The 72089-nt window shown below is 40.0% G+C and overlaps 1 long non-coding RNA gene across 1 annotated transcript; it reads left to right on the top strand.

Moving 5' to 3' along the window:
- The first annotated feature begins 20601 nt into the window (after nt 1-20601).
- LOC126213186 (uncharacterized) lies at nt 20602-47028 on the top strand. The gene is made up of 4 exons (XR_007541106.1): nt 20602-21496; nt 32581-32778; nt 36508-36651; nt 45386-47028. It is a non-coding gene; the product is annotated as an uncharacterized LOC126213186 (long non-coding RNA).
- The last annotated feature ends 25061 nt before the right edge of the window (nt 47029-72089 follow it).

The following is a 72089-nucleotide window of genomic DNA, read 5'->3' as shown; positions in this document are numbered from 1 at the left end:
TAGGTGGGCATCATATCTGCAGCAGTACAATTTTTCGATAGAATATATCCCCGGCAGTCAGAACATTATTGCAGACGCCTTATCACGGTCACCGATCGGATTTGAGCACAACATGGAAGAAGATCTGGAGGAAAATCACTACTGCCTTTTCTATATGCAGAAAGTAGCCTTTGAAAATTTTATTACCTGTAGTATGCAGGACATTAAGAAGGAGCAAGACAAGGACCCTGCCCTAGTGTTATTGATACAGAAATGGATAGACAGAAGACACGCCACCGTCAGGCAGTTCTACCTCTTGTGGAAAGGCATAATTTTCCACCGAAATTATGCCAATGACACTGAATGGCGGGTATGCATCCCTGAACACCTAATAAACAAGGTTATATGGCATACTCACCTCAGCTATGGACACTTCGGACCACGCAACTGCAATCTCAAGCTAAGGACCATGTATTACTTTCGAAACATGGAGCGTCGAATTCGGAGGGTACTGTCGGTGTGTAAAGACTGCCAAAAGGCTAAGCACACCACTGTGAGCATGCAGGCACCATTATACCCAATCGTACCGACCAAATTAAGACAATTAGCATGTGCACATTTCCTGATAAAAGATCTACCTGCACTTTTGGATGGCGTGACATTAGCGCAACAACAGCAAATGTACCTGCAACATAATGCATTATCGACTGACTGTATCACACAGGTATCCCCGTATCTGAATAACACATTTCCTCAATGGTGGATTGGCCATGATGTACCCATTAACAGGTCTGCCAGATCACCTGACCTAACCCCCTTACACTTCTGTTTATGGGGCTGATAAAAGGGGGAAGTGTAGGCTCTGAAGGTGGATACACATCAAGAACTTGTCACTCGCATACTGATGTTCTTGCCTCCATTAAAGCCTGTCGAGATGATGTTTGATGGGCAACACAATACACCCTCCAACACATTGACAAGTGCATTGAGATGGAAGGGGCACTTTTTGAACACCTGTAGTAGGATGCATAAGACATCTATCCCGCTATTATTCTGTCCACCACAGCACCTACACAGCATTTCACTAAGTAATATTCACACTTGTCTTCATAATCATTCATGGGTGTGCATAGTCTTTAACCCCCTCTAGTTCTGTAATGACAGAAAATCGAACACACATTCATAGGACTTTTTCTGTTTATTTTCACATGTAGAATAATCTCCTGAATCATCCTATCTAGCCTGTTGTGGCTCCAAACATACTGATTTATGTAGTTTACTGACTTTTATTAAGATTGGTATACACATAGCCCGAGGTGCAACTACACAATGTCAGTATTGGCTCTTGAGCAAAAAAGTTTGGTGACGACTGCCTCAGGGGGACTAAGTGTCATCATTGCATATCAATTTACATAGTAAAAAAACTTCTACAAGAAACTCAAAATTTACAGAAGAAATTACAGTTTGAACAAATGTGAATATAATCTATGATCATAATAAAACTAGTAGGTATCATATTGATGCACTTGGCGCTTTTTATGTATTTGTTGATGGTCTCAATGGCGCTGTCAGTAAACACCATCCCACGGCTTTGGAGAAATTAATGTTACCTCACACTACGAGTATAAACATAAAACCACTAATCTCAAGGTTGTTGGAAAGAATGGGGTCTGAATTGACCTGTTGACAAGGGAGTCTCACTATAAGTTTGTGGAAAACAGCCCTATAAGTCACAAACAGATGGAAGCATACATACCAGACCACAGGACCAGTCGCCAGAGAGTTATAAGATATGTAGAGACTGAACTACCAGAACTAGACCTGAAAGAAGCTCTTCAGTTTGCATTTCCTGTTACACAAGTACATGGGATGGTCAAATAAATCACTCCTCAACAAACATGTATGTTTCTGCCAGAGTATTTGACAGTATATCGTTTGAAATGTACAGTTATGCCATACATACCATTAGTGAGATAATGCTTCTGTCTCTGATATGATCATCTCATTAACCAGTGTCAATCAGAGACTCAGCTGTAATACATGTGGAGAGAATCATGAGGCAATATAGTGTACTTGTACAAGTGAAATAACATGATGTGTACACTCTGAAGGAAATCACACTTCGAGGGATGAATCTTACCAAATATACCTTAAACAACAGGAGATTAAATAAACATCGATACCCTCAATATTTCATTTAAGGTAGCTGAAGAACATGCAAACTGCAGTGACAGCGAATCATAGTAGAGGTAATTTGTTTTGGGAGAAGGAATTTCCTCTTCCACATAACACAGATTCATCACAATTTTATGCCACAATAGACCAAAATCAGTAAAGCCTGAAAATATAAACTTATCGACATCATCGCATTAAATAGCAACCATACATGCCACACCCACAGACTCCTGACTCCCAGACTTCAATCATATCTTGACGGGAGGGGGATGGAGGACAAGAACAATCAAACAGGTCTATTAACACAGAAACTCTTTGAACAAAGACAGTCTCGACCATGCAGTTGCATGCAATATGGTGGCCACAATATTATGAAAAAAGTAAGAAATGCATCGTGACAGAAATAGCCTATACTTAATCCCATACTTATTTCATATATTATAAAGTTCCCAATGGAATGCATGATCACACTGTGGCAATAGAGAGTCGTTAGTGCATGAACTCTACTCCAATGGTTACTCTATTGCTGTAGTGAGACTTATATAAAACCAAACACTGCTATCAAATTTTGGGGAAATCAAGTGATAAAATCTGATCAGAAGGATTGTAAAGATGGAGTTGCTTAATTGATTAGTATGACACTTACAGGTCAGTTTCAATTCCATTACCTCATCTCAACTTCAATAGTTTCAGATGTAGTTATCAATAACTTCCAATTTTCCATTGTATCTGCTTACTTTCACCTGTCCAAATTTTTAATAATATATATGTTCAATGCTAAAACACCTACCAAACCATTCCTAATTTGTGATGACTTCAGTGCCCATTGCATAGCATGAGAGTATCATATGAATGATGTGGCAGGAGAGATCTTAGTGTATTGCACAGATGATTACAACAGTCTGGCTCCACTGTGGTCATGTGTGTGTATGTTGTCTATTTGCGACAAATGCCTTGTTAGCTGAAAGCTAACTTTCCGACAGTCTTTATTTTGTGCCTTTCTGTGACACAGCATCGACGCTATGTGGTGAGTAGCAATTATTGTGTCATTATATGATAACAACATGATTATGTACAATGATAGAGCTGCAACATGAAACCAAGGCTCATGGATGAGGTCAACTGCAGTGGATATAACATTAGCCTCTGTCTGTATTAACCAAATTACAGTGTGTTCCGTACAGCACGAAAACATAGAATAAGATAATTTTCCTGTTACTATAGGGAATATCCATTGTAAGAATAATAAGCAGACATTTTGTTCCAAGAAATCGATTTGGACTGTGGGTATAGCTGATTGACAAAATCCTGTCAAATCCTTCAATCAGAGGTAAAATCAACTGAAAGACCTTTGCACAGAGTTTACTCACACCTTGGGGATAGCATATGTCATGTGGCAAGTAAATCTTACCAAGAAGACCTGGAGAATACATTAAAGAACATGAAATGAACAACTTGATATCCGAGACCATCATAATCAACTTTTTTATGTTCTGGAAATATCGAGAGTTAAAGGCGTTAACCACTCTGCAACTGACATTAAAGTTTAATTCTTTATTAAAAGAAGTAAATATTATGTTTTAACGTACTTCCCCCCATGAACCATGGACCTTGCCGTTGGTGGGGAGGCTTGCGTGCCTCAGCGATACAGATAGCCGTACCGTAGGTACAACCACAACGGAGGGGTATCTGTTGTAGGCCAGACAAACGTGTGGTTCCTGAAGAGGGGCAGCAGCCTTTTCAGTAGTTGCAAGGGCAACAGTCTGGATGATTGACTGATCCGGCCTTGTAACAATAACCAAAACGGCCTTGCTGTGCTGGTACTGCGAATGGCTGAAAACAAGGGGAAACTACGGCCATAATTTTTCCCGAGGGCATGCAGCTTTACTGTATGATTAAATGATAATGGCGTCCTCTTGGGTAAAATATTCTGGAGGTAAAATAGTCCCCCATTCGCATCTCCGGGTGGGGACAACTCAAGAGGATGTCGTTATCAGGACAAAGAAAACTGGCGTTCTACGGATCGGAGCGTGGAATGTCAGATCCCTTAATCGGGCAGGTAGGTTAGAAAATTTAAAAAGGGAAATGGATAGGTTAAAGTTAGATATAGTGGGAATTAGTGAAGTTCGGTGGCAGGAGGAACAAGACTTTTGGTCAGGTGATTACAGGGTTATAAATAGAAAATCAAATAGGTGTAATGCAGGAGTAGGTTTAATAATGAATAAAAAAATAGGAGTGCGGGTTAGCTACTACAAACAGCATAGTGAACGCATTATTGTGGCCAAGATAGACACAAAGCCCATGCCTACTACAGTAGTACAAGTTTATATGCCAACTAGCTCTGCAGATGATGAAGAAATTAATGAAATGTATGACGAGATAAAAGAAATTATTCAGGTAGTCAAGGGAGACGAAAATTTAATAGTCATGGGTGACTGGAATTCGAGTGTATGAAAAGGGAGAGAAGGAAACGTAGTAGGTGAATATGGATTGGGGCTAAGAAATGAAAGAGGAAGCCGCCTGGTGGAATTTTGCACAAAGCACAACTTAATCGTAGCTAACACTTGGTTCAAGAATCATAAAAGAAGGTTGTACACATGGAAGAAGCCTGGAGATACTAAAAGGTATCAGATAGATTATATAATGGTAAGACAGAGATTTAGGAACCAGGTTTTAAATTGTAAGACATTTCCAGGGGCAGATGCGGACTCTGACCACAATCTATTGGTTATGACCTGTAGATTAAAACTGAAGAAACTGCAAAAAGGTGGGAATTTAAGGAGATGGGACCTGGATAAACTGAAAGAACCAAAGGTTGTACAGAGTTTCAGGGAGAGCATAAGGGAACAATTGACAGGAATGGGGGAAGGAAATACAGTAGAAGAAGAATGGGTAGCTTTGAGGGATGAAGTAGTGAAAGCAGCAGAGGATCAAGTAGGTAAAAAGACGAGGGCTAGTAGAAATCCTTGGGTAACAGAAGAAATACTGAATTTAATTGATGAAAGGAGAAAATATAAAAATACAGTGAATGAAGCAGGCAAAAAGGAATACAAACGTCTCAAAAATGAGATCGACAGGAAGTGCAAAATGGCTAAGCAGGGATGGCTAGAGGACAAATGTAAGGATGTAGAGGCTTGTCTCACTAGGGGTAAGATAGATACTACCTACAGGAAAATTAAAGAGACCATTGGAGAGAAGAGAACCACTTGTATGAATATCAAGAGCTCAGATGGCAACCCAGTTCTAAGCAAAGAAGGGAAGGCAGAAAGGTGGAAGGAGTATATAGAGGGTCTGTACAAGGGCGATGTACTTGAGGACAATATTATGGAAATGGAAGAGGATGTAGATGAAGATGAAATGGAAGATACGATACTGCGTGAAGAGTTTGACAGAGCACTGAAAGACCTGAGTCGAAACATGGCCCCCGGAGTAGACAACATTCCATTGGAACTACTGACGGCCTTGGGAGAGCCAGTCCTGTCAAAACTCTACCATCTGGTGAGCAAGATGTATGAAACAGGCGAAATACCCTCAGACTTCAAGAAGAATATAATAATTCCAATCCCAAAGAAAGCAGGTGTTGACAGATGTGAGAATTACCGAACAATCAGTTTAATAAGGCACAGCTGCAAAATGCTAACACGAATTCTTTACAGACGAATGGAAAAACTAGTAGAAGCCGACCTCGGAGAAGATCAGTTTGGATTCCGTAGAAATACTGGAACACGTGAGGCAATACTGACCTTACGACTTATCTTAGAAGAAAGATTAAGGAAAGGCAAACCTACGTTTCTAGCATTTGTAGACTTAGAGAAAGCTTTTGACAATGTTGACTGGAATACTCTCTTTCAAATTCTAAAGGTGGCAGGGGTAAAATACAGGGAGCGAAAGGCTATTTACAATTTGTACAGAAACCAGATGGCAGTTATAAGAGTCAAGGGACATGAAAGGGAAGCAGTGGTTGGTAAGGGAGTAAGACAGGGTTGTAGCCTCTCCCCGATGTTATTCAATCTGTATATTGAGCAAGCAGTAAAGGAAACAAAAGAAAAATTCGGAGTAGGTATTAAAATCCATGGAGAAGAAATAAAAACTTTGAGGTTCGCCGATGACATTGTAATTCTGTCAGAGACAGCAAAGGACTTGGAAGAGCAGTTGAACGGAATGGATGGTGTCTTGAAGGGAGGATATAAGATGAACATCAACAAAAGCAAAACGAGGATAATGGAATGTAGTCGAATTAAGTCGGGTGATGTTGAGGGTATTAGATTAGGAAATGAGATACTTAAAGTAGTAAAGGAATTTTGCTATTTGGGGAGCAAAATAACTGATGATGGTCGAAGTAGAGAGGATATAAAATGTAGACTGGCAATGGCAAGGAAAGCGTTTCTGAAGAAGAGAAATTTGTTAACATCGAGTATAGATTTAAGTGTCAGGAAGTCTTTTCTGAAAGTATTTGTATGGAGTGTAGCCATGTATGGAAGTGAAACATGGACGGTAAATAGTTTGGACAAGAAGAGAATAGAAGCTTTCGAAATGTGGTGCTACAGAAGAATGCTGAAGATTAGATGGGTAGATCACATAACTAATGAGGAGGTACTGAATAGGATTGGGGAGAAGAGGAGTTTGTGGCACAACTTGACCAGAAGAAGGGATCGGTTGGTAGGACATGTTCTGAGGCATCAAGGGATCACCAATTTAGTATTGGAGGGCAGCGTGGAGGGTAAAAATCGTAGAGGGAGACCAAGAGATGAATACACTAAGCAGATTCAGAAGGATGTAGGTTGCAGTAGGTACTGGGAGATGAAGAAGCTTGCACAGGATAGAGTAGCATGGAGAGCTGCATCAAACCAGTCTCAGGACTGAAGACCACAACAACAACAACGTACTTATTATTACCACTGTCTAACATAACTGTCGCGACACTCACTGCTGTAAAACGGTTTGACAGCTGGAGCGACACTAGCGCTCCAAGCGGCGAGAAAGGATAATGTTAGATGCGTCGTAAGCGTAATGTTTATTTTGCAGCTCTTTCCTAAGTGATTTACGAAATATTTGAATTATTTTTTTGCCTCCAAGAGTTCCTGTAATAACAGAAGATGTGGACATTTCTAAAAATGATTCTAAAATAAGCGCATGTAGAGCGGAAAATCATGAATCCAGCCACTCGGTTTGAGGCGCCATGTCACGGATTGCGTGGCCCCTCCCGCCAGATGCTCGAATTCTCCCTCGGACGTGCGTGTGTGTGTTGTACTTAGCATAAGTTAGTTTAAGTAGTGTATAAGCCTAGGGACCGATGACCTCAGCAGTTTGGTCCCTTGGGAATTCTCACACATTTGAACACCATGAATCCAGTGGCAAGCTACAACACATTCGTGAAGAAGCAGTTGTGATGTTGGATAGAACTGCACCTTACTGTGTTGATATCAAAAGTGCATAAACACACAATTCACACTTAAGAAGCACAGATACTTACCCGTGGCCGGCCGCGGTGGTCGTGCGGTTCTAGCGCTGCAGTCCGGAACCGCGGGGCTGCTACGGTCGCAGGTTCGAATCCTGCCTCGGGCATGGATGTGTGTGATGTCCTTAGGTTAGTTAGGTTTAAGTAGTTCTAAGTTCTAGGGGACTGATGACCTAAGATGTTAAGTCCCATAGTGCTCAGAGCCATTTGAACCATTTTTGATACTTACCTCTATATGCAAAAGGAATCGACGCCCATTTGTTGTTTCATATGCCTACTGTGTTGCCTGTTGCCACATTATATTATTCTTAGCGGGACAAGCAACTGCCAAAATCTGGCGGAAATGTGCTGTGTTTGTAAACCCGAAGCCCTGAAAGCCAATAACAGTGTAAGAACTGCTGTCATGTTAAATTTGCCTTTAGAGACATTTCACCCAATGACATATTCACCAGTTTATTGATATTGGAGAAATGCTGTATCTTCTGCTTTTAAAGGTGGAATATGTTGTCACTTGTCCCACATTTTATTTGTATGCTTTCCATGTCCCTCTGTTATGTACACACTGATGGAAGCATGAAACACTGTGACCAAACCTACATGCCTGAGTGCTACAATATAATAAATTTAGAGCAAACAACTTATTTTCATCTTGCCATCTTGCAGCATGTTCCTCCTTCAGTGGCATTCTAATCTGGTTTAACAAGTCAAGGGCATCTTTTTTAAATATTGGGATCCTACAGTCTTCAAAATTTAGCAGAGATGAGTAGCAGATAGGCACAACAAAAAGATTGTCACAAATAAAACTTTCAGCCAATAATGTCTTCATCAAAAATAGCCGACACACACACACACACAAACACACACACACACACACACACACACACACACACACACACATACACACACACGCACACCTAAACACAACTCACACATACGACTTACATTACATTCTGGATTTTACATTGTTTGATTTTAGTCTTCAAAATTTGTTTGTCCTTCTTCACTTGATCCTTCTGATACATTTTCTGTTGCTGTCTGTACTTCCTTTTGCCATTAATAGTTTTGCAAAAAGTTTAGCGATCTGCACGTTCTGACACTTCACACACTTTTGCAAGATACGAATAACTGCACTTAATCCAACCCCTTCATCGTCAAAGAAGGTCTATGTTGACGATTCATATGAATCTGGCACTCGTACATGGAGAGTTAAACTGGCTGCTCCTGTGCCATACGACTGTTTTACAGCTTTAGAGGAGTTATCGAACCTTTGTGGCAGTTTCCTCTTAATCGTCAGTTGAGGTAGCTTATTCGGGATGTCAAGCAGTGTGGCTGCATTCCTCACGAGTTTATTATTAAACAGAACCTGCAAATGTTAACTGTGATACATATTTATTCTCTGTTGAGGTGGTGCAAAAAGCAAGCAGCCAGACCATGTGTAGCATGAAACAAACTGCAGTACGGGTGTCCTCTAGGGCAAGAAAGCTACCAAAGAGAAGCAACGATTTTTTTATGGTTAGCTCCAGTGAATCTGCATCACCAGCGCCTGGATCCAGCACCAACAAGGAGTTAGCAGCATGTGTGAGTAAGCCAACTCCAAGACAGAAGACTTCACAAGACAAGTTCACAAACTAATGTACAATTGCAGAACAATTTAGACCTACCATCATGTAACAACGAATCCCTTTTATTCATGCATATAAATATCATGTCTTTAAGAAATAAAACTGATGACTTGAGTATTCTTTTAGGAAAGAACAAAACCACCATACTATGTGTTAATGAACATTGGCTAAGTAAAGGTCAGTTGGATTTCTATGTACCACCAGGGTTTGATTTAGTTACAGGATTCTGTAGAAAAACACAACAGCGTGGTGGAGTTTCAATTTATATCAGTAGTGATCTAGATTTGCAATATAGTGTCTTTAACATTGCTGAATACTGGACAGAGAATGTGCTTGAAGCTGCTGCAATGCTACTTCCAACACTAAAACTCATAATAGTGTCAGTATACCATACTCCAGATAGTGACAGTGAATTATTTACACAGGTCTTAGAAAAAATGATCTTACACTTTGAAATGTTAAGAAAATATAGAATATTAATATTTGGAGACATAAACATTGATATAGAGCTAAAGACATCAAAGCAGCTTTATCTACAGAATATGTCAAGATCACATGATCTATATTGCATTAATAACAATCCAACAAGGCAGTTATCCTGTCTTGATAATGTTATAACCAATGTTGAAAAGATCTGTATGAGCTAGGGTTGTTCAGTACGTATTTTCTTTCAGACCATGAGGGGATATGATTAAAATTAAAAATCAATAAACCTATATCTAACTGCCCCAAAGCAAAGCATATCAGGCTACTGTATGATCAAAATATTGACAACTACAGGACACAGTTGCAGATGGTTAGATGGAATGACATCCTACTTGATAGTGAAAATGTCGAGGATGCATTTACAGTTTTTATCAATATACTCGGAGACATTTTTAAGACCTGTTGTCCAAAAGTTCTGAAACGAAATACGGCAACAACCGTAACACGACTATACACCCAAGTGGTTTACACCCACTCTGCATAGGCTTAGAACATTGGTTATAATTTATTATGATAAATATAAAAATCATGATGCAGACAAAGCTAGTTATATTAAGTTAAAGAGTAAATACAGATCACAAATCAGATTAGCAAAGTGTGAGGCAAATGACAATTACATTAATAATTCTGACAACAAATGTAAAGCTGCATAGAAAGTTGTAAAGACTGAACTGGGGAGAAGTAAGAACTGTAAAAGTGATGACTGTAATGTGAATATCACACCAGATGAATTCAGTGCCTATTTCGTTAATGCTTGTGACATAAGTTCCTCTGCTGCAGCTGAGTCAAATAAACGTCAACAGGACCTAAAGGAAACTGTATCTTTACTACAACATTTGGAACACATTTCTCCTACATGTGAATGGAGAGAGGTCCAGTTAAGTGATATCATGAGATCAATTGCAAAATTAAGAAGTTCAAGAGCAGAAGACATTTATGGTCTTTCTAATTTTGTAATTAAAAAATAGGAGATATAATACCATTTCCACTCTGTGTACTTGTAAATTGGATGTTTACCAGTGGTTGTTTCCCAACATGTTTAAAAATGACAGTGGTCACACCACTACACAAAAAAGGAGTCAAGGCATGTCCAAGTAATTATCGACCAATTTCTCTTATACCCACTCTATCGAACATAATAGAGCATTGCATGCGACTCCAAATCCATAAGCCTCTATCTGTCAACAACCTCCTAAGGGATTCTCAATTTGGATTCAGACCTATGTTATCAACTGTGAATGCAGTGGAAAATATTATTTCTTTCACTTTGTCTGCATTTGAATCCAAACTTTCTGTAAATGCCACACTTGTAGATCTAAATAAAGCTTTTGATTCTGTCAACCACAGAATTCTATTAAATAAGCTCTGCTCGTATGGTTTTGAAGGCAAAGTGCTATCTCTGATTATGTCTTATCTGAGTGAGAGAAAACAAATAGTACATTTTAACAGAAACAAATCAAACACACTGGGTGTAACACGAGGTGTGCCACAAGGGTCCATGCTTGGACCCTTTCTTTTCATAATTTATGTAAATGATTTGTCCAATATAATGCCTTGTAAGTCCACCTTTCTTACAGCAGATAGGGCCTTGGACATACTCAAGCACAAAAGTGCAGAACAACTCAGAATATCCAGTGTATGGTTCAGAGCAAATGAATTACAAATTAACCACTCTAAAACTGTAAACATTCTATTCAGCCTATGTAACAATGACAACTGTAGTTCCTCAGTTAAGCTTCTTGGCATTCATCTGGACCCAAAATTAACCTGGGAAACTCACACCAATTATGTATGCAAAAAGTTATCCCGAGTCACCTATCTGCTAACTAAGTTCAGGACTTGTGTGATGGATGAGCTACTGCTAAATGCCTATTATACCTTTTTTCATTGCCACCTCACATATGCAGTACTGTTTTGGGGCAACGCCTCTGGGGCAAAAAGAATTTTTCTTTGGCAGAAAAAGGCTATTGCTGGAGTGAGAAACCATGCATCATGTAGAGACTATTTCAAAGAGTTAAAAATACTGACACTTACATCACTGTTTATTCTCAGTTGCTTAGTGCACATAAAGGAAAACCAAGAAAGCTATAAACTGCGCGAGTCTGTACATAGTCATTACACACGCCAAAGGCAGATGATGGACATCCCAGTTACTAGGCTTAAAAAAACCCAAAACAGTTACACATACACAGGGATATAATTATTTAACATGCTACCACCTACAGCACACAGTGTATCACTGAATGTCTTCAAAAATATTACAAAAATGTGGCTTGGACCAAAAGCATTCTATACAATAGAAGATTTTAAAGTATGTAATAAAGATGATCTATTAAAACTGCTGTATGACATGACCACCTTATTACATGATCACTTCTGAAAATGTTATTGTATCATACGGTTGTGCTTTATTTACATAATGTATTTTTACTCAATAGTTAACTGGTGTATGACATGACCATCCTATTACATAACAACTTCTGAAAATGTTATTGTACCATGCTGTTGTGCTTTATTTAAATAATGCATTTTCCCCAGTGGTTGACATGTATTAAGCCTGTCTCATTTATATTTGTTAAAATGTTTTTTCTTAGCATGTGTATTGTTTTACACATACAGAATCTCCTTTTGTCATTCTGCACGACACATTTATGTTTAATGACTACTAAACATGTGCACTGTAAAAAATATTTACTCGTTCAGAATGTTAAAAATGTATGACTTATTTTTTAATTATATAATGTATGTAAAATGACGACATTAATTGTATGAAAAATGCTTGAAGATGGATCAATAAATCAATCAAATATTGTCTGCATTCATGAACTGGTTTGGTTCGAAGTGTTGTGAACAAAATTTAACATTATTATAAAGGTAAACAGTTTTTTTTATACGATCTTCTTGTCTGATATTCACATTTTCTGCTCCTAAAACGAAACATTAATTATTAATACATATGTACTTTGCAATCGAATCCTGACGATTTAGTTCTGTAACATGATGGTATATACCTCTCAGGGTTCTTATGAAACCTAAAAATAGACATGTGTGGAATCTTCTTGTTTTTGTTGTTGCAATTTACTGAGTTACGGCCGCTCCCGTTTGTAAAAACCATTGAAGAAATCAAAATAAACAACTAACCATTCGCTTTCGCTTTCATGATTGCCCCGAACTCAACAGTTTTACTTACTGTGCGCCTGGCGTGCTCCTGACACAGTAGGCATCAAAGTCACGTCCATTATGTTTATGTTTTACTCGGAAATTGTATTGTATATTTATTGGTCCTGTGAATCATACATTGTACAGGCGTGCATAATGATATAGGACAAGTCAAATAATTGCAATAAAGTTTAACAGAAAATTGTTGTATGTTTCCAGTATATAGAAATATATGTCTAACATATTGGAATAACATTTCACAAATACACAAATAAATTTTACACATACACAATTCTTACTTTTGGCCTTGATTATCAGATACAGACATATATGTAATAGAGCACATGTAATACGCCAATAAATCTGCATGTACACATTTCTTATTTTGGCCTTAATTGTATAAACTATTTAAATTTTTCATATATTTACATTGTAGATACAAATACATCAACACTACAGTAGCAATTCTGTAGCAAGTAGTCACTCACTGTAGTTTCGAATTTATGCACGCCAATTATTGCCTTAAATTTTTAAGGTAGTTTGTTATACAGGTTTTTTCCTGCTTGCAAGAGTCCTTTTTATTTTAGTGTTGTATGTGAAAACTATATAAGTAAATCTTGATTATTCTTTGTGTTGTATAAATGGATGTTTTGGTTTTTTGGAGCAATCTTGCTGTTTTCATCTACAATTTGCCTTATAAACATTATTGTTTCTAGGATGTACAGGAATGGTAATGCAAGAATATGAAGCTTTTTAAATGAGGGTTTGCATGATGATCGAGATGCTGTGCCTTCTGTGGCTCTTATAATTCGTTTTTGTGCAATAAAACAGATTTTGCTGAAATGACTAAATGGTGTCTAAACCGAGTTCAATAGGCATTATCTTTGCGTTGTGCTCAGTGTTGCCAATTTAGAAATAACGACTTTTGCCTTCATCTTAGCGACAAAAAAAACTTTTTAGCGACAAAAATTATTTAGCGACTTATCTGGCGACTTTTGGAGTACTGACGACTTTTGAAGTACAAATCAAAACTATTTTGGACCAGTATTTTCATTAACAAAACTAAGATTTTAACTATAGAATGGGTACTACACTGACTTTGTTCTAGATTTACTAAGATCATGCAGCATTGTTCAGCATTTAGTAAACCTGAATGTGAGAATTGCCTACAGGGTAAGAAAACCTTGACTATAGTACAATTCATTATTCATTACCCATTAGCCTCTTATCGTCAATAGCGTATCGATCTATAATTCTTCAACTTTTGAACTTCCTTTATTTTTCGAATTGACAAAAAGCATACGTGATATTAAGTATAATAAAATACATTTCTGTCCAGCAACCTCTAATTTTTCGAAATGTTAACTCGCAGTCAAATTATTACCACATGCACAATGGTAACGCAAGAAAAATCGATGGGGTATCTCAGACATTATTATGTTTTAAACAATGAACAATAGGACTGATGTCGAGTTACCGAGTGAGTAGATTGTTTCATGACCTCTAGTTCGCCTGAGTTTTAAAGTATTTTCAGTGATTATAAATTGGTGAAACTTATGTTTGAAACCAGTCATTGGAGACTTATCCAAGGCAAGATGTCAAGTATGTGCAACAGAGTTTTATGCCAAGTTGTGTGATATTAGAAAGCATTGGAAAACTATTAAGCGTAAACAAAAAATTGATTTAAAAATAAAACACAAACCACCTTACCTGTGAAAATTGTTCCGAAAACTACAGTTAGAATAGCAAGCAGAACGGAAGGCGCCCTTTCTTTATTTATTGATGAACATTGTTCTATTTTAGCTGTAGATCAATTAGGAATACTGTGCAAGAAGGTGTGTTCCCGTGATGAGGGCGCTAAAAACATGCAATCACATAGTACAAAGTGAATTAACGTTACAACTGAAGTTTTGGCTCCATATTTTACACAATCATTGGTTGAAGATATAAGTAACCAAAAATACAGTATACTAATAGATGAATCCACTGATGTAACAATATCTAAAATGCTAGGTATCATTATACGGTACTATAGTGTAAACAACCAAACCGTTAGATCAGCATTTCTCAAACTCACTGTAGTAGAAACTGCAGATGCAAGAAATCTGGCTGCTGTTCTTGTGAATTCTTTGAAAGATCTCAAACTTCCATTCGCTAATCTGGTATGAATTGGCACAGTTAATGCTTCTGCAATGGTTGGAATAAACAATGGACTTTTCGAACAACTCAAGAGAGAACATGGTTTGAAGCATTTGGTATTGATCCATTGCATTTGTCACTCTCTCCAGCTTGCAGTTTCGCACGCCTCAGTGAATACCATACCTAGAAACCTACAATTGGTTCTCGATTTCACCCAAAAAACAAGTGGAATATAAAAAAGGTTTATGGGACAATAAATTGTGGAAAACAGTCACTACAAATTTTGAAGGTCTGTGCAACACGTTGGCTTTCAATTGAACCAGCAATACGAAGAATTCTGGAGCAGTGGGAAGAACTAAAGCTACATTTTTCAGTTGCCATGGTTCAAGACAATTGTTACACTGCCAATCTTTTGTACGAAATATATTGTGACGACTCAAATGATCTTTACACGTTTTACCTTAAACATGCTTTAAAAGAAGTACAAATAGCAATAATAGCTTTTGAAGGAAAAGACAATGACCCCACTAAATTACTATATACACTTGTATTTCTCATGCAGTCACTCGGACAAAACATAGTTTTTCCAACTGTTGATTTGGTGACAACACCAGTTCCAAGCGAATGTATGTATGCAAATCCGAACCTTGGATTTATGTTTGAACAGAAATTGTCGGAGTCAAGTTTGTCTGAAGAAAATAAAGTTTATTTGAAGAAGAGATGCATTCAGTTTAGTCTGAAACTCATAAAGAAATTCAACAAAGACTGCCAAGTAACGTTAGGATCCTGAAAAAAAGTCAATGCTGAATGTTGAAGAAACACTAAAAGTGAATAAAAATAATTCTGTAGCGGATGTAGCCAAAGAATTGGGTTTTAGTGGGGATTTCATAGACGGTATTCTGCACGAATGACAGAATATCTACTTCATTAGGTGGAATAACACTACTAACACTGTTTGATTTTGGAGTGAGGTTTTGCTGTAGAAAATTGCCGCAGGGGAGAATCCTTTGTCTTTGATCTCACAGCTAGCAATTACTGTTCTATGCTTACCGCATTCAAATGCAGAAGTGGAAAGAATATTCAGTTCTATGAACATTATAAAAACTAAACAACGTAACAGATTATCGTTAAAGACAATTAATGCTTTGATCATATTGCGAGACCAGCTGAAGAAACAAAATAAAGATTGTGCATCTTTTGACATACCGTCAGACGTATTGGAGCTTATTGGAACGAACAAAAGTTACTCTTTTGCGACAAAACCAGTCGAACTGCAACATCATCTTTCGAGCGACGTTCAACCATCTACATCAACTACAGTTCTGTCAGAGCATGAAACAGAAGAGTTATTCGATCTTCTGAGAGACGACGATGAATAGCTCACATACCGGTATGTATATATTTTGTAACCTAATTTGAGTTCTTGCTTTCTTTTGTTACAAATATAGTTGTATATTTCTAGTATATTTGACTACTGTGATTGAAACAACAATTTATGTGTTGCGTCAAATATGATAACATGTTTAATTAAACGTTAGCGTATTTATACGTATGTTGTTGCAAGCGATGCGTCATTTAATTAAAGCCCGGTCCACACGCAACGATCTGTCTGCGCAGACATCGGTGCAGATGTCTGTACATGCAAAAGATCGCTGCAAATGTGGTGTGTTCACACGACACAAACCCCAATCTACTACTCGCCCGCCATCTGTCGGTGTAGAAAAGAAATATCAGTGGCAAGCGACTACGCTCCCCGTAAACGTCAAACATTTAATTCAGTTATTTTGAAATATAGAAATGGAGGAAGTTCTGTTGTGGTCTGTGTTCGCAACTTGTGTTGCAAAAAACATTCAGACCAACCGCAGGAAACAGAGAAAGCGGGCAAAATGGTGTAGACAGTGGCTGCTAAAGCGAAAGCAGTTTTCTCACGTAAATTTACTGAGAGAGTTGCAGGACGAACCTAACGACTGGCGAAATTATTTGCGGATGGATGTCGAAACTTATAATTATCTCTTAAAGCTCGTAACCCTTCATATTATGAGAAAAATAATTGTATGGGAAGGGCAATTTCTCCTCATGAACGGCTGGCGGTAACATTGACACTCCAATTTCATCTTCAATTGTACTCCTGCTTGGTCTTGGTGTTTCTTGATCACTAAGAAAGCCAAGCAGATCAAAATACCATAACGTTGGCTGGTATACTTGATCTACTCCTACACCAGATCTAGATTTCTGAACTTTGGATAACTCAATTAGAGCATTGTATGCTGCAGTCTTTTTGTCTCGGTCACTATATTCTTTACTTTTAATCTTCCACAAACATGGGTACATGGGTGGTTTCTACATATTTCAATGAATTCACTTACAAACTCTCGAGAACAGTGACGAGTACCAGCCAATTTAATGCCCGGTGCGCACAAATACAAACACTAGATGAGCAAACAGCTGTTTCGCGCCAGATTTGCGGCGATCTCCTGTCCACACGCTCCAACTTGTCTGCGCAGATGTGGTTTGAACCCACAGATTTGAGAGGTTTCGCTCAAACCTCCAACTCCAACTCCAACCTCAGGTTGGTGCAAATCTTCTGTCCACACGCAACGATCTGTCTGCGCAGATGTGATGTGCGCAGACATTTGCGCAGACAGATCGTAACGTGTGGACGGGCCTTAAGACAATATAGCAATTACGTATGAGACAGAATCTACCGACTCGGATTTTTTAGAGTTGGCAACACTGGTTGTGCTGTAGCAACTCAGAACTTGTCTACTTGTCTTAAGAGCTATGGATGCGCTTACAGCAGCGTGTGAGGATATTGTTTGTTTGTAAGAAAATGGGTAGTTATTTGGTGAGTGTATATTTTTCACATAATTACACATATTGTGCCGAGTGAACTGTTTAATGAGCATAAGGAAATTGTGCAACTATGCTTAAGAGATTCCGCCGATTTGTTTTTGGAAATTATGAGTTAACGGTTGGTGGACCTTACAAAACCTATGAAATTGGTGGAGATGAAAATTAACTTGTAAGGGAGAGAACATTGTAATGCGACGTGTTTTGATTAATTTCTTACTTTATCTGTTCCAGGCTATCACATGCTAGTTGAATTACTTCTGATAGGTATTTCGTAAACGAGCATTTTGGATTCTCAGTGCATATTTCGTGTATCATTGGTAGAGGAACATGTGATTATTGCGATATTTTCATTCATTTTAGTATAGGTACATGTTTATCCACATTTTGCTTGTTATTATTGTATGTTTTTATTTATTTCTATATAATTGGTACACGTATTTGTTTCTCGTCGGCCCCATCTTTTACTCCTACTTCGTGACTGGTACTTTTTGTCCTAATTTATAGTTCTGTAATGACCGCTTACTTGCGTAGTGGCATTCTGTTTTCACTCCTTTATTGCAATGCCCAATTTTTGCTTTTCATGGGAAGGACAATTTCTCTTATTCCGTGTGGTGTGTACATGTGTTAATTTTCCGAATTTGTTATTGTAATACTGGGACACACAGAAGACATGAAACTGTTGGCAATATCAACTAAATTTATTGTGAAAGAGGATTATAGTATTTGTTAACATGGAATTGTAATTTTAATGTTAAATAGTGTTTTGTGAAAGTATTTATTTCAAGAGTATTTGTGAATGATTAAAAGTCGTTAACATAGGTAGAGTAGAAGCTTTTGAAATGTGGTTTTACTCTAGAGTGGGATGAGTAAATTGGATAGGTAATGAAAAGGTACTGAACCAAATTGGATAGAAATGAATTTTATCCCCCAATGTAAATAAAGGAAGGAATAAGTTACATTTATTGAGACTTAATTCAACAGTTGATATGCTGTGAAGAACAGTGTGGGAGGTAAAAATTGTAGGGGGGGCCAATGATTGTCAATCGTTATTATTTTCAAATGCATCTAGGTTGAGCTACTAATGCAGAAATAAAATTAACATTGAAAGTTGTATAAAATCAGTCTTTTGAAAATTATGTAATTGCAGTGTATTATATGTGTACAGTATGGGCTGGAATTCGCATCATTCCCCTGACTTTTCTTCATAATGTATATTTATATTCCACATGTCTCTTCTTTTCAGATTGCAGACACAAGTACCTGCAGTGTGGAAGAACATGTTCTGACAAGTGCGTGGGCTCATGAACGTGCACACACCAGGAAAATTAACACAAATGTGCAACGGGATTTTGCAGTACGATTCCATAAAGATGCTCCACCAGAGCAAATGATATTGTGATAGCAACAGGAACTCTTCAGAACTGGATCAATTCGGGATAGAAATTGGGCAGGCCAATCATCAATTTGACAACAAATGTGCAGCAGTGGCGGATTCTGTGACTAGATCTCCCATAAAATTATTGTGGAAATGACTTTGCTGACACGCATGAAAAAAGATGTGGAATTTAAATCTCTGAGGCTAACATTCGTAAATGAGTTGAGTGTTGAGTACATGTGGCGAAGACCTAAAGCTTGCTCAGGATTACTCGATGTGTTTGTGGTGCTCCCACAGTGGGGCAAAGTTTTCTTCTCAGATTAATGTGCAATTTGTCAATCTTACTGGAATAGAAGTATAGTTTTCTGGAGCATATTATGAAGAGTTAAAAAATAATCCCTCCCATGTTATGACCTTGGCTACTGTCCAGTAGGCACTTCATAGGGCTGTATTTCCTTGACAGTGCAGTTGATTCAACATTCTTACTTGCATATGTCGCATGAATGGTTTATTCTAGAGCTCCAGAGACTGAACATTCTTGTTGATGGTAGGCTTCAACAAGATTGAACTCCTGCTGACTATTCTGTCTGTGTTAGAGAATTATTGGATGGAATGTTATCTTGCAGGTGGATAAGGAGGTCACTGCATCTGCCGGCACTGATCGAGTGGACTCTGAGGAGTCCACATCTGAATTGACAGTTCCCTCTAGGAAATAATTAAGCAGCTTGTTGCGAAACAGTGATTCCAGACTATTACCGATTTGAAGCGAGCTTCTACAAAGGCATTCCAGCAAATCACACTGCCTATGTATGCTTCAGAAAATTTCACACAGGACCTGGCGCTACATCGTTTAGTGCCGTGACAGTGATGGTGCCCATACCAATGTCTATCAGTAAGCAAGCAAGCTGGAGCATAAAACATCAATGTTTGTTACATAACTGTGAAATGCTCAAAATAAATAAATATAAATCATGACCAAAAAAGAAGAGGGGTAGCAAGACTTCGACCAGACTGTATGAAATTATAATCGATGCACATTTCACACTTCTTAAAGAAGCTGAACTATAAACTTCCATAAGATCACTTTTAATGTAGGACAATTTGCTTAAAAAACTAATTTGCAGAAGACTATTCTGTTGATTGTGTAAGCTGTTGAAGTCAAAATTGTTTGCACAAATTTATCTAACTTATTTTCAGCATTTGAAAAGCTGTATAGTTCAAGGTGCAAATCTTAGTAGTTTCTAATTGATTTTGATTATGGTGCACAATACCAGCCCGCTTAATTTAATACGTGATAGTATATTTAAAAAATGAACATGACAAATGCATTTATCAGAAGATGCACCATAATTTATAGTTTGCTTGAATGGCTACCAGAGACAGTTATGTGAAATGCACTACTACAGTCTTCATTTTCCATCTGGCAGGTGGGTACTGATGAACAAAACTTATTGAATTTCATTGATATGGCCCTTAATAAATGTAATAGGCCTTCTGTGCCAGTATGGGACCTTACCTATGTGAAAGTTGAAGTCCCAGTGTTAGTACTAGTGGATCGGTTGGGAGATGCTGTGTCTCATTGTAGTTTTCCTCAAGTTCAAGGCAGTTGTGGCAACAGCACAGTGAATATACAGAACTGCCAGATTTGGGGTACTTGTGAACCTTGTGTTGTGCTCAAAGTGCCGTAGCCCACGCCGCTTGTGACTTGTCCAGAATTACAATCACCTTTATTCGTAGTCCGTTCTTCTTTGAAGAGAATACACCCAGAGGTCATGTCAAGTGTACCATGATGTCTGTGCGTTATCGAGACTTTGTACAGCAGCTGTGTGGAAACCATTGTTTTCGTGCAAGATGGGGCAACATCTCGCGTCACTCGCCCAGTGAGAGAGACTGAGACAAGTGTTCACCTTAATAACCGTGTTCTCTCGCTTGTGACGAGTTCAGATACATCGAGAGTTGGTATTACGTGATTTACCCGTGTATAGATGGTCAAGTGAAACGTCAAACTTAAGATCAAAATTTGTGGTACCACGACAGAGATGTTCAAACAACCAATTGATAGCTCAACAGCAGACCAGATGAAACCCTATGAAGAATATTGCCAGCATATTGTAATTTTCGTATGTTAAGTATTGAAAGTTGCGTATGTACTACACAATTATTTTGTGCAAGTGAAGAGGAAATCATGGTGGACTGCATCAAACTAGTCTGAAGCCTGTTCACCAAATCTTGATTACTCTTTCTTACAAGGTACGTTGTGATATTTCAGATCGTGGAATCGGTGTATTCCACTTGATTGTTCCATTTTATTTGATTTTTTTAAATGTTCCTTTGTCATGTTTTTCTGTTGTACCTTTTTTTTCTCTGACTCATTGTAGGCTTTCTTAGCTTAAGTAAACTTGTAGTGTACCTGACTCTTCTGCTGCCTGCTGTTAGCAATTTGTTTCTGTTGGTCCTAACTAATTGGACAATAGTATATGGTAGCCGATGAGAATCGCTGAATCCAATGATTTCTTTTGGCGGAATACATGAATTGATTTTTTTCTGGTATGGAGATCGAGAAGAAAACTGTATGCGTCTACAGACTTCTAGTGTAGCCGGAAGCTTAGATTAGGAAGACTTACTTAACTTGAAGATCACGTAACTAATGAGGAGGTATTGAATTGAATAGGATTGGGGAGAAGAGAAGTTTGTGGCACAACTTGACTAGAAGAAGGGATCGGTTGGTAGGACATATTTTGAGGCATCAAGGGATCACAAATTTAGCATTGGAGGGCAGCGTGGAGGGTAAAAATCGTAGAGCGAGACCAAGAGAAGAATACACTAAGCAGATTCAGAAGGATGTAGGTTGCAGTAGGTACTGGGAGATGAAAAAGCTTGCACAGGATAGAGTAGCATGGAGAGTTGGATCAAACCAGTCTCAGGACTGAAGACCACAACAACACTTAACTTGACTTAATTCCTTTGTCCCCTATGGGGGCATAGGGCATCCAGGAGAACTCGCCATCTGTCTCTGTCTTTGGCCATTTGCCTCAATTCTGCCCAGGTCTTGCCGACTCTCTTTGCTTCCCCTTCCACTGTCCTCTTCCATGTGGCCCTTGGTCTTCCTCTCTTCCTTGTTCCCTGGGGATTCCATTCCAATGCTTTTTTCCCGATGGCTCCATCTGGTTTTCTCAAGGCGTGCCCCAACCGGCCCCACTTTCTCTCTCGTATCTGGTCTTCTATAGGTATCTGGTTTGTTATTCGCCAGAGCTCCTCATTAGCCTACATATTTTTTCTGGCCACCAGATATTCGTGATGCGTCGAAGACATCTGTTTATGAAGCTTTGTAACTGGGTTGTTATCTTTTTATCCATTTTCCAGCTTTCACTGGCATACAGAAGGACAGCCTTCACATTTGTATTAAAAATACGGATTTTTGTTTTGTATGTGATATTTCTATTTTTCCATATTAGATACAATTGTATGAAGGCAGCATTTGCCTTTTTAACGCAGTTTTTCACGTCATCTCCAGCTCCACCATCTTCCGCCACTATACTACCCAGATACAGGAATGAGTTGACAGTCTACTCGCTGCTCACCTATTAACAGTGGCACATCCATGTTCCCTGAATTTACTCTCATTTCCTTTGTTTTGCCTGTATTTATCTTGAGGCCAGCAGTCTCAGCTTCTTCTTTCAGCAAGTTTAATTTAGCTTGCATATCATTCAGCCTTGGAGCTAATAAAACTTTGTCGTCTGCAAAATCCAAATCCTCCAGACGTTCGTGGATCCCCCAGTGGATTCCTCGTCTCCTGCCTGCTGTGACTCTTCTCATAAGAGTCTAGAATGAGAAGAAAAAGTGTTGGTGACAAAATGCAACCCTGCCGGACTCCAGTTGTTACTTTTATGGGCTCTGTCATATTTCCCTTGTGGAGTATGCAGCATTCGTAGCCATCATATAGATCTTTTATGATGTTTAAGGTCTTCTGTGGTATGCCATACTTCCGCAACACCTGCCAGAGCACTTTATGTTTCACGGAATCGAAGTCCTTTTGAAAATCAATGAATGCCAGGTACATGGTTGCTTGGAATTCTTTGCTTTGCTCTAAGATGATCCTAAGAGTGTTAATAAGATCAACACAGCTGCGTTGTGCCCTAAAACCGGCCTGTTCTTTAAGCAGTCGCTTTTCAAGGGATTCTTTAATTCTGTTTAAAATAATTCTGGTGAGGACCTTACTGGGCACTGACAACAATGTAATGCCACGCCAGTTGTTACAGTCTGACAAATTTCCCTTTTTTTGGGAGCTTTACCACCAAGCCATTTTTCCACTCCTTTGGAGATTTCTCTTCAAGCCAAATATGCTTCAGCAAAGGATGGAGCATTTTAACAGTACTTTCAATATCGGCTTTTAAGAGCTCCGGTGCTATGTTGCCTAGGCCTGGAGCCTTTGTATTTTTTAGTGTTTTCAAGGCAATCCTAATTTCGTCCATTGTGGGGCACTGCAAATTTATATCTTGATCTTCTTCGACTTCCTTTGGAACATCTCTTACCTGTTCCCCTTGGTTGTCTTCACAATTTAACAGTTCCCTGAAGTGCTCCTCCCATCTCTGTAGCTGTGCCTGTTGAGTTGTAAGCATCACACCATTCTTGTTCTTAACTGGTCCTTCATGTCTGAAGTTCTTCATTGACAACTGTTTGGTAATGTTGTAGAGCTCTTTCATATTTCCTTGTCTTGCTGCCTCTTCTGCTAATTTTGCTTGCTCGTCTATCCATTTCCTTTTATCTCGACGTAGCAATGTTTTCACTTTTTTGTTCGCCTCCATGTATTCTTTATGTGCTTCATTCTTCTGCGCTCTTGTCTTACAAAAAATTAACTTAAGTTTTAGTTCTTTCCTGTAGCTGATTTCATTCCACATAGCATCGGAGATCCATTCCTTCCTTTGATGTGCCTTAAACCCTAAGATTTTTTTCTCCCACATCTAAATAACTGTTCTTGATTTTTTGCCAGCATGTTTCAATTCCCTCTTCCACAAAGTTTTCTTCAGAGAGCACCTGAAATCTGTTTTGTAGTTCAAGGGCAAATGTTTCTTTGATCTGTTGGTCTTTTAATCTTGCCACCTCTATTTTCTTGCACCTATGATTGAGCTTGGTTCTATTTGCCACTATCTTCAGTCTGAATTCCGCCAAAACTAGGTGGTGGTCACTTCCGACGTCTGCCCCTCTTCTATTTCTGACATCTAACAGAGAGTGTCGGAACTTGCGGCTTATGACTATGTGGTCTATTTGATGTTCGGTAACGTGGTCTGGAGAAACCCACGTTATCTTATGGCAGTTACGATGTGGAAACAATGTGCCTCCAATGACTAGGTCATGTTCAGCGCATGTATCTATCAACAGTTCACCATTTACAGTCCTGATCCCCATGCCATGCACGCCCATGATATGTTCAAGCCCTTCATTTTCTGAACCAACTTTTGCGTTCAAGTCACCCATTAAAATTTTTATGTCCCTAGAATTTGTTTGTCTAAGGACTCTGTTAAGCTCCGTATAAAATGCATCTTTTAATTCTCCTTTAGCTATTTCAGTAGGTGCATAGCATTGAATTACAGTGACATATCGGACATTTGTTTTAAAGCGTGCGGTTATTATCCCTTCTGAGACTGGTTTCCACTCCAGTAAGCTCTTCTTGCTGCTTTTAGATAGTAAGAGCCCTACACCATTCCTGTGCATCGCGTTCTCACCTGTCTGACCCGCATACAGCAACACTCCACCATTTTGTGTTCGGAATTCCCCAGAGTCTGGCCACCTTACTTCACTTAGTCCCAATATATCTAGTCGATAGTTCTCCATCTCTTTTTCAACCTGTCTTAGCTTCCCTGCCTCTCTCAACGTCCTTACAAATCAAAAACCAATACGGGTTTTCCTTTTCAGGCCAAAGGTCATATCCTTAAGATCCATCCGGCTGTTTCTCCTTTTAGTTTCTGTGATATGTGTTTGTTGGTGGTGCAGGTTATCAGCCCACAGCCCCCGAGTGTCCTGGTGAGGCTGCCACCTCGTGGCCTGGACACCTGCCAAGGTTTTATTTCAGGGCCTTACCCCTTAGATGTCTTCACCACGACTACAGAACGCTATCCATCCCTTCGCAGTAAGGCCTATGTGCATCAACGTTGTCCTGGTTTCCGAGGATCTTCCGCTGTCCACATTAGGGGACTGTGTCTGCTGCCACACAATCACAAGGAGGAAAAGGAAAGGAAGGGAATGTATAGGATGGGACAGAACAGAATAGGACAGGACAGGACAGGACAGGACACTAGACAGGAGGTTGTGAGACACTTTGTCTGGATCCTCTATGGAGACCTGTCCGGCTTGGGAGGCCCTGCCGGTAGTTACACCACCGCCGGCATAGCCCTCCACTTCATTGGATCACACAAACCCCGTCGCCCACACGGACAGTGTTTCGTTAAGGCGGTGTCTCCTGAGGGGGAGATTAGGAAGGCTGTGACAATTTTACCGTGAGTTGGCAAAGCACAAACTCACAACAAAAATGATTTTGTAGTAGATTTATGTGTAGCGTAGTCTGAGATATATTTTGTCGTAACGATATTTACTTTTATGTCTTATTTCTAAGTTAGCCAAAAAATTCGAAGATGTGGTTAGATTTTAACATAAGAGATGGAAATAGTATATCCAACTTTATTTATGAACAATAGGACATTACGAACGAGAGTTCTAATTGGCTGCTGACATCCGACTAATGATTTGTGTTCACTTCCTGTCACTCATTACGCCAACAGTCAGCAGCACACAAAGAAAAAGCCGTCTTACACTGTAGGTGCACTGTTTACCAGTTTCTTCCAAATTTAACATCGTGATCATAAAGCTGCAGAAGTAAACCTACCAGTGAAATGAAGCAACTGAATGCCTGTAAATACTTTAAAATTTGTTCTGTAATTTGTTGGTGTGGGGACATTGTTTTACTTATTTTGTTCTAAGTCTTTTGATCCGTCTGTGATAAACTCACAAAGATATAGTCTGTCAACTCATTTTTTTATGACAGTTTGTGCGATCTTTCTTCACAGATCAGTACATATGTAGTAACGTTACAAAAAGACAAAAGTAAAACTGGGTCACTTTTGCATTATAGATAATTATGACGTAGAAAGTTAAAAAAATAGTATCTGCTTTATTGTTCAGGGGTCGACAGAAGCGTCCGATCCCACGCGTCGGGTTTGACCCGTGACGTAAGGGTGTTGTCGTGTGTGACGTCATGACGGCGCGGAGTTTGGTTTGAGTGTGGCTGTCTCCAGTTCTGTTTTATCTTATTTTATTTACTTTTCTGATCTGTTCGTTCTATCCCGTGAGATTTTTTTTTAAAAAGACAAAAAACACTAATCAGCTACTGAAGCATCTTTATCTTCTATGGGTTGCAGGGGTTACGACCCCTGGGGAGGTGGGTGGGTATTCATGCATGCCTGTCTTCACTTACACGTTGTAGCTACGCAAGGCGTCTAAATTTGTTTATATTTAGTTTGCCCCCCACCCAAAACACCCCATTTCCCGCGCTTGTCCCGTTAGTGTCATTAGGCTTCTTGTGGAAAGTGTGTGTGTTTGTTTTTGTTTCCGCCATATTTGTGACGTCATGTGTGAAAGCGGACGGGCGGGATCGGATGCTTCCATATTTCCTTGTTCAGTGTTACATTATATTAAATCATACATATATTGCACAGATCCAAAAGATTTTTCATTGTGACTAAGAAACTTATCCAAGCTGTAAAATGACATTTCCAGGGGCGAAAAAAAAAAGAAATTGGCTCAGAGGCTCCCAAAACATGGATTTGGTATCAAACTTAGACTTGATGTCTGGAGGGAGAGCAGTGTAAATGTTTGTACCAATGCCGTGCACACCCTTTAGCACTGCTGTCGGAGATTTACAATTGTGTAACTCATGCTGTATACTCATATTGCATTCATGATAGTCACTTATTCATGATAGTCACTTTCTTTTATGCAGTGCATCGGTATTTTTACTAATGAAACACACAAGTGAAAATATATATTTAGTAGTAAGAACTTTTAGTTTAATAACGCTGTGTTTCAGTGAATACAGTTTTTAATAGGTGTGATACAGTTTTTAATAGGTCTTCAGAGAGGAAATGAATTACCGAATAAAAAAATACAGAGTACCATTTTAAAAAGTCGTACCGCTGTTCATATCTTTGTAAAAAAAGGCGATTGGGCCGATTGATGTCCCCCTGACGGCTAACGAACGTTTGCTTGAAACATTTTGTAATTTCCATCTGGACAAACAGTTATTTAGGGTGGTCAAGATAAATGGTACACCCTGTATATGACGACAAATAGCATGTTTCTTGAAATAGCACAAAGCTGTCATTTGCTTTTTCCTCAGCCGCTTCTTTCCTGCTGAGCGTAGCCCTGTTGTGCTGCTCTCACCACAATATATACTGTACTGTTCTTTCTGTATTGTGACAACAGTGTTCTTTCGTATTTTCAATGCTGCTGCAGTCCTCTTAATAACCTGAGCAACAGGAAATAAAGGCCCTTTTCCTTTCTCGTTCATAGTAATCCCTCACCGAACACACGAATTCGCGTGCTTGGCCGTGCAGCACGCTTTTCTTCCTCCGTTTCACTTCACGTGATGGGCTGGCACTACTTGTTGCAATGAACATTGTTTAAAAGGAAACAGAAGCAAATCAACACTAACTCAGCAGACGACTGCGGGGTGCATGACAGACTGTATGTCCCATTGCACCAGTTACCAGAGTTTCTTCCCGTACCATTCAAGTATGGAGCACAGGAAGAATGATTGTTTAAATTCCTCTGTGCATGCTGTAATTATTCTATTCTCGTCCTCACCATCCCTATGTGAGCGATATGTAGGGGATTGTATATTCCTAGAGTCATCATTTAAAGCTGGTTATTGAAACTTTGTTAACAGAGTTTCTCAGGAGTTTACGTTTATCTTCAAGAGTCTTCCAAATCAGTTGCTTCAGTACCTCTGTGACATTCTCCCACAGATCAAACAAACCTGTGACCATTCGTGTTGCCCTTCTCTGTATACGTTCAATATCCTCTGGTAGTCCTATTTTGTACATGCCCACACACTTGAGCAATATTGTAGAACTGGTCACATGAGTGATTTGCAAGCAGTCTCCTTTGTAGACTGAATGCTCTTGCCAGTATCCTCGCAATAAACCAAAGTGTGCCACCTGCTTTACTCACGACTGAGCCTATGTGATGGTTCCATTTCATCTCACTACAAAGTTTTACACCCTGGTATTTGTATGAGTTGGCTGACTCCAGCAGTGAGTCACTGATATTATAGTCACAGGATACTACATTTTTTTCGTTTTGTGAAGTGCACAGTTTTACATTTGTGAACATTTAAAGCAAGTTTCCAATGTTTGCACCACTTTGAAATCTTATCAGGATCTGACACAGTGTTTATGCAGCTTCTTTCAGACAGTGCTTCATTGTAGATAATTGCATCATTTGCAAAAGTCTGAGGGTAATGTTAATTAGTGATGTGGGCCGGGTATATTCTCAGTGGGAGGGCACTTATAAAATGGGAATATTGTCGAGAATAAATTTTTTTAGTTTTTGAATGTTTTAACACTTATTAACAGTTAAAGAACCTTAAAACTAGGTTAACTAAGTAAATTCATACATTTTAATCCAAGATTTATCATTCCATGCATTAATTTCTGCGCAAATCCCAAGCAAAACATCGTTTACTGTAAGTGGGGGGGGGGGGGATAATTTAAAATGTTCACTAGGCCTACTATTTTTAGGCAAGTTGAAACCCCACATTGCCGGCCAGAGTGGCCGAGTGGTTCTAGGCGCTACAGTCTGGAACCACGCGACTACTACGGTCACAGGTTAGAATCCTGCCTCTGGCATGGATGTGTGTGATGTCCTTAGGTTAGTTAGGTTTAAGTAGTTCTAAGTTCTAGGGGACTGATGACCTCAGAAGTTAAGTCCCATAGTGGTCAGAGCCATTTGAACCATTTTGAAACTCCACATTACTCTGAACGAAACCTAAACTTACAAAAAAAAAAAAAATTCTGGAGCCATAATTCTCAACTGGCCATTATCTGTAGTATATTTTTAATTTTTCCAAACAAATGACTAGAGGTGTTTCGCTTTCAGAATTCAAAGACTCCTCATTTCCTGCAATGAATTATGATTTATAAATTTATTTTCCGAAATATCGCTATCACTTTTACTTTTAGAATTGTTAATTAATATTTTATCGTGTTCTTTGTCAATGAAATCACTTGTATTTTCAAGTAAATCATAAATCTTGGCTGGTTTATTCGCATAATTTTTCCCCGAAATACCATTTTCAATGACTAATGTTTACAAAATATGCAAGAGTATTTTAAACTTTATAGCCTAAAATACCTCTAACATGGACAGAAAACTCAACAAATTGAATAAACAAACTTCCATTTATATTTTAGTAACTTAAGTTACTCGCTTGATGGCATATCAATATTATAAACTCGGTTTTTCTAAAGGTTGATTATTTTGACGATGGCAGTTGTAGGTAACGTAAGAGTCGATACTTGTCAGTTCTAGGGCTAATTCTTTGATATTTAAAACATTGCAAACCAAAAAATGTGTTTATTTCTAACAAGGAGGTTAAGTCCAAATCACTATAAATTTGATTTAACCATATAATTACTGCTTTTACCTATTTTTACCTATTAACAGTTTTTCGAGCTATCTTGCTATAATTAATCATAAATTCCCAGGAATTTATGAATTTTGGAATATTACCAGCAATATTCCCTGGGAATATTTCTTCGATTTTAAATTACCGGGAATTTTACAACACTACTGTTAATATTGTCTGCAAGGTCAGTAATATACAACATGAACAGCAAGGGTTCCAACATACTTCCCTGGGGCACACCTGAAGTTACTTCTACATCTGATGATGACTCTCCATCTGAGATAACATGCTGCACCCTCTCTACGAGAAAGTCCTCAATCCAGTCACAATTTTCATTTCATACCTCATAAACGTAGGTGCAGTACTGTGTCAAATGCTTTTTCGGAAATCAGGAAATACTGCATCTACCTGACTGCCTTGATCCAAAGCTTTCAGTGCATCATATGAGTTGATGGTTTGATAACTCACACAATAATCCTGTTCTCATCAATTTGTCATTTAGAGACTAGAACTTTATTTAAAAAATGTAGATTGCTTGTTCCAAAATTTTTGTATCCTTGAGGTTTTCTAATAGCTTTGAAAAAGCAGTGAGGAGACAAATTGACCTGTAATTTGTAAATTGTGTTGTTTCACCTTTCTTGAAGAGGGCTTTCATAACTGCATGTTGGAGTGTGTCAGTTCCATGTTACAAGGATGCATGAAAATGTGGCTTAGTACATCGCTTACATAACCACAGTGCTGTTTCAATAAATTGTTAGAGATATTATCTACTCCAGTGAAATTTCACTCTTCAGAGTGATGATTCATCTTTTAATTTCAGATACTGTGACAAGGCTAATGTGGATTTTTACCAATATTTCCGAGGATAGTATTTTGCATAAGATTCGGGGCTTCATCAACAGAGCCCTTGTAGCCTATTTGTGCTGATACTGACAAGAACTGTTTGTAAAAAATATTGGCTAGTGTGTGCAATAATTCATACAAGATTTCAGTCACGTTTGATATTGAAGTCCTCTATAGCTCTTTTATTCCTCCCCGTCTTCCATCTAACAATATTCCAAATAGTTTTCAAATGTAATGCTTTTGATTTTTGTAGCAACTTCTGCTGAAAGGCAATAAACAAATATCATTAGCATCTTACAGCGCATTATATAATGACCAATTTTTGTTGTACCCGTTGACATTCTAACTGTATTTCCTTCTTATCCTGACCACCAAGTCTCCCGACCCGTGGTTCTGAGCAACATTTCCAAACTGTCCCCATTTTCTAAACCTCACCAATCCTTTTTCTTCATCCTTCTTCCATCCCCGTCAACCCTTTTGCCAGAAGAAGGAGCCACTGGTTCTGAAATCTTACAAATTTCCTTAACATTTATACTTGTGTGCATCCTCCCGCTGCTGCTTGGTGAGTAGATTTTTTATCTACCCATTTATTCTTAGGTGTTGTGCAATAGTTAACTTATGTACCTACAAAATCTCATTCTGTTCATAATAATGTGGGAATGATCAAGCAAGAGTTTGTAGGGTTTTATGCTATTGTGGACAAGCATAGCCAAGGTTTACTGTCATACAAGAGAAACAACTTTTGCTACATCTACATCTGTACTGTGCAAACCAATGTGAAAGGCGTGGCAAGAGGATACATAAGGATCTGCTGATACATTTGAGTACGGAGCATGGGTAGAATGTGTGTGCTGTAACTAGTCTAATACTGCCATTGCCACTATGGGAGTAGTGTGTAGAGTAGGGATTCCCAAAGTGGTCGATATCGACCCCTTGGGGTCGATATCGGTTTCCTAGGGGTCGACATAAACGAGAACTGATTTTGGGGGTCGACAAGGTCTAAAAATCGACCCCTATTAAATTAACCCAAGTTATTTAAAACTTTCAAGATAGGTAGGTACTGTATTGTTTATGTTGTGTCACGTGTACAAAGAATAATTAATATTTTTGTAGGAAATAGCATTGTTGTAGTAATGTAAAGTCTCAAGTTCGTGTAAGATGAAAAACTCGGCAAGTCTGTGTGGACAAGTTTGTGCAAGATAATGAGTTCGAGCGTACGACTTTCAGGCGCGTTTTGACTTGCTCTCTATTTGACGCTTACACGATTTAACACGAACGAATTCGTGATCGAGTCCAAACATGTTCCTGATATTATACTATTTAATGAGCTTGCACTGAGGTTGAAAGTTCATTTGCGTTTTGAAATTCGTTGGAGCTTGAACGATAATAACTCGTATAAGTACTCATTTATTTCAAGAGATTACAAAGTTATTACATAGCTAAATTAAGTGAAGTAAAGTGACTGAAAAAGTGGTAAATACAACATACAACTTATTTTAAATAGGTAGGTTTAAAAGTATTTGTAAAAATTACTTACACTTAAGTTGTTAAGTAGGTAGGTATCTAAATGTTGAAGTGTTCAGTTTGCTTTGGGTTTCGTTCTTATGCTGATAGGTACCTACTTACCTAATATGAATTTTCTATACCTAATTACCTACTATAGTTACTTACCTAATATAGGTATCCAAGTTTATCAATGAGTAAGTCAGTAATACCTAACAAGAATCCATTACCTGGGTGTGATAAAAATAAGATAGCATGCAAATTTAACAGTTTATTATTGTTTTTTATTTAGGTAGTTTTTTATTTGCAGGATTACTGAGAGTTTTATGATGGCGGACACAATAATACAGAAAATACAGTTTGGACTACTTGAAGTTTGGATTTATTGCATCTCCATCAAATCAGCACTTGCCGATGTGTCTCATATGTGAAAAAGTATTCAGTAACAATGCCATGAAGCCTTTAAAAATGGATGACCACTTATCAAGAGTACATGCTGACAAAAAAAGTAAGCCCATGTCATTTTTTCAAGCACTTAAAGAAAAACTAGACAAAAGGCCATCCATAAGATCGATGTTTGCGTCATCATCTATGAAAGATGATGGTTTACGAGCGTCCTATAATATATCTTTACTAATAGCGAAGTCGGGGAAACCCCACACAATTGGAGAGCAGCTTATCTTACCAGCCATTGCGGAGGTCCTTAACAATGTATTGCACAAACCTGCACATGATATTTTAAAGAGAATGCCTTTGAGCAATAACAGCGTTCAGAGATGCATAGACGAGATGGGACGCGATGTGGAAAACGTTTTATGCAAGTTCTTACAGACCAACAGATTCTCTCTCCAGTTGGATGAATCCACATTACCCGGCAATGAAGCCCGGCAATGAAGCTCTGTTGTTAGGATATGTTCGATTTATCAAAGATGAAAATATGTGCCAAGAACTGCTTTCTGCTACATATTTAGATACCAGAGGAGAATCGATTTTTCAGGCCGTGGAACATTTTTTACTGACAAAGCTATTCCATGGAAGAACATTGTTTCTGTTGTGACTGATGGTGCACCGTCTATGGTTGGTCATCATCGTGGTTTTATGGCTCACTTAAAGCGACAACTGCTTGATGTACTGGTCATTCACTGCGTGATTCACAGGCAGCATTTAGTAGCAAAAAAGCTGAGTCCTAGATTGCATAAGTCTTTACAATATGAAATACATGCTATCAACAAGATTCAAAGCGATTCTTTGAACTCTCGGTTATTTGCTCAGCTATGTGAGGAAAACGACGAAGTCTTTACGCGATTACTTCTGCACACTGAAGTTCTCAGGCTATCAAGAGGCTCTTGCTTAGAAAGATTTTCAGCCATTTTTGAATCTGTGTTGGAGTTTTTACAAGAAAAAGATCTGAATTTGAAAGAAAATCTGAACAATGGTAAAACAGATATTTATTAATTAACTGATATCTTTGGAATGTTCAACAAAGTTAATTTGCAACTGCAGGGTGACGATCTTAACTTGATTAAAACAAAATCAATAATATCGGCCTTCGTGGGTAAACTAATCCGTTATAAACAAAATTTAGGCAAAAAAGAATATTTGCAGTTTCCGCATTTGTCAAAATTACCAGAAATGCTTCAAGATGATGACATTTTATTATATGTCACTCACTTGGATGCATTACACAAGGATTTTATGGAGAGGTTTTGAGGATCTTTTAAATTTACAAATTCCTCAATGGATAATGAATCCGTACAATACCAGAGCCATAGAAGAAGCCAATGTGATAATGCAAGAAGAGGTGATTACATTTGAGCACAGACGAAGAGCTTAAGCAGAAGTTCAACCAAGGCTATCAGAAGTTCTGGTTGCAACACAACATTGAAACACAGTATCCTACATTGTGGAACATTGCTGAAAAATACCTTATCGCTTTTCCATCATCATACCTAGTTGAAAAAAGCTTCAGTGTGGTAACAAACATTTTGACGAAACAAAGAAACCGTTTGAAAATCAATGAACGTGGAGATTTAAGGCTGCAACTCACCAATATTGAACCGGATGTAGCTAGATTGGTAGATAGTCACCAGGTTCATCCATCACACTGAATGTTTTATTTTCTCTTTGCGAATTAATACTTTTTTAAATATAATTTCCTACCTACTTAAGATTCTTTAACTACTTAATTTGTAATAATTATTATAAATTAAACTTGATATTTACTGAATTGTATGTCTTTTTATTTTGTTAAATTTTGATGAGAAAATGAAGTCAACTTTACTCACTTAACCAAGTGCAAAGTTTTCTAGTTGGTACCTTAGTACCTAGGTATTTTGTATCAATAGGGAAAAACTAAAGATAGCCCCCGTTATTCATAATAGTCTGCTAACTTAAAGCATTTCTAATTCTCACTCTGTCTTCTTTTATTGACCTAAGTCGGAATGAAAAATAACACTCTGTAGCAGCTGTTTTAGTTAGCGGATCATTATGAATAAGGGGGTTGATCTTAAAAGTAGGTAATTTGGCCTTGGGGGTCTGAGGTAACAGTTCATTTTGGAAAAGGGGTCACTTGTCCAAAATAGTTTGGGGATCCCTGGTGTAGAGGGTTGTATATATTCCTCACATCATGTTAGTCCTTCAAACATTGTAAGTTGTCATTATGAGAGTTTGCGACAGTTCTTTTTGCCAGCTTGTTTTTTTGGAATCGTCTTCGTTTCGCTCTTCTGTGTGTCAAAGAGAAACTTTCATGATTCGTTTTGCACTTCTTTGTGTACATTCACTGTTTCTTGTTAATCCTATGTGAGACAGGTCCCACACACTTGAGCAATATTGTTGAATGGGTCACCCAAGTGTTTTGTAAGTGTCTCACTTGTAGACAGGTGCATTTTCCTGGTGTCCTACTAACACTAGAAGTAGAAAGATTAAGAGGAGGTCTACCGTGTATTAAAGTGTGTCAGCAGAACAACATAATGTTGTCAAACACTCCATGAAAGTTGTGTATGAGGCATGTCCAAAAAGTAAGTTCTGTTTTGAAAAAAGAAAAAAAAAACTTCAACCAAAATTTATTTTACAGGAAATACCATTTCTTACACTATTTTCCTGTGTAATTGCCATTATTGTTCAGACATTCGTCACAGCAGGAAACCAACTTCTCTGTACCCTCTCCGTAGAAAGATGCCGCCAGTGGAGGCTCATTGCCGAACACCGTTTTGTGAGTTGTTTTCTACTTGTTGAGTTCCTTGCAATATAATTCTGAGAACCATTGAGAGAACTTCATTGCACAATTCAAAACAAAATGCATGGAATGCTCAGTCAAGGCATTGTTTTTCCTCATGGCAGTGGGCATCCATGTTCTGCTGTTTGGTTAGGAACAGTCCAGTCACCTACTGTACAGCTCCAATCTTGCCCCTTCTGACTACCACTTGTCCTTGAACTTGAAGAGTGATTTTGGAGAAAGGTGCTTTGACAGCAGTGACAGTGCAAAAATCTGTATTCAACAGTGGCTGTCTCACTGCGGCATCTTTCTGTGAAGAGGGCATAGAAAAGGTGGTTTTCCGCCATGACAAATTTCTGAACAATGGTGGCATCTGTGTAGACCGACAGTTTAAAAATGCTTTTTCCTGTAAAAATAAATTTTGTTTTGAGAAAAGTCTTGTGAGATTTTCCCAAATGGTTCTTAACTTTCCAGACGTGCCTCATGCTTTGAGACACAAAACTGTCATTGTGCAATACTGACAAAAAGATTGAATGATCTCTCTTTTTGAATCTACAGCTCAAGAATATTTTATAGTGAATATCTTTGCCAGTACCCCCCCCCCCCCCCTCTCTCTCTCTCTCTCTCTCTCTCTCTCTCTCTCTCTCTCTCTCTCTCTCTCTCTTTGCTAGACTGCAGCATGCAATGCTTACTGCAAAAGAACAGAAAATCCTTTTAGAGGGAAACTGCAATTGCTTTCATTATTGAAACTATTAAGTAATTATTTTGTTTGAGAAAATCTGAACTTTTGCAATATTTCTTAATTAAATAACAAAAACCAGCCAGCTTTCTAGACATGGCTTTTTTTGCAAGTGGTTGGACCTTAATATTTATACCTGTTAATGGTTTGGTCTTAGATGTTGTTGACAAAATTCCTCTTAGAACTGCAATATTGATGTCACCCGTAATTTGTATTTGTACTTGCATTAGTGTATGAAAAAATAAGGTCCATTCCTAACAAATTTTTTCTTACATTACTTTCAGTTGGCATGGGACATAAGAAGTGGCAGAAAACTGCACTGGACACAGAGTCTGTAACTGCACATCCTTGTATCAGCCTAATGGACTGGTTGGTGCTTGATGTCCAAATGAGGATTTTTAAATCTGGAACTGTACCCACAAATTAATGTAAGTTTTTGTCAAGAATGGTGCAGTTTATGTCTTTCAAGTTAACATAACTTTTTTTGTCATGTATAACCTGATTTTTTTTTTTTTTAGATTTAGGTTTTTCGTGCTTTCCCTAAATTGCTCCAGGCAAATGCCGGTGTGGTTCCTATGAAAATAACACGATCGGTTTCCTTCCCCTTCCTCTCATAATCTGAGCTCCTGCTCTGTCTCTAACGATCTCATTGATGATGGAATTTTAAATTCTAATTTTTCTCTCTGTGCAGCCCCTCTGGCCAGAATCTTCTTTTCATAAGATTTATTTATCATTTTCTTCATTATGCAGCATTGTCTGGCAATGTGCCTATATTTGTTTCACTTGTAATCGTGTGCCCCCTTGTTGCCTTTTGCTGTGGTTTGCTAGTGGGCATGGTTTTCTCTTGGACATGTTTTGCGTTAGGGTGTTTTTCTGTGAAGAATGCTGAACTCTGCACGAGTGCACGACACAAACCCCAATCTACTACTCGCCCGCCATCTGTCGGTGTAGAAAAGAAATATCAGTGGCAAGTGACTACGCTCCCCGTAAACATCAAAAATTTAACTCAGTTATTTTGAAATATAGAAATGGAGGAAGTTCTGTTGTGGTCTGTGTTCGCAACTTGTGTTGCAAAAAACATTCAGAATAACCGCAGGAAACAGAGAAAGCGGTCAAAATGGTGTAGACAGTGGCTGCTAAAGCGAAAGCAGTTTTCTCACGTAAATTTACTGCGGGAGCTGCACGGCAAACCTAACGACTGGCGAAATTATTTGCGGATAGATGTGGAAACTTATAATTATCTCTTAAAGCTTGTAACCCCTCATATTATGAGAAAAAATACTTGTATGAGAAGGGCAATTTCTCCTCATGAACGGCTGGCAGCAACATTAAGATTCATAGCAACAGGAAGGAGCTACAAGGATTTGGAATTTTCAACTGCAATATTGAAACAAGCGTTGAGTGAAATAATACCCAACACATGTGGAGCTATTTACACTGTCCTGAAGGATGAGTTCATGAAGGCAAGTCAAGTAAATTAAGTGTCTCAAGTTACAGATAATATTTTTGGTGTTGTAGACGTGTTTGAAACACAGTAGGCCTATATTATTAGAGATTATATACCTACATGGCCAATGAGCTATGGTTTACTTTGTTTCTGAGTAGGCATTTTCAGTTCGCTACTGTGTAGAAGCAACCTGTTACAAACTTTTGTTCCAGGATACAAAACAGTTCGCAACGAATTAATTTTTTTATTACTGTTTCTCTGTTTGCTGAGGCATCAGCTGCCCGCAATGTTTCAATTAGAGCATTGTATGCTGCTCAGTCACTATATTCTTTACTTTAATCTTCAACAAACATGGGTGGTTTCTATATATTTCAGTGAATTCACTTACAAACTCTCGAGAACACTGACAAGTATCGGCCATTTCAATGCCCTGTGCGCACAAATACAAACACTAGACTGAGCAAACAGCTGTTTCGCGCCAGATTTGCGGCGATCTCCTGTCCACACGCTCCAACTTGTCTGCGTAGATGTGGTTTGAACTCAAAGATTTGAGAGGTTTCGCTCAAACCTCCAACTCCCAACTTCCAGGTTTGCACACACCTCAGGTTGGTGCAAATCTTCTGTCCACACGCAACGATCTGTCTGTGCAGATGTGATGTGCGCAGACAGATCGTTGCGTGTGGACGGGCCTTACCATCAGTTTGTATGCTCAGGCAAGCAGGGCAACATCATTGTTACAAGCCAATCATCAGTGACATCAAATTTAGTATTTATTAATTTATGAGTGATTGACGTGACTTTGTTCACATAATCTTAAACACTTTCGGACAATCCCAAAATAGGTTCCTCAGTAATGCCAAATACCTATTTAAACATCTTGTATATGCATGTAATTGATTGGATTTAACAGCAAAGTTACTTTTGCTCTTGTCTTGACTTCTTTCTGGTGTTGGTGCCACACACACTCCCAGAGTTCATCGTGTTCTAAATATGCTTTTACTGAACTTCCAACTCGTATAATCATCATGTGCAGTGAGTTTCTCAGTATGGACTGATTTTGATTTGAATTTGATGTCTTCTTGTGTTAAATATGGGAAAATATACTGAGTAGCATTGCACATACATGATAAGTTATGTTTGCACCAAATTAAAAGACAACACCCCAGAGACTTTTCACTGGGATTTTAATCGCGTGGTAACCAAAAAAAGTGTGCAACCGTGTTCTAATACTATGAAGGAAATTTTATGCAGATACCTGCAGTAAGAGAAAATCCTTGTTTAACCGCTCAACACAATGATAGGTGAATGTAACACCTGAGATTATACGTAACACACAATGTTACCACACAGTCAGTGAATATTTATATAAATTCCATAATTTCATTGGAATTTGATAGCATTTAATGATTCCCATTCTGATAATATCTAACAGTATAATAAAATATGTGACAATGATCCTTGAACCTTGGTATTTGTTCAAAGGACAGATATGATGTAGTATCCATCTTCATTTAAGGAAAATGCTTTGAGGACTATGTGTAAATTATATACTGTCAGATACAATTCTTGTATCTGGGAAGTTTCATACATTGGGTACCCCGCAACGTGTCTTTGATAGGCGTCTGTGAAGGGTGGCCGTGTAGCATTGTAGAGAAATGATTTGTACAAATATGATGATGTGTGTGCCATGTGGTTAAGATAGGTGATGGACTCTCTTGTATTCATATAGGCACAATTATGTACAGGGTTGTTGTTGTTGTTGTTGTTGTTGTTGTTGTTGTGGTCTTCAGTCCTGAGACTGCTTTGATGCAGCTCTCCATGCTACTCTATCCTGTGCAGGCTCCTTCATCTCCCAGTACCTACTGCAACCTACATCCTTCTGAATCTGCTTAGTGTATTCCTCTCTTGGTCTCCCTCTACGATTTCTACCCTCCAAGCTGCCCTCCAATACTAAATTGGTGATCCGTTGATGCCTCAGAACATGCCCTACCAACCGATCCCTTCTTCTAGTCAAGTTGTGCCACAAACTCCTCTTCTTCCCAATTCTATTCAATACCTCCTCATTAGTTATATGATCTACCCATCTAATCTTCAGCATTCTTCTGTAGCACCACATTTCGAAAACTTCTATTCTCTTCTTATCCAAACTATTTATCGCCCATGTTTCATTTCCATACATGGCTACACTCCATACAAATACTTTCCGAAATGACTTCCTGACACTTAAATCTATACTCGATGTTCACAAATTTCTCTTCTTCAGAAACGCTTTCCTTGCCATTGCCAGTCTACATTTTATATCCTCTCTACTTCGACCATCTTCAGTTAATTTGCTCCACAAATAGCAAAAGTCCTTTACTACTTTAAGTGTCTCATTAATTCGACTACATTCCATTATCCTCGTTTTACTTTTGTTGATGTTCATCTTATATCCTCCTTTCAAGACACTGTCCATTCCGTTCAACTGCTCTTCCAAGTCCTTTGCTGTCTCTGACAGAATTACAAACCTCGAAGTTTTTATTTCTTCTCCATGGATTTTAATACCTACTCCGAATTTTTCTTTGTTTCCTTTACTGCTTGCTCAGTATATAAATTGAATAACATCAGGCAGAGGCTACAACCCTGTCTCACTCCCTTCCCAACCACTGCTTCCCTTTCGTGCCACACTACTCTTATAACTGCCATTTGGTTTCTGTACAAATTGTAAATAGCTTTTCACTCCCTGTATTTTACCCCTGCCACCTTCAGAATTTGAAAGAGAGTATTCCAGTCAACATTGTCAAAAGCTTTCTCTAAGTCTACAAATGCTAGAAACGTAAGTTTGCCTTTCCTTAATCTTTCTTCTAAGATAAGTCGTAGGGTCAGTATTGCCTCACGTGTTCCAACATTTCTGCAGAATCCAAACTGATCTTCGCCGAGGTCGGCTTCTACCAATTTTTCCATTCGTGTGAAAGGAATTCGCATTAGTATTTTGCAGCTGTGACTTATTAAACTGATAGTTCGGTAATTTTCACATCTGTCAACACCTGTTTTCTTTGGGATTGGAATTATTATATTCTTCTTAAAGTCTGAGGGTATTATGCCTGTCTCATACATCTTGCTCACCAGATGGTAGAGTTTTGTCAGGACTGGCTCTCCCAAGGCCGTCAATAGTTCCAGTGGAATGTTGTCTACTCCCGGGGCCTTGTTTCGACTCAGGTCTTTCAGTGCTCTGTCAAACTCTTCACGCAGTATCTTATCTCCCATTTCATCCTCATCTACATCCTCTTCCATTTCCATAATATTGTCCTCAAGTACATCGCCCTTGTATAAACCCTCTATATACTCCTTCCACCTTTCTGCCTTCCCTTCTTTGCTTAGAACTGGGTTGCCATCTGAGCTCTTGATATTCATACAAGTGGTTCTCTTCTCTCCAAAGGTCTCTCTAATTTTCCTGTAGGCAGTATCTATCTTACCCCTAGTGAGATAAGCCTCTGCATCCTTACATTTGTCCTCTAGCCATGCCTGCTTAGCCATTTTGCACTTCCTGTCGATCTCATTTTTGAGACGTTTGTATTCCTTTTTGCCTGCTTCATTTACTGCATTTTTATATTTTCTCCTTTCATCAATTAAATATTTCTTCTGTTACCCAAGGATTTCCACTAGCCCTCGTCTCTTTACCTACTTGATCCTCTGCTGCCTTCACTACTTCATCCCTCAGAGCTACCCATTCTTCTTCTACTGTATTTCTTTCCCCCATTCCTGTCAAGTGTTCCCTTATGCTCTCCCTGAAATTCTCTAAAACCTCTGGTTTAGTCAGTTTATCCAGGTCCCATCTCCTTAAATTCCCACCTTTTTGCAGTTTCTTCAGTCTTAATCTACAATTCATAACCAATAGATTGTGGTCAGAGTCCACATCTGCCCCTGGAAAGTCTTACAATTTAAAACCTGGTTCCTAAATCTCTGTCTTACCATTATATAATCTATCTGAAACCTTCTAGTATCTCCAGGGTCCTTCCATGTATACAACCTTCTTTCATGATTCTTGAACCAAGTGTTAACTATGATTAAGTTATGCTCTGTGCAAAATTCTACCAGGTGGCTTCCTCTTGCATTTCTTAGCCCCAATCCATATTCACCTACTACATTTCCTTCTCTTCCTTTTCCTACTGTCGAATTCCAGTCATCCGTGACTATTAAATTTCCGTCTCCCTTCACTACCTGAATAATTTCTTTTATCTCATCATACATTTCATCAATTTCAAATCCCTGTCATTTTCAATCAGGATAAAGATTTTATGCTTAACAGACATTTTGATTGATACAGATGTACACAGTATGTAATGTCTCTGCTTTAGTGTGTGCAAAATATTCAGTGTTATTGATATTGAAATGTGTATGTATGTTTATCCTCTGTATCAGATGCTATTGTTCATGGGCTATGTGCCCGAATACCAAACTGGCATGTAAATACTTTTGAATTACAGCTCATGGTGTACATCAGGATTATCTTTATCAGATTCTAGTCTCTACGAGATAGTATTTGGCACTGATAGTGCTAACTGTGATCTATACTGTGCTTAAACTGAGTCAGCGATACCTGCACTGCTCGATGTGACAATTTCTGAACACCTGCCGGTTGTTTGGTGGAATCGAAATGCATTATTAATGAATAGAAAGGATTTGGCAGAGTCTTCTGTAAGAAATGGTCCAATAAGTGGCCTACCTGTGTACAGGGTGTTTGGAAATGCCCGTTACCGGCTTCTAGGACTTGTAGTGGGGAGTGGGTGCATAATATTTTGAACTGGAACCCATATCCAGTAATGTACAATTTCTGTGTTACAGCTGTTTAGATGCATGTTGGCTATTTAGGTCTGCAGCATGGTAGTCGTGGTGAGAGGTTCTTACATCAGATTTGTTTGTCGTGTCTTCTCTCCTACCTCTGTGGCCCGGTTTGAGCCCCATTTGTGTGTCTGTGTGTTAGAGATGGTATGTAGTAATGGAGGTGGTATGGCAGAAGTTATTCTTCAACAACAACATACCAGGCGGAGCTGGGAGCAGCATCTAATGCCTGCACAATTGCTCATAAACTTGTCGATGAGAATTCAGCACGATGCAGTACAGCATCTTCCAATTTGGTTGTGCGACGTCTCCTGGGAGCACTGCGGCTGTGCCTGCTGGCAGTGAAGGTTCAAAAATGGCTCTGAGCACTATGGGACTCAACTGTGGTCATAAGTCCCCTAGAACTTAGAACTACTTAAACCTAACTAACCTAAGGACATCACACACATCCATGCCCGAGGCAGGATTCGAACCTGCGACCGTAGCAGCAGCGCAGCTCCGGACTGGAGCGCCTAGAACCGCACGGCCACCGCGGCCGGTGGCAGTGAAGGTACCCCTTTCTTAAAGCCATTGTATAACAGTGTAGTGGAGTCAGATGTTGTGCTTAACGAGCTTGCTAAAGGCAACGAGCAGCTCTTCGAGTACCATGAGCTTTGCCATACAGAGCTTTGTCCTGCTGCAAATGTGTACTCAACGAGGTTGCTCTGATACCCACAGACATGTGAATGAGGCTCGAATCAGCTCAGAGAGGTAGGATACCGTATTTACTCGAATCTAAGCCGTACTTTTTTTCCGGTATTTGTAATCCGAAAAACCGCCGGCAGCTTAGAATTGAGTGCAAAGTTAGTGGAAGTTCTGTAAAATGTTGGTAGGTGCCGCCACAACTAACTTCTGCCGTCGAATATATGTAGCGCTATAGAGGCATGCTTTGCAAGCACAAAGATAAATACTGGTGCCAAAACGTCTGCGTCGGTAAATAAATTTAAAAAAAAGGTGGAAGGCGAGATTTTTTCTCCGCCCTGAGTTTCAACCACTGCATTTTCATACATTATCCAACGAAGTAAATACAAATTCCGTATTGTTCATCTTCGAATGTAGCAGCCTTTCAATGTACTACGAAAATCCGACTGGCAAGGCTGTTTGGGATGTTTGTCAATAAGGCCAACTCTTCGTTCTGAATTTTTTCCTAACTGTGACAAAGAGATGGTTGCTAATAGGAACTTTTATGAATTGTGAATCACATGCAGTATTCTCTTCAGCATAAGAATAATAACTACGAAACTAGAGTGAGACAACAGCAAACGTGGAAGAATATACATATCGTGCCATGTTTATATTCGTATTATTATTACGCCAAATAGTGATACAGTCAGAAATGAAGCACGACAACTCACTAGATTTTTAAATCTAAGATGACTCTACTTTCTGTGCAGAATGTAATGTACTAAAGAGGTGTCTGCAAAGATTTTCAAACGGAGAAAATTTTTCACTAATCTCTCCTTCACAACATCTTCTATCACACGCAGTCTATTATTTGGTTCTTGTTGATTATTACCAAAGAAAGCAGCAGTGTAAGTAACAACAAATAGCAGTCTCTTGCCATTTTTTCCTAATGAGACGATTCCTCTCTTTTTTTTTTTTTTTTTTTTTTTTTTTTTTTTTTTAATTGGAAGCGGCAGTAGCGCGCACAAAAGCAAGCCATGCCACGAGCGGCGACAAGTCGTAAACAAATGCGACAAACAATGCATGACACTGTACAATAATGCATTTTCAGCTTAGAGTGACGTAAACACCTATAACAAAGAGAACGGCACTTATCAGATCAAAGAAAAATAAGCAATCGATTCAAACCAGATGAAGCACTTGAAAAAGGAAGGGTACCCGTATAAATACGGACGGAGTGCCTGATGCATAACAATGGCTACCTGGTAAAGCTTAACTGCTAAGCTTACGACTCAAACCAAACTACTGTAGCTGTATCGCCATTCATTGGACCTAAATTGTGTCTCATGTTACAATGGACCAACTTTGTTTCGATTTGGAGGTGCAGCCTAAAACTTTTCTCTCCCCTTTAATTTCAAGTCTCAAATTTCAGGTGTGGCTTAGATTCGGGAAAATTTTTTTTCCTTGATTTCGAGTCTAATTTTTCAGGTGCGGCTCAGATTCGAGTACGGCTTAGATTAGAGTAAATACGGTACACATCAAATGACATCAGTCGACTCGATGTAAGCACACCTCCACAAACACAGACTCCCTCCTGACTACCCTGTTGCAAACCTACCTAGCAAACACATTTTCAAACAGCTGCAGCATGGAAATGATACATTTCCAGACCTGGGTTCCTATTCAAAATATTGTGTACTCACTCCCCTCTACAAGTCCTAGAAGTTCGTAACAGGAATTTCCTAACACCCTGTAGAAAGTGGAATCAGATTGTTTGGGAATTTGAAATGTAACCTGGCAGATGGCAATGTGTTGTCACTGCCTCAGCTCATTTGTAGTGCAGTTTGTACACTACAGTAAGGCTTTTGTTTTCACTATAGTGAAAACAGGAGAATTGTGGTACAGAATCAGAAACATATGAGGGTGGGCTTTGCAGTGCTGGTACTTACCCAGGATAACGATGCATTTGATTCTTACACGTTAGAATATTGTATACAGATCATTTTATTGATAACACCAAGTGAAACACCCTTGCAATTTTTTATTATCTCTACTTTTTTAAGACACTAAAAACAACCCTTTGGGTAAACCCATTTGTAATCTGGACCATTGTGTTATGACAGTCTGATTATTATTGCAGGAACATAGGGAGTTGGTATTTCTAATTGTGTGTTGCAAATAAAATTGTCTCATCCTTCATTTTTAAAATCATGTTTCATTTGATGTCGCAGGTTCAGAAGCGGCAGCACTGTTTCTTGGTACGACACGAAGTTTCTTCTGTGCGTGAAGCTGGTGCATCTTGCAGTCGTCAGAAGTTGCTATAAGGCAAAGATGGGGTACACGGCCTACAGGAAGCTCTACACAGCATAGCTCTGTGATAAGTTGCTAAAAAATGTACACACTGTGCAATTCTAGTTGTGGTCATTCACATCAGAATGGTTCTTAAGCAGGTAAAACAATTGCGATTTTTGAAGAGTTCGCAGACTATTTATCTGAACTTCAAAAATTTCATATGAGGAGACGCTAATGTTGGTTCAGCAAAGACAGTAAATGTAGATGACGTGGATATAGGTCTCTACTTTCATGTCGTGTTACGGTTTCTGTTGACGCAATAAGTATTCGACAAAAAATTTGTTTCCTGTTGGTTATTGGCATGATCGTGTGCTTTTGTAAAAACAGCTATATTGAGACATTTCAGAGTGTGTGCGCAAATGGACAGGCCTGAAGAATTTGTGATATGTCTCCAGGAACCTTACCAAATGTTTGGAGATTAATGTAAACCTTTTAGAAGGATTTGTTAATATTTATCCCTATATTTTTTTTTAATGGTTGTAACACCATGCCCATATATTGTGAACAAAATCTTATTATTTAGAAAAGAAGTAGGTTGAACGCAAATTTTCACAGTAATTCTGCAAGAGATAGCTTTTTGCAGGGGTCTGAATTGCTGTGGTGTGGGCAAAGTAACAAAGGAAAAAATAGGATTGAGTTGTTATTTTAAGGCACTGCATTCTGCGCCCTGGCAGAATTCTGGTGGCCATGTGATGGGGAATGTCACAATTTTGCACTGTGATCCTTACCTGCCAGTGAGAAGTTTCCTTGGCCGTTGACTGTAAACAAACACAGCTACCGTGTCAAAGGTCATAGTCCTTCGATTAACTTTTATCTTAAAATGTAGCTTTGATAGGTTGTTATCTGTCTTACACATATTTTCGTGAAACTCTAAAGCAGATAGTATTTTTGTCTGAATCCTGCGGAATTCACTCTAAAGGTCCAGCCTACAAAAGATTATAATCCCACACTCTAGACTTGTTCCGTTGTTCTAGTAACCCACCTGTTTTACCTGCACAGAAGTGTAGCTAGTATCAATGTAATTATTATTAGCTGTGGCAGAGCCCTTGGCCTCTGGATTTGGAGGGAATTCCACCTCAACTTTCACTGTAAGCAGCAACAACGTGTGTAATCCAGATAGTACTGCCTCTAGCTCGTTCCCTCGGAAGAAAGAGGCTTACAAAAGAAGATTCTGTATTTTCGACACAGCGTCCTCAGAGCCAGGCTCGTAACCCGTCGGTACTGAAACGGGGAGCAACATTACGGAATTGGGGATATCGTTCTCGATTGGCTGATAACACAGTTTCAAGTGTTTTTAAGAAACCTGTGGGATTTGTTAAACCTGTAGGTTACTGAATACTGATAAGTGTATCTCTGTATGGACCAGAATGAACAAAGGCCTGCACAAACCAGCACTCATGGGTATAAGGAAGGATTCAGAAGGAGAGGGTGTGTCCAAACTCCCTGGTTATTTAAGACTCTAAATGCCCTCTGTTAAAATGATAGTGCCACTCTGGTCATGTGGCCAATACACCCTGACATTGCCAACTGCATTTGTATAAAAGGACTGGTTATCAGACTTGTGTTTGTTAGTTTTCGGATAGCAACATATACATGCAGGGGTCTTGCATTAAGTCTTCTTTATCCATCTGTACCCCCATTTGAAATAAATGCTACAACATGTTGTTCCGCTACTGTACAGCACCATTGACTTCCTCAACAAATAGCTCCTCACCTGACAACATTTCATTTATTTTAATCCCTCCCATTGCTCACCAACTGAGACAGTGTGTGTGTGTATTCATTCAACTGTTTCTTGTGCACTGTATCCACCTTTCAGATATAAAATGAGTTTGCATCCATTATCCCTATCTGTAATTATATCATACCCCCCCCCCCCCCCGCACTCCCCCCCCCCCCCCCCAAAAAAAAGCATATTTTACCATATGCTGCAGAATGCTCTCGAGACCACATGCGTACCTTTTGCCAGCCCATTCTAAGGTGCACAACATGAGGAAACAAAAGTTCCATCCTCCAAATTGTGTAACATTACTAACCTGTTCGTTTTACTTGAAGTCCTCGGTGATGCTTGATGATCTGAAGTTTCGTACTCTGAAAATGTGTGCAGGGTGTATACGACCCGGGACAACCGGGAGATCCGGGAAAAACCTGTGAATTTTTTCATCCGGAAGAAAACCGGGAAAAACCCGGGAATTTTTTAGAATTCCGGGAATTTTTCATTGTTTTAGTTTTCAGTTAAATTTTTGCAATTTTGACTGGTAAGAACCGATACTCTTAACAAAGGATATTACTGTATCCCTCTACTGCAGAATAATACTTCAACAATAAAACATAAACGAGAGAAAAAAATGAAAATAACTTAAATTGCGAAGGAAATGCGCCATATGCAACGATGACACACAGTACTCGTGCAAGCGTCTGCCAACAGCAAAATGTGTCAAAGGCTTTAGGAAGACTATGCAATGCTTTATAACAACAAATTACCTCCGATGAGCGTGAAGTCACAACTGTTTACATTAGATTCGTTCTAGGAGTTACGAGCGGGCTCATGCGCATGCGCAGTTAAGTCGCATTTGAGTAGTAGATTCTCCCGCTTTGGGCTACAGGAATGTGACTATTGGCTGTGTAATCAGTCGCAGCAAGCAGCTAGATGCTACTGGGAAAAGGGGGCACCAAATTCATATTCTTGAGGGGGGGGGGGGGGGGGGGGGAAAGCGCCTAGCATCCAGCGCAAGTTTGTCTATCGGTTATTCATATGATTTTAAAATGCATCCCTGTTGCTTTTTGAACACAATTTATGTTGATTTCTGAATGAATCATAAGTTGATTTTTGAAAGCGTGCATAGCGTACATGATATCTCTGTCAGAATGAGATTTTCACTCTGCGGCGGAGTGTGCACTGATATGAAACTTCCTGGCAGATTAAAACTGTGTGCCCGTCCGAGACTCGAACTCGGGACCTTTGCCTTTCGCGGGCAAGTGCTCTACCAACTGAGCTACCGAAGCACGACTCACGTCCGGTTCTCACAGCTTTACTTCTGCCAGTATCTCGTCTCCTACCTTCCAAACTTTACAGAAGCTCTCCTGCGAACCTTGCAGAACTAGCACTCCTGAAAGAAAGGATACTGCGGAGACATGGCTTAGCCACAGCCTGGGGGATCTTTCCAAAATGAGATTTTCACTCTGCAGCGGAGTGTGCGCTGATATGAAACTTCCGGGCAGATTAAAACTGTGTGCCCGACCGAGACTCGAACTCGGGACCTTTGCCTTTCGCGGGCAAGTGCACTTGCCCGCGAAAGGCAAAGGTCCCGAGTTCGAGTCTCGGTCGGGCACGACACGGCTTTTCATCAGTTGATATTTGATAAAAGAAAGTCTCACATATCTGTTACCCGTAAATTTGCATTTTTTGAAGTTACTTTTACGCTTAGTCATTTTATTTATGTATAAAAAGCAATAGAAGTTAGCTTAGTTAAAAAATAGCAGATATTCACACTACTTTCAACAAAAACTAGTTTATTCGTATTACCAACTTCTGCGACGTAGCAGTAGGCACAAAACAAAGCAATTCACAGCCTTCTAGACTGTGTAGTTCCCAAGATATGACTGCTCAGCTGTGGCAGTATATGCGTAACCGCAGAATTTGACAGTCACATGTCAACATTCAAAATATTATTAGACGGTCTCACAATTGTCTGATTTTAATGCATTATATACCAAAAGGTTCAGGAAAGTCCAAAGTACATTATGGAATAGAAAACAGAAAATGTCATATTTCAATAAATTTCACATACGATGTCCCCTTAAAGAAGGCTGGTTCTTTCCCAGCCTCCATCAAAGTTAACATATTTTGGAAATCGCCTTCCTAGAGTATGTTTTGAAAGCGTAGATAACACCCAAATCCAAAGGCTGCAATTTGCTTGTGCAGTTTGGTGGCAGAAACTCTAATGTGCATTATGTCAACTTACATTTTTGGGATGCTCTGGCCAACAGTCCAATAATAAGAATTTTTCTATTGTGGGAGCCCATTCTTCCATCAGGACAATGTAATTCCTTCTCGTGTAATTCTGACATCATCCACATTTTTTTGTTGCCACTGTAGTTTGTTGACAGCTTTTTTTACATTTTTAAAACAAAAGGGTTCTTTTATTTGCCAATCATGAATGGTTTAATTTGTTCAGAACCGTACGCATTCGTGCCTAACATTACTGTCAGGCAAACTTTACTGTGTTTGCCTCCATAACAATTTTCACTTTTGAGGGCAAGTGTTTTGTTTGGTAGTGCGCCGAAAGAGAGACCTGTTTCATCAATGTTGAAAATATCCTTCGGTTTATATTGTTTCAAAAGTTCTTGTACCTGCCACTCTGTCATTCAGTAATAAATTTTATATCCACCCTGTTTTCTTCGCAATATACAGTTTTACACGTATGTGCTACATTGTACCACTTCTTAAATCTGTCTATTCACCCGTTAGATGAAGTCATCGATTCCAAGCTCATTGGCGATTTTCAGCATCTTTTCACGCAACATCACATTGTTTACGGGAATGTTTGACACACGTGCTGTGTGAAACCAGTTCTTCGCAATTTCTTCCCAGCTCTGCACATTTCGAATAACTGGCATATTTCATTTTTTTGGAATTTGGCCCACTGTTGCTTGCATTTTCCAAAATAGAGTATCTGTTTTTCACGATAGTTCAGCATAGGTGTGGGTATTCGAGTGCTCTGTGCTAATGCAATGCGTGTTCCACAGTGAGCTTCAACACTCTCCAGATTTTTTTTGCCTTTTCTTCCCTAGAAAGTGTTTTCGTGTCTCTTTCTATCTTAAAACTGCCACAGAAAGCAACATGAAAGAGAAAAACTGACAACACACTTTGATCACTTAACACAAGGCTAAGAACACTCTACTCGGTACACACAAACTCTTGCCTCGTCAGTTGTCGAGAGTAGCTGTGTCGATTGAAATCGACTTGCTTCGGTAGTAGGAACAGGGTTGTCAATGTTGCCAATGTTGTCAAACTTGGCTAGGAAACGACACTATGTACAGTGTGTATACGAACCATAAAGGGAACTACTGTCGCGTCCCAAGCGTGGGTATTGCAAGGGACTGAGCGACACAGTTTGTGGATGGGATTTTAGCCGATTGACCTCAGTGAGAGGGAGACTTTTTGATCTGGCCAAGATGTAGAAATCCCTGGTGTGAAAGTACAAGGCTAGGAAGCGGGTAGAGTTAAAGTCTTGATAACTTTAACAAATTGCAGTTTATTCTGAATGAATACAGCTCGCCCTATCTGCATTCACAGGAAGGCCAAGTCTAATACAGAGACGGTGACTGACTCCACCGTTCCGACCACCTACCAGAAGTTCTGCAATGTTTCCTAGCACCCTACGCTAGAGTCCCGCGGCTACGCCTTAACGCTCTCCGGTGACTATCTCCGGCTGCCTGCCTACAGCACGTTCCCCAGCCCAAGTCGGCTGCTGCTATCACTCTCTAACTCCTCGACATGACCAGACGAGACCCGACAAGACCCTCAGAGGGGCGTGCTCTCGGGTTTTGTTAGCGTTTCCCCTTCGACCCCGCCAGCGCTCGGCGTGACGTGGCGTCGAAGGCAACTTGTCCTTATTTGTTATCGTTAAAGCGTTGTTGTTGCTATTGTTCTTCAGAGGCCGAGTGGAGGGATAGAGGCGCCTCTCCCTATACGGTCACGCACTGCGTCCTGAGCCCTTCGTCGGCTCCTCGTGACGTAGTGCTGTCCCCACCGAGGGTCCTCTTTCTTTCTCTCTCCACTCCCAGACCTCTCTCTCTCTAGCAGGGAATGCAGTCTATTTATACTCCTTACTTGATTGCTTATCACGAGTCCCTACACAGACCTTTGTTTGTATCTGCTGGCTGTTTACTTTCTTATCAAGCACCCAGCTGCCCAGCAGTTTGAGTGCCGCCTCGGCTGGCCCTTCGGCCACGCCTGGCGTCCAGCGCTACGTATTATTCTCAAGGTACTGCAATTAGACTTGGCTTGTTCCTGCGGTTACAACACCTCCTCCGCCAGGGAAATTGGCGTTACTCCTCAGAGTAGCATCAATTGTGATTCTCTCATTTTATTTGCTTACATTTTCTTTTGTTACATCAACACTTCACATGTTTTCTTTTTCTTTTCTTTCATGTACATTCGGTACATTTAATTCCATTTAGTTCTTTGTTAGACACAATTACTTTATACATACATTTATCAAGATACAATTTTTTTTCCCCCAAATCATTGATACAATTACAATCAAGGTACATTTTTAAAAGCATTGATACAAATTACCATTTTCATTCAACATTGGTAATTACAAGTGCGTACAGTTTCATAAAACGTGGACAAAACACTAAAATTGATTACACCTTTTCATAAGACACTTCTAATATATTTTATCTTTTGATTTTACTTAACGCCTGTTTACGAACAGAGCTGACTCTTCTTGGTTTTTCCCACATCTTTCGTATATTACTACATCTTCAGTTTCTTTATTAGCTTGTCTTCTGCTTAAGCTAGTCTCTGGGTATTGATTTACTATAGTGTTTCTTATACATACTTTACCACAGCAGTTATTATCGTCAAAGTACTTCCGTAAACTTTTGAAGCATTCTTTACAGCATCTACAATTTTTACAACAACATGTTATTACAATAAAAGTGACTATCGCTATAGCTACGTATGTAGTTATTGAGTAATGTGTAAAATATGTGGAATATTTTAGTTCTTCCTCCTGCCTTTCTGCCATTCGCTGGACATCATCCAACCTTTTCCCAGCGACTTTCAAGTCGTCTAATTGTGTTACTACCTGCTCCAGTGGTAAATCTAACGTTAGCATTGAGACATTTTTCTTTTCTTCGTTTACTACACAACAGTCAAATTCTAAATTAATTTGAGGTATTATATCTTTCTTTGTTACGTTACTATGAATTACTCTATCTGTTTGTATGAACACTCTCGTTCCATACCCTTTACATTTAGTATAAAAACTTATCTTTCCTACCCCTTTCATTAATAAGTCTTTCAGGGGTTCCTTTCCACATAATACTGTCAGTCCTTCTTCCTTAGGAGCTACATATAGCCATTCGGTACTTTTTAGATGGGTCCAAAGGCTCTGATTCAGTGCGACTATTTTTCGCACACAATCTTCCGGAATTTCTCTTACCGGTTGTAATAATTTGGCTTCGCATTCCTCACGGTCGAATGTCGATAGCAATGCGAATGACTGTCTGCACAGTCTACTGTTCTTACTCAGTTCTTTACATTTTAGATCATCCGCAGAAAGTTTCGCGTACTGCCTTTTGGATTCCTCTATCAATAGAAATTCTTTCTCTGGCTGTATGTATACGTACCTTCCTTTCATATCTGGGATCTCTTTTGGTAATGGGAGAACTCTGTACAGATTAAAATTATTATTATCTATTAAAGGGATATTAATTACGTACCCTAGTATGCTACCGGAAATGAAAACATCTAAATCAATTATTCTTAACAAGAGGTAGCCTGATGACTCCGCGAGAGGAACAGGAAACTTTACGTCTTTTAGTTCCTCCCGTAGTAAATTTAGATATTTCACAATTTGGACTGGGTTATAATGTGAGGCTGCAGTATTCCCATTTGAGCATTTGCAATGGCATTTATCATCTGCTCGTATTCCTCTTCGATTTGGCCAAACACTGCCGCTAATTGTAATACTTGTTCCGTTACAGTGGCAAAAGATGCTACCCGTTTGAAACCCGTATCTGTTTCCTTCACGTATTCCTTCATGAACCTTTCTAGTCTCTGCATGCCTGTTCTTAGAATGTGTTCATTTGATTCTAGTGTATATACTGTTCTGTTTACTCCCACTAATGTGGCCCTTACCACTGCCACCTGTTCCTTAGTTAACCTCAGCAACCCTTCAGAGTTCCGCTCCGTAGCGTCTATTCTTTCTTTATAGTACGCTGCGTCTGCTTCGTCCAATGTTCCGAACAGTATCTTACTTACCTGTCCGACGAAGTTGAATACTCCTCTCTTTCTTCTGGTTTCGTGTTTTGTGAGTTGCTGTACGAGTTGCTGCAGACCTGTAATCTTTTCCACGGGATGTGTAACTTGCTGATCTAGTACTCTACATTCTATTAATCCTACGTTTAATTGTTTCAATGTGTCACGGCACCTATGTACCGCTGCCTTACCGTACCTCTCTGCTTTTTGAAGTCTTTCTGTTATTACATATAAGTTAACGTATGTGACTATTCTCCATGTGGTAGTGTATATTTCTATTTGTCCTACGTGATCGTAATATAGTCCTGATGAACTCGGTATTGAGGTCACTTTGAAATCGTTCGTTTCGTATCGTGATGCAACGAAGCTGTATGTTGTTATCACTATGCTGAGTTGCACCACTTGCCACTTGAGTGCCATACCTGAAATTTAAAAGAACTGTTTCAGCCTGTTGGCATTTAATTTTGTTTCCTTATTTCTCTTAACTCTTATAACTGCGTTAGGACCTTCCACTTTTAACACTTCAAATGGACCTCTCCGTTGCGAAACTAGTTTCCGAGATCTACCACGTCTCACTGATTCGTCGTGTAATAACACCTTGTCCCCTACATTGAATTCTTTTGGGTTCTGTTTCAGATCATACTGTCCTTTACTGATTACCTTACTCCTTATAATAGAATCCCTAGCCACTCTATGGGCTTCCTGCATTCTTGCTCTTAGCTTATTGACATAACACCTGCGGTGTTTCTTGCTGCAGTACTCCTGGTATGTTAACCTTCCTTCCGTGCATTAACTCGAATGGTGTATAACCTTTGCTGCTGTGTGGTGTAGTGTTGAACACAAAAATTGCATACGGCACCCATTTGTCCCGTGAACTTTGATCTCCTGTTACAAAGTGTCTGAGATATTCTACAATTGTTCTTTAACTCCTTTCTAGAGCACCATTTGACTCAGGGTGGTACACTGTGGCATTTATACGTTTTACCTTCAACAATTTACATACACTTTTAAACACGTCACTCAGAAAATTCGATCCTTGATCTGTTAACAAAACTGATGGAATCCCATATCTTAGTACTATATTTTCTACAAATGCTTCCGCTACAGTTTCAGCGTCTTGCTTGTCAATCGGGACTGATAAGGTGAATTTGCTCAGGTCGTCTTGGAATGTTAAAATGTATCTTTTTCCTGTACTAGATACATCTAGTGGACCCACAATATCCATTGCACATTTTGCAAATACTGTTTCAGCTGTGTCTGTAATTTCTAAGGGCATCCTTGTTTTCATTTGTGTGTTTTTGTTCTTTTGACACGATGGACACTTCCTAATATAATTTTCAATGTCCCGCTTCATTCCGCGCCACTGCTTGTACGCTTTTATCCTCTCGAATGTCCTATGCATTCCCTGGTGCCCTCCCAAGGGATTATCGTGCATCTCTTTTAATATACTTTCCTTTTCTTCGTGGCTAATTTCCTCATTACTATTTGTTTCCTGGTCTATCTCACCCGACACTTGCGCTTGCCGCACGTTTACGGAACTCTGTTCCGCCTTTGCTTGTGCTACGGAGGTTCTTTCTGCCTCCACATTTCGCTTTGAACTTCTCTTCGTTTCCTTCGTGCCTTATCCGGCTTAACGCGTCCGCATTACTGTTTAGCCTTCCTGGCTTATATACTACCTCGTAGTCGTACTCTTCGAGCTTCAGTCTCCACTTTAGGAACCTCGAACTCGGATCCTTCACACTAAATATCCATGTTAGTGGCTTATGGTCTGTCACCACTGAATTTTCGTCCATACACGTATGGTCTAAACTGCTTTACCGCGTACACTACAGCCAACAACTCTTTTTCCGTTGTACTATAGTTCAGTTCTGCTCTGTTCAGTGCTCTGGATGCATATGCAATCGGTAAGTCTTCGCCAATCTTTTTTCCTTGCGATAACACGGCGCCCGACGCTGCGTTACTCGCATCCGTTGTGATTATAAACGGTTTCGTAAAGTCAGGATACTGAAGTAACGGAGGATTCACTAATTTCTCTTTCAGTTCCTCGAACGCATTCTTCTGTCGTTCTCCCCATTGGTACTCTACTCCTTTCTTTAAGAGCTCATGGAGAGGTTTCGCATTTTGCGAAAATTTGCAATGAAACGTCGATAGTACCCTATCAATCCTAGAAACCCTTTTAGTTCTTTTGTTGTTCTCGGCTGTGGGAAGAACTTCACCTTCTCCACGTTTGTCATATCCGGTGATATTCCCTTGTCCGTGATACAATGACCTAGGAAGATTACCTCCTTCCTCAGAAATTCACACTTGTCTGGTTGCAACTTCAAATTGTGATCTCGCAACCTGTCAAATATTTCCCGGAGTTTTGCGTTATGCTCCTGCAGGTTTTTCCCATAACATACTATGTCGCCCAAATAGACAAAACATTTAACACCTTGTAAACCCGCCAATACTGTGTTCGACAGTCTCTGGAAACATCCTGGGGCTCCTTTCAGTCCCATCGACATTCTTTTGTATTCGTAATGTTGATAGTTTGAGCTGAATGCCGTTTTCTCTCTGTCCTTCTCGTCCGTCAATATTTGTCGGTACCCGCTTGCGAGGTCGAGCGTCGAGAAGTACTTGGCTTGCCCTAATTGATCCAGGATATCGGAGATATTCGGCAGTGGAAATGCGTCGCCTACCGTGATGTCATTAAACTGTCGGTAGTCCACTACTATTCTCCATTTCTGCTTGCCACTGGCATCTAACTTCTTTGGAACTAACAGTAACGGCGCGTTCCGTGCGCTCTTGCTTTCGACAATTATGTCATCCTTGAGCATCTGTTCTATTTGCTCTTTTAGCACTTCCTTTTGCGCTTCAGGGATCCTGTACGGTCTAGCGTTCACTACCTTCCCCGCGTGTTCCAGCGCAGTCGGTATTCTGTGTTTCACTGCAGAGGTATAGGACAGTTTGTCCCCCAGTAGATGAAATACATCTCCGTACTCCGTGCAGACCTCTGCTAGAGCGCCCTTCTCTTCGACGTTCAAATGATCCGTTCTGAGTTGCCTTCGCAACATACTAGCACGACTTTCCGTCTTACCTACTGCATCAGTGCTACATTTTACTTCGCGTACTTTCGCTATTCTTTCTAATTCTTCCGTTATTAATCTGACGTTTCCTAGACGATGCACTTACTATGCACTTCCCATTTCGCACTTTTACTAAGGACTCAGGTACGTGCACCCCTTGTGCAATCTCCTGCCTCGGTATGACCATTTCTCTTTTGATTCCCCGTGGTACCTTTCCGTCCACTTTCAACAACATTATTCTTTCTTCCCGGGGCCCTATCTCCCCGCCTATTTCTGGATCTGCTTCTATCTCTTGTCCCTTTGGTTCTTCCACTACTACTAAGGGTATATCTCGCCCTTTTAGTCTTATTACTTTACCTGCATAGTCCAGCTTGACTCTATGCTGTGTTAAGAAATTTCTTCCTATCAATCCGTCGTACGGAATGTCTAGACCTCTACCGTACACGTGAAATTGAGAACAGTTCTATGTCTCAAATTATAATATGTATGCCTTGACCTCAAATACCATGAATGTCTGAAATTGTTATACCACCTACACCAAATACCATACACTCTTTCATTAAACTCAGGATTGATATGATGAATATAAAACCAAGCATTAAATTCACTTACACCATGACCATAAAAGAATGGAACAAGAGTAATAATATCATCATTGTTAAAATGTGAACAAAATATTATCCACTTAATATAATGGGGCCACTCAATTTGATCCTCAGGAAAATTCCTCTGCAATTCAACCCAGGCCCAATGTTGAGACTGATCAATTATATCTGCCATATATCTTTTAAATAAAAAAAACTGTTCTCACTCTATGGCCCCCGTTTAGTGGAGCGTACCTCCACGATCAGAATCTTGCCGTTCAGTAACTGTTTATGACCAAATTATTGGCCGATGTTTGTAATACCAATGCCGACGCCTAATTGTCAGCACTCGTGTTTTGTGGTTGTATTATTAATTTTACACTTACCCAATTAGACTCACATCAAGCTGGTAATGGTTGGATTACTGTTGCTGTTGTTCGTTATGATGGTAATCAAGTTAAGAATGTTACTGGTTTGGAAGCATTTAATGCAAGAGATGTTATAGCCTTCCGCACTTTTCATGTTGGAGAAGTGTATAATAGGGACTTGGGTATTTCCTACTTCATATCTAACCAGGCGTTTTCGTCTATACTTAAGTGTATTTGAACCGTACCTATTGTGCTAACGGCTTCACTCGTTACGCCTTTTAACCGAAGTTTTTCTGTTTCATTGATTCCGAGCATACTCTTTACCGGAATACTCGTCCTCTTTAGCAAACACAATTGTGCTCCTGTGTCTACTAGTAGTTTCAATTGCTTCTTTAGCTCTACGCAGTACAATACGACCACGTCGTTTTCTGTTGCGCGGTCGATTACCCTAACTGTGGGTTTACCTATTGCAACAAGGCCCGACTGCGCGGCTTTGCCGCCTCTTAGTTTCCCTGTACCACCTTGCCTGTTTTACTCGATACTGGCACCCTGCCTTTTCTCCAGACGTGCCAGGGCCCTTCGTGGCAATCTTTCGCGTAGTGGCCCTGCCGCTTACACTTAAAACACGCAACATCTTTTACTCTCGTGCACGGAACTCCGCAGTTCCCTGGTAAAATACACTGTGGACATCTCCACTCTCGTAACCCTCCATCGGTTTCTCTGTGATTTCCTCTGAATTCCCTTACATCTATCGGGTGAATTTTTCTTAACCGCACCCGGCATTCCATGTTTGTGTGCCCCGGCTTGTCACACCCATAGCAAAAATTTATAAACTCTCTCGTCATGGCCCGTACTCTATGCTCTGGCCTGCTTTTCCTACGCTTGCTGGCTATGTGGCCTCTCAGCCCACAATTGAAACATTTCAACTCTTTACTTTCTCTCGCGTTTTTTACAGCTTCCTTATTTCGAGTGTACGTTACCCTCGGGGCTAGTCCCCGCTCTTTCGTGGACAATATTGCACTCTCTTCCTGCAGTGCCAACTCCACTGCTGCTGCCAACGTAATTTCATCGCCTCTGCTTCTCACTATTGTTTGTATCCTGTCATTACTTAAACCATGTATAAAGCACGCTCTTCCTAAGGAATCAACTAGCTCTATCGCACCTTTCAAGTTTTCTCTGGCCGTAACTCTGTTTACTGCTTCTCGAAAATCTCTCTGCATTCGGCTTGCCCACATTGCTATTGGTTCCCCTTTACCCTGTCTTGCTTGGAAAATTTCACATGCGTAGTAGTCTCTGGTACTCTTACTGGCATAGTTTTCTTCTAATATACGTTTCACCTCTTGCCACGCACTTGTGTGTTCACGCACCTGCAAGCTCGACCTGGCCTCACCGGTTATCTTTGCTTTAACAAACTTCGATAACATTTCGTGTTCCTCTGGCTTTACTAATTCAAATGCCGCATCTACATTTTCGATAAATTCCCTTAAATCCTTCTTATTTCCTTCGAACACTTTCGAAACAATACATAGGGCCTCCTACACTGACATCTTACCATTAGTGGAGAATGACGCAACTTCATTAGTTTGGGGCATCTTAACTAAGTTAACACTTTACACAACAAAATACAATATTCTTAAGACAGTTTTACAAGTACTGCTTCTCTTGTGGTGCACCGTCTGCTCTGTTGATCTGCGTCGTCTGGCACTGCTCCGCGTTCAATTTGCGCCCGCGCTGTCTCTGCGCCCTCTTTGTGCCCGCGCTGTCTCTACGCCCGCGCTGCTGCGATGTGCTGGCCGCTGCTCTGCTGGGCTGTGCCGACCCCGTCGCTCTCCTCGGCTGCCGCTGCTACGGCTGCTGCCGCTTCTGCTGCTGCTTGGCCCGGACCTCCGGACTCGAACGCTGGCTGCTTGGGCACCTCTGTGCCTCGTCACTCCGCGTCGCGCTGCCGCTGCCCTGCGTTGCTCTGCACCCGCGAGGACTACCTATCTGGACTCTGACGTACTGGTGCTACTAATGCTGAAAGTTGCGAGTCGCCACAACTTCCTGCCAATTGCCACAGTCGCTGTAGCAAAGTCTAATGGCTCCTACCTCCTATTTGCCTATGCGCCTTTGTGATAACCCCACACCTGGCACCAAACGTTTTTTATTTATGTCGCGTCCCAAGCGTGGGTATTGCGAGGGATTGAGCGACACGGTTCGTGGATGGGATTTTAGCCGATTGACCTTAGTGAGAGGGAGACTTTTTGATCTGGCTAAGATATATTCTTATAAATCTGTCCCTTGACAAAACACTGGGGCAAAAATTACAGTTGACAACAGGATCAGTGTTCCACTGACTTTTCATGTCTGGCCTCTCACTTATTGTAATATACAGCAAAATAGCAACGAATTTTTTTCATTTCTGCTATTGTCACCGATTTCCATTATTTGAACCTTGAACTAGGCAGAAGCTTACAATCAGACCTCAGCTACTCAAGTTTTTGCCTTGCATAACAATTTGTTTGTTCCTTCGTGGCTGTTTTTAGAGCACTTTCAAAGAAATAAAAGAATACATCCAAAGGTTCACTTGATTCATCAAGTGCTGTATTTTGCTACACTCCATGAGGGCTTGGTACACAGTTATGCCAGAAATTTCGTCTGCATCAGTCCAATCACCACAAAGTCACTTTTACACCTCTTTCTACTCTGAATAGATATAGATGTAGAAGATGAATCACACTCAGATTCATTTCCTGGTATATCTGCAGGAGAATAATTCATAACAACAAAGGCTGTGAAAATAATACAATAAATGTATGCAACAACTCAGCTTCAAACAAATCTTGGCTTACCACTATTTTCAGATGACATATGATCTAAATCGTCATCAAATACTCCATTTTCGTCATCTGTAGATTCATCGAGGACTTTGTAAAACATTGGCTCCAAATGTTTCTCCTGTTCACTGCACATTTTGTACACAAAATCGACACAAAACAGATGAAAGAGAGAGAACTCGAATGTCAGGTAAAGCCTACAAAACAAGCAACAGTAATTTAGGTTTCACTGTGGAAGAATTTTTCCAGTGAAGCCACTACTGCCATCTAGTAGTCACAGTGGAGACTAGAACCTCTGTAGATCACACAGACTTTGCGGGAGTTGTAAATATACGTTTGACGCCACGGAAAATAATTGTAACTGGCGCGATGTAGTATTACATCCGTTGCACTGTCCAATTTCCTGCAAGCGCCATTATATTACGTCAGCTGCACAATAATTATTAATAACTTCTCCCATTTCGTGACTAGTTTGAGGACCCTCAGAAAAAAAGATTGATACTCCCTACTTTCAATATACTTCAAGTTATACTATTTTAATAAACTCAGCTTTCTTAAAAGAGAGGGATTCATTTTTTTTTTAATTTTCTAGATAATGCTTGATATTTGTTGGATTATGGATTTTACTTAATATTTCCTCAACTATGAATTATCATCTTAGTGTGGTTAAAGTGGTAACATTTTGTGGTACTGTTTTTATGTACCTGTATCAGACTTCCTGGCACAGTAAAACAACAAACTAGAAAAGCGTATGTAGTTTTTAGTGTGCTGCATCGTAGAAACTGCATATTTTGGAATATGCAACTATAAATATATAATCCACCAAATACGGCACGATAGCTTCGGAAATTGTGAAATCGAGATTGCTGTGTGTGATGTGCTTTTGTTAGACAGTCGGAGCATAGGATACACGATCTAGTTAGCCGATCACAGCATAGAATCGCAGCACATTATTAATTGCTCGACACTGGTGAGCTGGCTTGTGGGAGGTGGTCGATTCGATACAAATTGAATACGTTTGACTGTCAGTGACCGCTTTCCCTCGCAGATAACCTAACCTGAGCTCGCTAGCAGAAAGCGTGACAGCGTTAGTGCATCGTCTGTTTGTTTATGGTAGTAGACACGACAGAGTTAACGATAGCATCAGTGTTACACGTATTCCTTCAGTGATTACGGTTGAAGAAGTCTTAACTTATTGAACGTCGTGCTTATTAGCAAATCCACTGCTACAATTTGCATAATGCAGTAGCTCTGAAATCCCTGTGTGAATGTATTTAGGCAGATGTGATAAATGGAATAGAAGTTCACCAGTGATTTTTACTTGTATTCTTATATACACAATATACAATATGAAAATGAAACAATGAAGAAGAAACAGTACGAACTCTGTGCAAAGTCATTCAAGTTCAGACACCCCACTAACATCGTCAGCTCTATCTGAACTGGATTCTGACGATTCACTGGAGTCACTTGTGCCAACAACAGAATTGATGTTATCAATGGCAACTTCCTTAATACCATCGTTTGTCCAGTACTCCCTCTCCAATTGCCCACATTACGACAGTAACCTGCTCGGTCGTCCTCGGTGACTGACGTAAGGGAATCGTTTAAGGAGATTTTCCGCAGACACGTCTCCGGTGACATTTTGTTCCCTAAACGCTCTTGTTACTTTCGCCCACGCAAGTTTGATTGCATTTAGGTCACAGTTAATAGGGTGGCGAGCGTATCACTCTGTGACCTTTGCTTGCAGCCGACGTGTCGACAGCGTAGCATTTATCCGCAGGCTTATGTAGCCAAATTAATGAGCAGAGAGCCTCCTTTCTTGTACTCGCGTCGCACGCGATGTTTTATTTTCCTCAGCCACTCGACGATTTCCGCCTTGTAATCGTAGTATGTGGGAGGTTCGTCCAGCTGCCTACTGTGATAGTGCACGTTGTCTAACACAATAATTGAGTTAGGGGGAAGATTCGGTAAAACCATTTCTTTTAACTACTTTTTAAAGTTATTAGAGTTCATCTGCCCATGGTAATCTCCTTGGCTGGTTCTGGCAAAGAACTGGAGCTGAGCTGCCCTCTCAAAACCATTCTTAGAACCAACAGATGCTACTATTAATCTCTTAGAACCTCTTCCCTAAGCCGTCACACCAGCCACGTCTTCGCTTTGCCGACATTTGCCACAAGTAAGATTGTTATCGAGCCAAGATTCGTCTAGCTAGAAAATTTCGCTTTCTACCTCCCTAACAGCTTTGATCTCTACAGGAAAATGAGATCTCCACTCCACAACGTCCTCACGTTCGAGGAGCAGTGTCCTCTTGTTTTGAGATGTTATCCACATGAAACCCATTGACTTCAAAATTGTTCTAAGCTAAGTACCACACCAGTTCCATCCTATCTCGGATCTCAGAACTGGCAACAGTTTCGTTATGCCGGGAACAACTTTCTGCATTGCATAAAAGGCTTTTATCGTGTCACGAATGACACGCTTGTCAACTTCATCCAGTTGCTCTTGAATGTTACTATGTCTTCTATTAAGGAAAAAAAGGAACACCTCTTCAAAACTTTGATCACATTTTACAGTGACTATATCGAAATACAATACAGTAAAAGTCATTGAAGTGTAATCGATGGCACATGAAATGAAAAATTAATATCCAACAGAGGGTTCTACCGAAGGACAGTGGAACAGCAGACTACTACATTAAACTAACCTATTCTTTTTTGGCATTCTTGGAGACTCTCCAGGATTAGATTTAATAAATTTTACCATTCTCTTCATACTCGACAGACTTTGTCCTGTGTACTTAGCAGCTCTCTTCCCCGATGTGAAATCGGGTAGAACAGTTTCTTGCAGTTTTGTCATATGATGACATGGTTGGAGACTGTGGCTGTTATTTGAAGACAAACATTGATGGTGTTGAGACAGCAAGCAGCCACAATTTTATTTTCAGTTCCTTTACACAAAAGGTACCGTTACCAGTTTCAAATCATTACGATTCATCTTCAGACAGTTTTCATGCTTTCATTACATGTGGTAATTTTTTTACTGGTTAATTGTCCTGAAATATAAATAATACATAATTATAAGCATGCCACATAGATGGTTGGGTTATAGATTTGCATCTTTTTTTTCTTCTTTGCAGCACTTTGACATTAAGCACTGTTTTACATGCTTGGCTACGTAACATTTTACTTCCTTTGCATTTAGGAGTGGAAGGAGTTAATAACTCCTCAGAAGGACGAGCATCGCTCGTTACGAAAAAATTATAAAAACAATATTTACCCACAACATATAACTCAACACTCTGAAGGCAACCCAGATTGACAACAATACCAGTATTGTGCAGCACCTATATTAGACAAAGGTTGGCAGACATCCGAAACAAGTGAATATCGGATCAAAGTCGTACACTGTCTTTCGACTTTGGTCGATTCTGCTCCTCCATCTCCTGCAGTGCCAGGTGTCAACTTTGTTTGCATGACTAATACGTGTTATATAGTCAGACAATCACATCATCACATTTTCAGTGCGCGAACACCCAGTTGGTGAAAAAAAATTAAGCATGAAACAGGAATAAAGCAGACATACCAGAGAAATATACAAAGTTTACAGTATAATCCAAAGTGTAGATGTCACCCACTCCTGGGCTGTAAAATCCTACTGTTTTGTCAAGATACGAGGTTTGTCCGGAAAATACGTGTAAAAGTTGAATAATAACTTTATTTTACAATTATTCAGGTATTACAATATGTTCTCCTTCAAAGTACTCGCCCTGAGATGCGATACACTTCTGTCAACGCCGTTTCCACTGTTGATAACATTGCTGAAAGTCATCAGTTGTGATGTTCAGTTGCCGTGTCGTTCCGCCTTGATGGCTTCCACATCTCCCAAGTGCCTACCCCGAAGCACCATTTTGCATTTCGGGAACATGAAGAAGTCACACGGGGCTAAATCGGGTGAATAAGGTGGGTGGTCTGTCACGGTGATGGTGAGCTTCGGGCCAAAAACTCACGCACAACGAGCGACGTGTGAGCGGGCGCATTGTCGTGATGAAGGATCCACCTGCCCCCTTTTGCCAACTCCGGTCGAACTCAGGCGACACGAGTTCTGAGACGTGTCAGAACTTCAACGTAAAAATTTCCGTTCACTCTCTGGCCGTGAGGGACAAATTCCTTGTGAACAATGCTCCTAGAATCAAAGAAAACAATCAACATTGTCTTCACATTGGACCTCGATTTTCGCGAATTTGTTGTTCTCGGTTCTCCTGCTAGTTTCCATTCCTCGCTTTGAGATTTGAGCTCCACATCGAATTCGTAAAACCAGGACTCGTCTCCAGTGACGACTCGGTTGAGAATGTCCCCTCGTTCCTCTGCTTCCGACCAATCCTCACAGCACTCGACCCTCTTCGCTTTCTGTTCTGGCTTCAAGAGCTTCGGTACGATTTTCGCACACAATTTCTTCATTTCAAGTTTTTGTGTCAGGATTTCGTGAACGATTGTTTTGGGGATTGACAGCTCGTCAGCAATCATTCTGACTGTCAATCTACGGTCTTTAAGAACACAAACCCAAATTCGTTCAACATTTGCATCGAAACTCGATGTCGACGGGCGAGGGTCATCGTTCACTTCTTATCGGCCATCCCGGAACCTTTTGAACCACTTGTTCACGGTCGGTTCCTTCAGAGAATTGTCTCCGTAAACCTGTTTCAAACACTCAAAAATCTTATGGCCATTCTTGCCTAGCTTTGCAAGAAACTTGATGTTGACGCGCTGTTCCTCAATCGGAGAGAGCTCCGTGCCGACAGCAGGTGAAAAAGGGTAACTGTCAACAAGTTACCGCACACTCCCACCTTCACGCAGAGTGCTCTGACTCGAACTGAGCGTTGATGGGATTGATTACAGCAGTAGTCCCACCTGGCGGTGACTGCAACCTGTAACATAAAGACAGTATTCAACTTTTATACGTATTTTCCGGACAAACCTCGTATGTGCCCTGAGACATGTGGAGTGTTGTTTGATGCAAATAAAATTAGTTGTTATATTATGAAAAGGACAGGTCCTATTCACCATACAGTGGAGATGCTGAGTCACAGATAGGCACAACAAAGAGACTGTTGGAAAGTGAGCTTTTTGTCAATGAAGCCGTCAAAAATACACACACACACAATGAGCGCGGTCTCTGGCAGCTGAAGCCAGACTTATTTAGTTATTACTCGTTTTATTGTTCGATATGAATCTCGTGGCTCTGACCACAGTAGCGGCCAGTAGAATGGGGAAAGATGACTGGTTAAAACCAACACCATTATTTTAGTTTTGAAGAACAGGGATTTTTCAACATTTTTTGACATTTGTTTGGCCTCTGTTATAACTGGTGTTCTTTTGTTTTTTACTAATAACCAGGTAAAAGAACCAAAATATCAATTAGCCCTAGCAGCATTGCTATATAATTTTCGGTTTTTAAAAAACGAGTACTTTTTATCCACAAAATTTCCATTTCTTTGAAATATTGCATTGTAAGAGGAAATTCGGAAAGCTATCAGCGCTAATTTAATAACAGTGCTAACAGAAGCAAGTGACAGACTCGTGGCATTAGAATTGGTGCAGCATTGCTTGACAATAACATAGCTGTTACCATGTGGTATGACCTATTTATTAGTTAATACACTTGTAGGTCCAGTGTGCAAGACTTGCCCATCTGGGACATGTGGTAGGTTTTAACTGTCATAGTCAGACAGAATGGCACCATCCCTATTCTGGAAGTATTTTACGAAGTGTAGTAACAGTGAAATAATGCTATATTTGCGTTAAAGGTTAAAAATGGAATGAGCCACAGCAAATGCGCGACGAGAAAACTTAAAATTAACATTTCTTTCACATTTTGCAATAAAAATAGAAAGTAGCATATATGCTTGCGAGTCTGAAATTGACAAATTAACACAAAAAATAGAGTTATCTAGTCCCAGTTTTCATCCTTTAGTACTGACTGTTCGTAATGCGCAAATAGTATGTTCCTCGATTACATTATGACTTTCAGCAGAGTTTCAAAAAATTGGAAGCAATAGGAGAATGGCAGACTAAGTTTTCTTTCATTTCCCTATTTAATTTAATATTTCGAGTCAAAATTTTTCAGTCTTTGTTCAATTTCTACGTTTATTACACGGGGGGTGTAACGTGCCGGGCTGAATCCTTGTATTAGTGCCACTTAAAGTTCACGTCACAGCCGGATGTAGTGAAACATTTCCTCACCCAGTAGATAGTGCACAGTGTTCCTGACCTACCTTGCTTTGTTTATTCAATATTGTTTTCTCGGTAGCTGCGTCCGTCTCACCTCAATCACACTGCAATTAAGAAGCCAGGATCCTAGACTATGTTTTCCAAAATCAAAAGTCAAGACCGTATTCATTGTTCACAATATGCGTTAAATGTTCAAAGCCGAATACAATTACACTTTTTTGGTACCGGCCAGAAAATTTAAGCTTCTGTTTCAAGTACTATCACATCACATTGCGGCACCGACTTGCCCCACTTTTGCTCCATGAGAATCTGACCGAGAACTAACTGAGAACTGCACCAGCTCGGACCTTATATAGACGAGTGCGTGAACATTTGACTATATCTGTTAATGTATTATAGTCTATAATTTCCCAGGGTTAAAATGATCCTTTCTAATTGGTTTTGAAGTTAACTATTGGATTTTATTACTTAAATAACACGAGTGAGCTGTATCAGTTTAAATACACAGAACTAACTTATGCATCCGCAGTGGGAATTCCCAACTTATAACCGTGGCAGCCCTCTCGAACAATAAATTTTACTTATTCAAATTTAGTTAATTCTTAACTAATGCACTTACAAAGTTCAGACTGGAGTCATTTTACGTAGAAAAATATAGGTAGCAAAAGTATCAAAACAGATCTCGGAATTATTCAGTAGTTTGGTCAAAGAAGATAAGATGCTCACATCAATAACAACAAATCCACTACAAACAGCGTCATTGTTAACACAAAAATTTGAATCACCAGGAGGCGTGTTATGTGGGAGTTTCTTCCCTAAAGAACTGATAGATAGGTTACTTTCAACAGTATGGCTTGCTTTGTTTGTGAACTGGTTACCATGGAATCCTCTTTGGCACTGAAAGTCATACAGGTTACAGATTTCAAGTCTGAGTATGTATTTAACTAATAGACTTTAGGTTAATTTAAACACTTTGCTGGAATCAGTAAAATTTAGGCTTTCTTTTGGATGCAGTCTTATAGCTGAATTCGATCTATTAGCTCACTCAAATTTTACTTAATATGTATTGCACAATATACGTAATTGTTCATAACTTTTAATAGGATGCATTTCCAATAAAACTAATTAGCTCATTACTTTCAGAGTAGACATTAGAATGTACTGAAATAATAGATTTTACTAGGGGAATTTTATTCAAACTATTTCCGAATTCTGTGCTATGAGGCTGAAGGCCACAGAATCTGTAGTCGGAATCTGAGTAGTGAAAATGAAAAAAAAAAAAATAAACGTTCATTGCTTAACTAAGTTACTGAAGGAGTGTAAAACCAAAACAGGATAGCAGTAGGCAACCCTGCTTCGTTACAGGGGGAAAATCAGTTATTTCAGGAACCATTTATTTTGAACGATTTTAACAGTCGAGGTAAACAAATGTTGAAAAAACGCCAATACAACCGAAAACTGATTGTTTCGGTGATAATCACCATCCCCAGTGGTATGGAGTCTGCTGTCACCAATGATAGATAAGGCTGCTGTAGTGTAGGCCGGTGACTCGTGTTCTGGTTAGTTGCCCACACACCGATCCGTAGGCGCTTCTCGTGACGCAGATCTACAGCTGAGGAGGCGTGACCGCGATGTACGCGTGATCGATACGTGTGCCGCCCTGAGAGCGGTCTGTCCTCCTTCGGTCGTAGCGCGCATTGTCCCGTCAGCAGACTACAGTATCGGGTGCCGTGACGTCCTATGTCGCGATATGCGCCGATCTTGGCCCGCCAGTTTGGTGCGCGCTCCGGTCTGTACTGAGCCGAAATATCGGAACGGCTTGTGCCCTGAACTGGAATAGTGGTGTTGGGCCTGTGGATGACCCACCGGTGACAGCTGCGGCCCTGGACTCTGGCGTCAGTTATCCCCGATTACAGAACTGCTGTCACTACGGTAGGCAGTGAAAGTGTGTGTGGCACAGTGGGACAATACCGGAGTTATCTTCCACGAGATGTTACGATACAATAATCAGAGAAGGGAGTACAAATGACACGGATGCCATCAATCCTACCGATTGACTGCCTCTGGGCTGCCTGGTCGGGATATTTATTGAATGGAGGAGAGGCTTTGCTGTGCGTTGCCATTTACAATGACTAAATTGGTCGAGTTTATTATGAGAGGTCAGCAGTCTATAGTTATGCTATGTTCACTTAACGGGTACCGTAACTGTTCTGTCAGGTCCTCGATATGCGCCATTGCTCCCTATCCTGTGCATACAACTTAAATGTTATGGGAGTACAGAGGCAGTTTGGTACACTCTCGTCTTGCACTTTATTGCCGAGCTCGTTCTCTCACCCAAAAGTGTCGATGTTGCTCTCTCGGTGACACACTGCCCGTGTCGAAATGTTCGCGCCTTGCGATTGGCTTGTATTGACACGTCCCTGTGCTAAAGCATTGCTGGTTTGTGGGGACTTGAGGCAGGGAATTATAGTCGCTAGTCGTGCTTGCGACATATTTTGAAAGGTTTATACATTTCAATGCTGCACCACAAACTACTGATTGGTCTGTCACCACAACAGCAGTCTTTGTCTACACATTCGTTGGCTTCTCCAGCTCGCAACAAAACTACAGGGTGATTCAAAAAGAATACCACAACTTTAAAAATGTGTATTTAATGAAAGAAATATAATATAACCTTCTGTTATACATCATTACAAAGAGTATTTAAAAAGGTTTTTTTTTTCACTCAGAAACAAGTTCAGAGATGTTCAATATGGCCCCCTCCAGACACTTGAGCAATATCAACCCGATACTCCAACTCGTTCCACACTCTCTGTAGCATATCAGGCGTAACAGTTTGGATAGCTGCTGTTATTTCTCGTTTCAAATCATCAATGGTGGCTGGGAGAGGTGGCCGAAACACCATATCCTTAACATACCCCCATAAGAAAAAATTGCAGGGGGTAAGATCAGGGCTTCTTGGAGGCCAGTGATGAAGTGCTCTGTCACGGGCTGCCTGGCGGCCGATCCATCGCCTCGGGTAGTTGACGCTCAGGTTTCATAACTAACCTTTTTCGTAGGACTCTCCATACAGTTGATTGTGGAATTTGCAGCTCTCTGCTAGCTCTGCGAGTCGATTTTCCTGGGCTGCGAACAAATGCTTGCTGGATGCGTGCTACATTTTCATCACTCGTTCTCGGCCGTCCAGAACTTTTCCCTTTGCACAAACACGCATTCTCTGTAAACTGTTTATACCAACGTTTAATACACCACCTATCAGGAGGTTTAACACCATACTTCGTTCGAAATGCACGCTGAACAACTGTCGTCGATTCACTTCTGCCGTACTCAATAACACAAAAAGCTTTCTGTTGAGCGGTCGCCATCTTAGCATCAACTGACGCTGACGCCTAGTCAACAGCGCCTGAAGCGAACAAATGTACAACTAAATGAAACTTTACAGCTCCCTTAACTCGCTGACAGATAGTGCTTAGCTCTGCCTTTTGTCGTTGCAGAGTTTTAAATTCCTAAAGTTGTGGTATTCTTTTTGAATCACCCTGTATTATCTTCCAACCTAACCTAGATATCGGGCTATGCTACAGACAAGCATGCCACCACACTCAGTGTTGCCTCCCCCCCCCCCCCCCCCCCCCTCCCTCACATTCATTGGTACTGCCAACTCATAACCAAACTTTTACCTTCCAACCTAACCTAGACCTCGGGCTACGCTACAGATCAGTCTGTCACCACAACCAGGTTTTTGTGGCAGTTCAAGCTGTGATTGTGTGTCCCAGCTTAACACTCTTGGTAATCATGAATCTCTGCAAAAATGTCTGAAACCAGTCCAACCACAGTCCTGGAAAATTGTGACCTATTCAGGAGGTTTTGCCAGATGTGTCTTTCACCGTACGGTTTGTTGTGGTGCAGTGGCGGAAGTCCGATACTGGTACATAAAAATTTTACACATCCAGTATAATATTAGCCCAGTAATATCATGGTGGGTCGCAAGTTCATGGAAAAGGTGGTGTTGAGTTGGTGGTAACAAATGGTATAGCGTGTGGTTTTGGGTGGAAAATATCAGGTTACAAGTCCAGTGTACTTTTATGATGTTGCCAAGAAAGAGAGAAAATCAGTTTTGTCAAAATGATGAAGTTGAACAGCATAAGCCTGTGTTTTGATATAGTTAATTTTGTTATCCACCCAGCCCGCACAGTGCAATTCATATTTGCTTAACCACGGGTAGTCAACCTTTTTCACCTACCACCTACTCTTGTGTCTCTGTTAGTGGTAATTTTTTTTAACCACATACCAGTTCCACAGTGAAGGTTAAAAAAATAGGGAAGTAACTTTACTTTACAAAATTTATAAAGCAGAATTACAAGAAGTTAAAGCATATAGTAATAATAATTACTTGCCATATACTGTGTCAAAATTTTATGAAAATCTTTTTAAAACCCCCACTGCCTACTGTCCAGTATGAGAGCTGGAAGGCTCGCCAGTGGGTGCTAGGGACCAGGTTGACTACCCCTGGCTTAAAACTTGAAACAACAATTTAGATGTTCCCTTCTAGGCTTCTAAGGGCAAACATGTTTATTCTGAAAGAGATGTAAGATGGTTTGTGAGTAGCTTTCTAAAACGCTGCTACAAGAAAATTTAGTGGGCTGCAACCTCTTTAACGGAATCTTCGAACAAGGTTTCGTTCGACGTCATCTGGTGGTGCGAGAAGAAAAATGCCGAGAAGAGGGCCACTGACGTAGGGTTTCGCTCAAGTGTCGCCCGTACGTAAGTCTTACGTATCCACAGGGAAAAAGGGGGGATTTTGAGAGTAAAGCGGACTTGCCTGGCAGTCGAGGGAACTGGTTCGGTCAGAGAGAAAACTCGTTTCAGTGGCGCACTTCGCGGTGGAGGGGTGCCAGAACGGTCGGGGACGGAACGGTGATAAACCCGCCCGGTACTGCTGGCGCTCACCGAACTTCTGCCGCACTGAGTACAGCCGGCTGCAGACAGTAATCCGGGTGCCGATATCGAGGGGAGGAACCGGGCGTCCGGCACCAGATTTCGCACAGCCGCAGCCGAGGAAAGTCCCTCGAGGAAATGCAGCTCGGGAAGGTGACACGGAAGATAGAGTAGCATTTCTCTTGTCGGACGAGTTGCGGGAAAACACGGAAACTGGACGCGGATGTGAAATCTCACTGCCGACACGAACTCCGGCGAGGTTCGGCAGCTGACGACGCGAGGTGTCCCAGTTGTGGCACAGTAAACTCGTGTAACACGTCCTGCTAAAGACCACTGTTGATGGCATACTCGATGAAAGAGAACAGACTAGTGATGCAGCCCACACCTAACATTGACCCTCGGACTGTGTCTTTCCATTTCTCGTGTAACACGAGGAAGCTGTGAACCCCAAAAGTGAGGTTATGACAGTTCAGTTCGCCAGATACAAAAAACGTTGCTTCATTGGAGAAACAAATCGTTACCAAAAAGTCACTGTTAGTGTGAATTTTGCCCAACATATCCACTGCAAACTGTTTGTGCTGAGATTTGT

The sequence above is a fragment of the Schistocerca nitens genome, chromosome 11 (assembly GCF_023898315.1).
Source record: "Schistocerca nitens isolate TAMUIC-IGC-003100 chromosome 11, iqSchNite1.1, whole genome shotgun sequence".
NCBI lineage: Eukaryota > Metazoa > Arthropoda > Insecta > Orthoptera > Acrididae > Schistocerca > Schistocerca nitens.
The sequence above is the reverse complement of the archived record's forward strand: the minus strand, read 5'-3'. Positions and strand labels throughout refer to the sequence as shown.